Genomic DNA, 72,089 nt, shown 5'->3' with positions numbered 1-72,089 from the left:
ACTGCCACGTGTGGTTGTGTCACACATTATGACCTTGTGTGGGTCTTTGTACATAACAATGCATGCCATTGCCTAATCCAGCAATGGCATTGCACACATGATGTATGTGTGTGACACATACACATAAATACCTGTGACCTGCAGTAGTTACCATGTCTGACACATGCCTTGAGTGGATAAATGGTATTTGCAATGTATACCAATATGACTGTGTCTTACTGTGCAGGGGCTGCACGCGGTATGTGTCTATACAGTGTGGGTGTATATGGTAAAATACCTGCAGCAGGGGATACACATCTGGTCTGGGCCATGTAGTGTACATGTAGTCGATGTACAGGTGCTGCATGTTCCCACCTGTTGTGGTAGTGGTAACATGTCATTCCACTGCAATTCAGTGACCACATGCTGTGAACCCTTCAACTAGTGTGTTGTAGCTACAGTAATGCTCACGCACAATGTTTAGCTGGATGCAGTCTAGCCATATAAAGACAGTTCTTGAGGCTGTCATATTGCCAGTGTTGTTATGGAGGATAGGTGGTCTTCCTGTGTATGGGAGGGTTGTGTGTGCCAGGCTATGAACCAGATGGCAGTCCGACACACTGTAAGATGCACATGATTAGGCCCTGATGCTTTGTGCTGTGCCAACAACTTGGAGGTGTGTGTATCTGTGGAGCCTTGGGATACCACCCCCCTGTCCATGTGTGTTACATGTGTAGGGGACAACAGGCATGGTATGGGGCATAACCTGTCAGTGATGGGTAACACCTGTGAGCCATGAATCAGGACTCTGGTACTGCACAGACACTGCAGTTCACCGTGCTGAGGACAGTGTCCAGTGCATGCATCTTGCGGTGTATACTGCTGTTGTTGTGTAGCAGCACTGTTAGTGTCCTAACCTGTGTGACACCCGTGGAGGTGGCTATGTAAACCGTGCCCTGCAGCATAAGGCAGTATGTGTGTATGAAGGAGCTTTGCCAATATACATCGGGCCATGGGTGTCACGTGCAAGATGACCCTTGCACATCATTGTGGCTTCCCTAGCATGTAAGCACACGTTGACAGCCAGCGGATACCCTATGAATGACATTGGAGACTGAGCATAATGTAGACATACAACACCCTTCCCACATATAGTGGTAGCATACCTGGTGAGGGTATGTTGGCAACCAAGATCAGGCTCATACTGGCCTGTGCCACATGCTGAGAGATCTATTCTATGTTCCCTATCATGTAGTCCAGGGAGGTATGCCTCAGGTCAGCCATACTGGCATGGTCAATGAGTGAGTCATATGTGTCCATGCCTCTGACTGACCTGTTTGCATGTGTTCTGTGGTGGACCATAGTGCCCCTGAGGCATATCACTGTGACCTTCACCAGATACAGCCTGTTGAGCGGGACCCCAGTGCAGCACCCAAGACAGGTACCTGACACGTCTGTAGCAGGTGTGTTGTGTAGCCCTACAGGCTGTGTGTGTGTGGCACACGGGATGTGTGTGCCATGTGTGGCATGTGCTCTGTTCCGACGGAACATATGCCTATGTGCCAGCTGCGGAGGTGTGTGATGCTCAGGCAGGATGCTATTCTGAGTCCCCACGTATGCCCCAGTGTGTTCAGCATGCTGTCAGTGCGTGTCAATGTCTGACTTGTATTTTAGTCACTGTAATATTTTTTATTTATTTATTTATTTATCTTACATTTGTTGACCGGGATAGTCCGACTGGATGCATGTCCATTTTCAGCGGAGGCCCGGGGAGAAAAGCTCCAAGGGTAAGCAGATACTGCATTACATAATACCAGCATTAAATATTACAAACAGATTATTTACAGAGATTACATACGTAAGCAAGTTAAACATGTTCCACAGGTTAAAGTTAGTCCTGAGCACAAGTCAGGATTAAATTAAATTACACAGTAAACTGGTTAACAGATTTTACACATTCGAGTTAGCCAGGCTTGATACATTGACATAGCCAGTTAAGTGACAAATGTTGTTTGAGTCTAGTGTTAAATTGACCTAAGGTGGAAAGTAAGGTAATATCAGCTGGAAGTGAGTTCCAGGATCTACTTATAGAGTTTGCAAAGAGAGAATCACTGGCTGTGTTATTACTTTTGCTACTCTGAATTAGTAGTTTGTTAGAGGATCGAAGCGGTCTAGGATTGTTATAGGGGGTGATAATATTTGAAGTGCAGGAGTATTGTCCGGATTATAGAGGATTTTATAGGCCATAATCAGTTGGTTATACTGTATTAGGCTAGGTAGTTCAAGCCAACCAAGCTGACTTAGATTGATGCAATGATGTGTCCTAAAAGGCAGCCCAGTGGCAAACCTGGCAATGTGGTTGTAGCAAATTGAGTGTTTGTTAAGGACAGTCTTGTTCATATTCGAGAGTAGAGGGGATGCATACAGAAGGGTTGAAAGAAGGTGTGAGCGAGCTATGGCAATTTTAGCTGGAGGGTTTAGGAAGGCTTTTATTCAGTAAAGTGACCCTAGTTTTTTATTGATGGTTTTGATAGTTTGGTTAACATGTAGGTCACATTTGAGATTATTGTCTATGATGACACCTAATAGTTTAGTAGATGGGTCAGGGGAGATTATTGTGCCATCATTTGATTTTATGGTAAAGGTGAAAGCGGTAGACCTACGTGTTGGTGAAATAACAGCAGTTTAGTTTTTTAGGGATTTAGGATCAGACAATGTTCAGAAAGCCAGTTTTCTATTGTATTAAAGGTGGTCTGGGTAGCTGACCATAACTCTACTGAAGATGTGGCTGAGAAAATCAGAGTAGAGACATCAGCATATTGGATACAGTTGACTTTTGGGATGACAGTATAAAGGTCGTTAATGAAGATGGAGAACAGCAAGGGCCCTAGTATAGAGCCTTGTGGTACTCTGAGGGTGTTAGGTAGAAGGTTAGAGAGTATGTTCTGCCAGAGGCCAGCCTGCTGTCGACCATGCAGGTAGGATTGAAACCATTGGATGGCTCCAGTATCTAGACAGAATGTTTGCAGGGTGTGGATTACAAGTTGGTGATCAACCATATCGTATGCCTTGGAAAGATCCAAAAAGGGGGCTGAGGATATATAATTATTGTTGCAAGTATGGTTTATGGTGTTAGTAAAGGCTAGGAGGCCTGAAGTAGTGCTGTGATGAGGACGGAAGCCATGCTGAGTGTCTGCCATAAGGCGGTTTTGGATTAGGTGGTGCATGAATTGTCTATGAATAAAGTTTCCATAATCTTTGCAAGTGGAGAGAGTATAGCTATTGGCCTATAATTGGAGAATTCAGTAGAGCTGCCTCCTTTGTGAAGTGGGATTACATAGGATATTTTCCAGATGGTGGGAAATTTAGCTTCTACCATGGTTCGTTTGATTAGTTTTGAGACGGGGTAAGCAATAGCATCAGCTGATTTGTGTAGGTACTCAGCAGGGAGTTGATCAGCAGAAAGTGTAGTGGGTTTCACGTTTTCAATCAAGGTACGGATAAGTGAAGTGGTGACTGGTTGGAAGCTGAACGCAAGTAGGTTTCTAGGGGTGCTACTTTCAGGACCAGGGGAGCTAGGAGGTAGATGGCTAGCTAGGGCTTGAAATGTCTCAGTAAAGTATTGGTCAAAACTATCAGAAACATCTTCAGGAGTTTTATCAATAGTAGCAGCAGGGAATGGGGTTGAGGTTTGTCCAGGATGTAGTATATATGACATGCCACCTGACAGGGTATGGCATCACTGGGTTCAGAGAGCTCAGTCCCCAGATTGGCTGTGTGGTGGCATCCCACACATGTGTTGTACATTCCTGGCCAAGGGTGATGGCTGACTGCATACATGTGGCAGCTGTGACATTGCCACATGACTCACATAAACCACAACTGGACCATAGAGGTGATTCACAGGTTACCTTTGCACATGCTACCCTAGTAGTGTGATTGCCACAGTGAGTACCAACACATAGGGCCAATGGGGAACAACATACTGAAGGTGTGTATGTGTGGGTGTACTGCTACTGTTTCATAGCACTGGCATATATGACTGCACACGTGGGTAAATGCCAGGTAAAACATGTGCAATGTGTCACAGGCAATGTACATGCGTACAGGACAGACAGTGACGTTCTGTCATGTGTAAAGTTGACATACGTATCGTACGCTATGCAGATGTCACTAGGAGTCTACAGAAGCACTGTAACTCTGCATTGCAGGTGTAAGCAGTGTTCCAGGGAACCCCAAGCGAACATGCATGCAAACAAAGCTACAGTAAGCAGGGCTGGAAGTAGTGCATTGTACAACAAAGAAGGGGTAACAATAACAGTAAGTAACAATGCAAATATGTAGGCACTATCAACATGTACCCAGGAATACACAGCGCAGATGCCCGTGGTAGAACTGATATTATGTCATAGTTAATTGTGATTTGGATTACATTGGTACTGCACACATATCTGCATGCGTAAACATCCACATTGCATAGTCATTGCGGGCAATTTGACACCATTACTGTACATGTCCACCATTGCATATCACTACTTGCGTTAGCTTCCCCCCTGTGCTACCCATGTATGCGGCTATCTGTTGACATCCTTACCACCGGCATGCAATTATGTGCAGCTGTTACACTTTGGTATGTACTATAGGTGCAGATAACAATTCAGGACATTCATACAGTTACTGCATCAGGCATGCTGGGATATACACACAGTCATAGCAGCACACTGTACTGTTACCAACATGATACTACTAATACACTTCTATGTAGTCACTCTGTGCATCAGCAACGTGTTTACCTGTTCCCGCAATGATGTTGGAAATTGCAGGAGGTGGCACAGTGTCATCATATGCACAGGGTGTGAATTAGGTATGCCTGAGTCAGCCACTGATACCACCAATTGACATGTGTGTGTATGTGTGTTGGTGAGGGGCAGCAGTACAGGGTGGGGCAGTGTGGTCGCCCTAGGTGTTAACATTTCGCATGTGTGTATGCACGCACACAGTTCCACCTCATGGCTGCCATATACAGGGGTTTGTGGACAGCCACAGACTGCACCTGGCAGGTCATACAGATCAGTGTCTGTGGGCACGAACACGGTACCTGTGCCTGGCAGGGGTGCTACAGACCATATCCAGTACTAAGCCAGACTGGGTACTGTCATCAGAAGCGGGAGTGTGTTGACTGGACACAGGTCCCTGTTGGGACTGTCCAGAGCCATGTGCACGTGGTCTCCTGGGGCGTTCCGATGACAGCACAGACCCAGTATTGCTGGGGCTGCTGCTGGCACTATGGGGGCATGCGCGGGCCTGTTGTCATCCGCGCCAACTGCCAGCTGCTGCTGTTGCTGGCATACGGCCACGTCGACGCCGCAAACGCCCACCATTGCCCTGGCTCATGGACATTTGGTTGTGGAACTGCTGTAATATGTCCCCACAACGTCTGTCTATGACATCGGTGAAATTACGGATAGCATCCACGATGTCACGCATACTGTCAGTCATGGCTGTGCAACATGCTCTCAGCTCCCTCAGACCTTGTCTGGTGTACCTTTCCATACGCGACTGTGCCTGCATGACAGTCCAAAACATAGCTGAGGTTGACAGAACTCTTTGGGCACATCTGCCAGAGGCAGTACGCCCACGGATGCTCCCACGAGAACCCATGGGCAACTGTCTGTGTGGTACCATCGCAGGACCCTGCCCATGGCTGCTGTGTGGGGACGCATGTGCCACAGGTACCACATTACCCTGGTCAATGCCCACTGTATCCTGTCCATCACCTAGGGACAATGGTGACAAAGGATGTACTGGCAGGATGACTGTGCGCAATGATGGGGTTGACAGCTGTGTACTGTCAATTGGCTGCACACCTTCCTGTACCATTACACAAATATCATCATTACCAGTACCTGTGGCACCAGATTCAGGTTCCCTGCTGCAGGACACCAGAGCAGCACCAGAACCTGTGGGAGGAAGACAGGAAACACAGTTTACAGTCTCCAGACATTGTTACCAGTGATGCACTTATGCACACATGCACACATGGACACATGCACACATGCACACATGGACACAGGCACACATGCACACATGGACACAGGCACACATGCAGACATGCACACGTGGACACATGCACACATGCACACATGCACACGTGGACACATGCACACGTGCACACATGCACACGTGGACACATGCACACATGGACACATGCACATGTGGTCACATGCACACGTGGACACATGCACACATGCACACGTGGTCACGTGTACACATGCACACATGCACACGTGGACACAGGCACACATGCACACATGCACACGTGGACACAGGCACACATGCACACATGCACACGTGGACATAGGCACACCTGCACACATGCACACATGCACACATGCACACATGGGCACAGGCACACCTGCACACATGCACACCCCGCAGTATACACACAGAGCACTACTGAGTTACACTAGTGTTACTAGCACTATCAGGACTATTATAGGTATTGTTAAACACACTCACCAGCATGGATGGCCTGCCTTGCTGTAACCCCGGAGGGACCTGCAGAAATGATGAGATTAATGTCAGTGGGCACAACTGTGCCATTGATATTGCATATGATACAGTGCAGTAGTAAACCAGTTGCCTTTCACACGTCAGCTGCTGATATTGCCAGTATCACACATGCACAATTACATACTATGATGACAGATACATACCACGGACACACCTTACACATGCATAAACTAACAGTGTACAGAACAGTCAAGTGTACATATGGCATATTACCTGCATGCTCCATGTTGTGCTGCTGTGTGTATCCAGCCTCCATCATGATGAAGGTGTACTGCTGTTGCTGTTCCGGAGCTGGAGCCACAACACTTAGGAGTAGCCCCTCCAGTCTGGTGAGGGGGGGATGTGTGGCCACCCCACCTCCTGTGGAAACCTGCTGCCTGTGGATATCTGATGCACGCTGATGGACGCTTCTGATTAAATCACTGCAGTGATGTCGTGCCTGCTCATATGTCCTATTATGCGTGCCAATATCATTTACCCTACGGACAAGGTCTTGCCACAGTGCAGCCCTCTCTTGCTGATTCTGACTGGTGCGGGAAAACAGGATGTCATACTCCCGCACCAGGCTCTGGTGTATCTCCTCATCTTCCGCTGCAGAGTAGGTGGGATTACGCTGACGCGCCATCTCCCTGGAAGAGAACACAAACAGGATATCAGCAGACTATGTCAGCAATATATGGCACATATACTATACATGATACTCATGTGTGGTGATATACTACTACTCCCATATGTTGCATGTGTGTGTGCCATGGTGGATACACAGGTACATGGCCAGATATCAGTGCTCAGCCAACACCTGTGCAACAACACCTGCCACATTCCACACAACATAGTAGCATGCCCCATCGGTCAGCACACACTGACAGGTCCAATGCACAACCTCACTCTGGGGGTTCATCCCAAGGTACTGTATGTGGGATGCCATCCACTAGTGTGATGTGGACACAAGTTACTCGGCCTGGATATACATATCCCACCACCACCACCAGCACAGTAGACTACTTTGATATGTATGTGATTAGACAGTTATTCACTTGTTAGGACTGAGATGGTATCCATGCAGCACACTGGGCCAGTGGAAGCCACAACCCACACTGCTGACCCCTTTGCAAATGCTTACCACGGACATGCCACAGATGGCATGGAACTTGCACATACATTTCTAACCCAGACCCTATGCACAAAGGTTAGGCATCCTGTCCGGTGGACCCCAGACAGAGGCAGATTGCATAACAATAGCAGGAGGCTACTGCAGGACAGAGCAGATTCACATTAAGGGAAGGCATCTGTGGTCAGCACTAGTACTACGCTACGGTCCCTCATAACAATGGCCATGGCCTACTCTGGGAAGGAAATGGCCACAAACACTATGGATAACCACAAGGCCTTCTTCAGTTATGTTACACATATGGACCAAATGCCTCAGATATGCTCTGTGTTAATACACACCTACTTAACATTCAGCAAACACACAGATATTGGCAACATTCTTGCAGACAGGTTCAGTGCACATATCCCCCCTCCTTCTCCCCCACCAGTTGAAATAGTTATCACAGCTGTATGTAACCTCCCTATCATCTCACATGTCCAGGTGAGGGCCACCCTCAGCAAAGCAGAACACACAGCATCACTGTGACCTCATGGTATCCCTGGATGTGTGCTACCTGCACTCCAAGAGGACATACAACTGCATATAACACTGATAATTTATCTTGGCCGTACTACAGGATATGTTCCTGGACAGTGGCATACAGCAACAGTGGTCCCACACCACTAAGGAGGCACCTCGACTGACCCTGGGAACTACCACATCATATGCATAACTGGCCTGGTCTGCTAAGCTATGGAATTATGCAGTATGGGATGCATATGCAGTGATATCGGGTACCTGCAGACACTTGTTCCCAGCCAGTGTGCCTTTGTGATGGGCTGATCCTGCCTTTTGAACCTGGCTGACCTTTCAAAGCAGTCACTACAGCCATTGCTGAGGGCAACGCACAGACAACTGCTGCCAAGATCATGGCCTAACACTGATTGACATGTAATGTATAGTCATCCCCTTTTGGTGGAACTACGCACACACAACATATCACATGGACATACCTATAGATACAGACCTATGACACATTTGGAGGGTTCACAGTATGCACACTATTAACCTGCTACTTTGCATTACCTGTGTTTGTCGCAGCTGGTTGCGTTACCACTGCTTCTGATTCCTGCTGCTACTGTCACTGCTGACAGCTTGGAGTCACAGTGTGTAGCGTGTTTTTTTTTTTCTCTCTGTCTCGGTTTGTCTCTCTCGCTCTGTCTGCTTCCAGACAGTGCAATGAATGTATTGCATGTGTGGAGTATTAGTACAGGATGCTTTTGTAGGTATCTGCATAGGTCCATGTGATGGCCTCTGCACCAACTGTAAGCCAGCATTTGCTAATTGCATACAGCCAGTTGTGTACTGATTGCAGTTCTCACTGTGATTTCCGGACAGTACTATAAAAAGGTATGTGAGATAGGCGTTGCCCTTTCAGATTGTAAGGGCGGGGACCATGCTGGTATGCTGTGGACACTGTTCTGTGAGTGTAAAGGTTAGTATCTCTCTCATGATTCAGGCTGTGTTGTAGATTCACATTTCTCCATTCCTCTCTCCTGTTCCCTGTAGTAAGTGTGTATGCACATTGACACCTACAACTATATATAGATATATATTTATATATATATATATGTACATATACATACATTTATATATGTACATTAACTGACATTATTACCTACAAGCTACCAACTAGCATGGCTGTTTCTGTTCACACACTACTATTATGGGAATCCATTAGTTTTGACAGTAATTCTACATGACATGCTTTGGGTACTACACATCCTATATTCCCTTTACATTCATCCCTACTATTACATGTTATATTTATTTTAGCAGAATGTTCTTGTATAAGAGTCATGGCTTAGTGGTAGGTCATACAGACTACTGTTTCCACGGTCCTGGGTTCAGGACTGACAGTGGGATTTTATTTTGCTTTTGAACTAACTACAGGACCTGTCACTCAAAGTGACTAAGGCACTTTTAAGCAGTTGTAACCAGGTTAGCGCTGGTTTGCACGGAACTCACGCATGCACACTGGCAGTTAGCTCCGCGCACACATGCGCACACCCGCTTACAACTGCTTAACAGTGCTTACTCTGGCGCACACCCATGCTATTTTCTTTGAAAGAAATGAAAATGGGGAGACAGGAAAGTGGTGAAAAAGGGGTCACAAAAAGGGTAAGACAGTAGGGAAACAAGCTTGGGATTTGCAGGAGGGATGTAGGTAAGGCCCATAGATGCCCATTTCCTCATCAGCAACAGCTGTGCATATGTATGTAATTTGGTGTGACATTTGAAACCTTACACCCCTGAGAGAGGTGTCAGGACAACAATAATACTTGTTGTACAGCCAATTGTAATTGATAGTTTCCATGTCCAGCAGACATGTGTGCAGAATGGGCAGCTATGTATGGGGCGTAATTTTTTTGTGGGTACAGACTGCCCTTTTTTTTTTTTCAGGTGAGAGTGGTATGTCAGGTGAAGAAAGTCGGTACAGCTAGGGAGGTAGGTTGGGTAGGTAAACAGACAAGACAAACAAGACACATACAGGGGCGGTGTATGACACGTGGGGGGGGTTACACATTTGACGGGGATGGAGGTTTGGATATCCAGAGCCCATGAGCCTACAGATGGCAACAGTGGAACTGATATCCCCACCCATAGGCAGTTGCCACTGTTCCTTCATTGCCCAGGATGGGGCTGTGCTGGGGGCTGTGTAGGCCATGCAACAGGCATGCCCATAAGTTGTGCCACCCCATGCCTCAAGCTGGCATAGAAGCTCGAGAACAGAGTCCAGAATCTCCCTACGCACCACAGTCCGGACGCTATAGAGGGTGAGTGGTGGTTCTCCTCTGGCCACACTTGCAGAGGGGGGTGAGCCCCATCCCCTGCAGCACTTCCACCCGCAGGTGGCACAGGGCCACCAGAGGAGGGTCCAGACTGGGCACTAGTGCCAGGTGCACTCGCCAGCTGAGGTGGGAGAGGTGGGTCCACTGGAACCTGCCTTCCCTGTTGTCCTATGTTGCATTATGTCATGACAGCTTGGGTTAGTGACGTATAATACCATTCACAATTAGTTGTAACAGCATGCATTAGTATTCCCATTAACCAAACACCCAGATATTCACACCATTGAACAGCGAGCATAACACATGCATAATTTGAACAGCAATACACAGTCCAACAACATGCAGGGTTGATTGATGGCAACAGGCCATCAGGTTTGGATGTATGAACAGGGCAGATGCATCAACGGACATGCAAATATATATGACCCAACAGGACAAATGTCCAGGGGTGTTAATTGTGATTGCACATACCATTTTCACGTGGAATGGGTTATATGTGGTTATAGGGTGGGGTGAAGAAAATAATATTAACACCTTCGAATACCAATACATATGCTGTACATTTCTAATAGCTGCACATATATACACACTACTGTTCTAACTACAGTTTCCTATATGATAACTATTTCAACTTGGTGATAGGACTGTTACTGCAACATCAATATACATTTTATTGTTCTTCATACACATTCATATCTAGCTTTGTTCAGCTACATCATCCTGCTACATTTGCTTTATATAGCTATAGACAAGTGTGGATGTTTGGTATATCAGACAATCATACTATCTGCATATTGCAGACTGAGAGCAACATATCCAGATTTTGAGATACACATTCCAGATGCAGCAACACTTTGAACAGATTTTGCTGTTTGGTTTGGATTCACACATGCAGTTCATTCTGTACTGACTGCAGTATACTTTATTCAGGGGTTATTACTACTGTATTGCTGGATTCATGACACTTTCTCATACTCTCTCACTTGTTTTCATTTTACTATTCAGGATGGTACTTACTTCTAGGCTTTATTGACATGTTTTACCTGTAGTTATTACAATCCTTTCCAGCAGTCTCACTTCTGTCATGTTTCAGTATTTCAACAGGGATATATTTCACACATATGATTTCATCATCTTCTGCAGCTATACTTTTCAGCCTGCTGCAGGTTGTGTACTATTTTCTTACAGGTGGGGCATTTTTATTTCAGAATTTATGTCAGACATTTTCATTTTTCTGTTTAGCTTACAGGCTGCAACACACTTTTGTAATCAAGCAATACTTGCAAACACATTCACACTGTTACTTGCACATTTTATTCCTTAGTGACTACACTGCACTCTTTTGCTGACTGTCATACTTTTATATTTCTTTACAGTTACTGGTAGTGGATTACTGACCTGCCTGGTGGCGCAACCGCACCAGCCTATCGCCATAGGCTCTGCAGTTCGCAGAACGGACACCTGCAGCTATAATATAAATGAAGTAATATTGGAATACACATCTCCGTAATATCAGCTAGTTTAATTTCTTACATACATAATTAAATGTAACTTACTCAGTAGTGGGGCGTTGGGCATTTGCCGGGCCTCCTGTATCCAAAGGTTCAATTGATCCTGCTTGCGTCTCTTCAGGTCCGCATGGTGGTGACGGACCTGCTCACCAGTCCTTGGAATCCCTGTGGCACTGGTGAGATCATGAGCCAACCGGTCCCACGCCTCAGCCCTGTATGCTCCCCACAGGACCTGGCCCTGAATGAGTTGGGCCTCATGATTGTAGACTAGGAGCCAGACCATGTACCTGGACTCCTCAATGCCCCACCTCTGTGCTCGAAAGCAACTACCCTCTCCTACTCCTGTCATTCTGGCTGCAGTTCAGTTCTACAATTGTTTATGCTGTGTATTCCCGCCTATGGGGCTTATATAGTCCGTTTTTCCCACACATATCTGTGATTGTCCATTTTGGAATTGTATCAACTTCAGTAAACCTGCATTAGCATGCTCCAGTTTGTATTCATTCCTATATATTAGCTATTATTGCATTTATAGGTATTGCTGTCATGGCTTAGTGGTTCAGTACCTTGACTATGGTGTATAGTATCCTGGGTTCAAACCCGGCCACTACTTTTTATTTTTATGACTGTCTAGACAAGCTGAGGGGTGTGTCTGTATAAAGGCAGTTTTGATACGGCTTGCTCAACGTTGCCCGTCGGTTAGCTTGTTTGTGCGGTGCACAGCTCCACGCAAATGGGGTACGCTAGTTTAAGCCTCATTTGGCTATCAGCACGCATATTACGCTCAGCTCAGTTAGGGGCACATAGATTTGGCGTGTTAAACCACTACTCAGCTACGGGCACTCATTTTGCACCAGTTAAACCACTGCTCACCTACGGGCAGATGCACTCACCCTGTTAAACTGTAGCTCAGCTATGGGCACATCTGGCATTTTTTATTGTTTTGTTACCTCACATTTCTTCAATATAAATGGGCTATTTCATTACATTTTACATAAAATGTGATTTTATGTGTACATATTTGTCAGGGACTTGTTTCGTGCTTATTTTGCTAAAAATAAAAATTGGTGTTGTGGGGGCTCGAACCATGCATGCCTGCTCTTCAGCCAACATCTACCGCTACGCTATTGCTTTTTGGCTTACTTTGCATATTTAGTTCTTATATGCTTTCCCACTGACTGCTAACTGTAGCTGCGCTACGGGCCCGCCCACGCAAACGAGAGCACTCACGGTTAAACATCTTTACAATTTAAAAAAAAATTATGTGATGTTCATTTGTACATTTTATGTTCGTAGTCTGTGGGGACATGTGTTGTGTTTATTCACATTCCCATGGACTCTGGTGTGGGTGTTTACTCTGGGCACTTTTACTCTTCTGGGGGTCTGTCCGCTTACAGGGCTCGGCCTACGGACACGCCCCCTACTGTCTTACATGGATCGTGTTAGCCTTAGGTGTGATTCAGCATGCTCTCATGAATATGCAGAGCATGCTGACATCACTCCGTTTAACTGCAGCCTCCGTGTATGAGTTATAACTCTTACACGGAGGCTTCGTGAATTCTGCCCTGCATCTTAGAAGCATCACATTAGATACAGTGTAGCAAACCCCACCCCTGTACTGTCCATCTCATTCATACCTTACAAGACTGACAGTTCAGCGCCTCTCTGACTGTCAGCAACATCAAAAGAACAGTTCAGTATTGATAAAAGAACATATTAAAATACATACCTTTACTATGAACTAAGGAGATATGACTTGAGGATAAGTTGCATCCGCTTAAATGTACACACATGTAAGGGGCAGCAGCCATTCACCAGTAAATGTACCCCCCCCCCATTACCATTTTAATCTAACATTAAAGGAAATTTGAAATTCTTCTATGGCAAATTTTCCAGCAGCAGTCATTTATCAGTAAATGTACTTTTTTCCCCATAGTACCATTTTAATCTAACTTTAAGGGAAATTTGAAATTATTCCATGACAAATTTTCCAGTTTAATATTTTACCATTCTTCAGTCACTAATGAATGCACTTACCATGTGCCTCTTATAAGATTATTCAAATAGCTAAATAAATAGTCACTTGGCAATATTGCTAGTACTTTTTTTAACATACAACTGCAGTATAGAAATATTCAAAATCACTATTATACTGAAGTTTACCATAGTACAAGAAGATTGTCTATAAGGGGGGCTACATCCACTTGCTTTTTAGAATAGGTCTGAATTTTCTATGACTGATATTCCAAGCATTTTATTTTTAAGACCGTATTGTACCTCATCCCTTTTTAATATGACAGTATGAGCAGTGGCGGCTGGTGACTTCAAATTAAAGGGGGGCTGCAAGAGACAGCTGAATGGGTGGGGCCAATGGGAAGGGGTGTGACCAACTAGAAATGGGTGGAGCTATGCTCAAAACCACAACAACTGGAACTTTAATTAAATACGCTGCCCTGGGTGCCAAACCGTCATTACAAGAGTCCAATCAAGACAAAATGAAGTGTAGAAGAAAAAAATATTTCAATGCATTGGCTACATGACAACTTACTTAATATCTAGATGGAAACACACAGGTTGTGAGGCATGAAAAAATGAATTGCTTTTTAAATACATTACTGGAATGGCAGTCAAAATCAAGTATAAAAATAAAAGCAAGCAGCACTCAGCTCAAACCACCTCTCCTTGTACTGCAGTTCTAATTATAATTTATATCCAGCTTTATAAAATTACCAAGTAACATGCTGAAAGTAGCAATCTCTGTGATACCCTCACTTGTAAAAAATGTTTCTTATCCAAAAAAGACCTGCTGCCTGACAACAACTATCTACTTGTTTCATGGAGAACACGTGATCAAAGTAAAAAATGAACAGCGAACAAGAAACAAGCTCAAGATAAATTGCTTAAAGGATTACTGCACAAGTTATGGACCACACATGATAGATTGGCATTCTGTTTAGTTTACGGTTACAGGTAAAGCCTGCAAAGATAACTGCAAGTCTCCAACAAATGTAATGAGCTTCTGAAAATACTGTAATCCTGTCCTTTATTACAAATACTGCCATATGCATTTCAATACCTAAGGCTTATACATTATCTAGTTATGTAAATATTCTCTGCATGGCAACAATGAAAAGGCTTTCAAAGTTGGTAATTTTTTAACAGTATGCTTATTAAAGCTTACTTGCATCTTACAATCTCCGACAAGCTTACCTGATGGTCATGAAATAATTGCTACTTTAATACAGAGCAACAGGGCACTGCAACAACATGCATTTTCTGAATAATAAGAAGCATAAATCAACAGAATAAAAATATGACAGAAAACCAGAACATTCTGCAAAATCAAGGACAGATGAAAAGCCATGGTCATACTTGTGGTCTACCTTGGATGGGGGAATACTATGCATACTTACTCTGCATAACTGCTCCTTGCCTTGCTTGGACACATTTGGACACATCCAGAGCCACTACAATGGGGAGTGGAGTGCAACAAGTAGGTCACAGTTTGAAATGTCTCTGGCTGATGGTGATGGCTCCGACATTCATACCTCTCAACCTCAGAGCAAGAAATCTGGACAAAGCCATAGACAGAAATGGGACACAGGGCCAAAAATAAAGACAATTTTTAAATATTACTCTTATAAACTTAGAAAGATAATAGAATAGAAGTAGGTCTTGCATTAGTATGAATTTGTGAAGGGTATGAAATCTGAAACCCAAATGTCTTCCATTACTTTCTAACTTCAATCTTTAATGATTTGCTACTAATTTGCCAGTAAACCACAATTTTATGAAAAACAGACCAAATATGTTATGCAAAAATATAAAATTGCCACACAATACAGCTGTGAACCTGTCAAAGAAGGGACACCTTTTAAAAATTAGTACTGTTAACTTGAGCAGCTGACAAAATAAGAGCATCTAAATGCACTTCTGAAATAAAAGTAATCTATAACTCTGATCATTACAGTTATTTATAATTGTAAACCCTCCACATTTTCTTCCAAAATTACCATTTTGCAGATGGATTATTAAGGGGAAAGCAACATTTTGAGCCAAAATTGGGGACAGTTGAGAGGGTTGGATATTCCTAATTCTATAAAGCGATTTATTTACACGTACCTCTCAACCTCTTAATGCAGGAAATCTGGATATGGCCAAATAAATTTGGGGGAACATACAAACAGTACTAAAAAGACAGTTGATAGAATAACAGGTTTTGCTTTAGCATGCATTTTTCTGAAGGTTATGACGTTTGAAACTCAATGTCTGTCATTATTTAGTGACTTCATTCCTAAATGATTTGGCAGAAAACCACAAATTTTATGAGGAACAAACCAAAAATAAGAAGCAAAAATCTATTCATTCTGCAAAAGTCTGGACAGTTGAGAGGTATAGTTCAGCCAGGGCTGTCTGAGTTTGCTGCCCTTCTCTCCCCCCTCACAAAATCATGGTCGAATGGAGCGTCCCCCCTGCAGCCATTCCAATGTCCCATTCCTTGGTTATTTCACCCCATTTGCCATAAACACTGTAATGTGCATACTGCTTTACTTCTGCAATTATATGGATTTCATTTGAAAGTGTTATTTTATATTTTACAACATAAACCCTAATAGGTATCTGCTAAACAAAGCAATGCAGTCTCACAATGAAAACAGACTTAGCATTATAACTTCTCTGCCCTTGAAACTCACATTCATTAAAATAGCATTGAAACCCACATTCAAAGAAAATACATTTTGCCGGTGGCAGATAAAGATTAATTTTGGGCTGTTTTCAAATCATAGGCCCCTTGAACATGAAACATACACATGCTCTTTGATACACCTTCCTGACTGTATTAAATGATATTCCTTGTACAATACAGTACAGTTGAACTGCCCAATTCAGAACATTTCTTTCATAAAAGTCTACTCAAACTTCAACAGTCCACCAGTATCAGTAAATATGCATGATCTCTGAAGAAATAAAAGTCATCTAAATAATTCCACATTAAAGAAATCTGTTGACTAATGAAGAGGTTACTGCTAGCAAACAACTTTATATGTCATTGTTTCATCTACAAATAAAGTGTCTGTTGCCCTTGTAGAATAAATTGCTTATGTTGCATTAAAAAAATTATAATGCTAGTAATATCGCAATAGGGAATGGATGGCAAACTGATAACAGGTTCATAGTTACTAGGTATCTTCTCCAAAGAGGACTGCAGCATCCATCCCTTTAAAACAGAGTACAGTATCAGCAATTGATCTACCTACTGTGGGAGCAGAACCCACAGATTTTGGCATTGAAAGCAAGTGCACTAGCTGTTGTGCTATTTACAAAGTAAGCTGACTCAGCATAAGCAGCACTAAACTTTTGTTCCCCTGCACTAAACTTTTGTTCCCCTGCAGCTCTCAGCCCCTTGTAAAATCTACTGGACACTCAGCCGTATCTCTGAACTTTGCAGCACAAGAAATCTGGACAAAGCCAAAATGTATTTGGGGGGGGGCAAAAGCCCAAAAACCAGGGACACGTTTTAAACATTGCTTGTATAATGTTGGAAAGTTGCTAGAATAAAGTGCTGTGTTACCACCATACATTTCACTGCCAAGTATAGAACCCAGGTCCCTGTGCTAAACAGCCAGAGCAACATTCCACTATGCCAAATCATCTATTTTTATGAAAGAAAAGAAGACTGAAACTTAAATGGCTACCGTTTAGTGAATTCAGTTCTCACCATAGCTGTCAACATCATCTTAGCACAAAACACCTGAACAAAGCCAATAATGGGGGAATACAGTCCAAAAAATAGGGACAAATATTCCCACACAGAAGGCAAACCAGCCAAGAATCAAACCTGACAACCCATACGTGCCAGGCAACACTGCTACCACTGCACCACTGTCTGTTTTAAGTGAAAATAATACAGAAACCACATATTTTATGAGGAACAGAACAAATATGAGGCAAAAATCTGTAAATGTTGCAAAAATGGTGGTGGGTAGGGAATTCAGGCATTTGTCACTTGGGTCCAAGGTACAGGGTCCAAACCTTATTCTCTACCCACCACCATGAAGCAACTGGGACATTACACACACACACACAAAGTGCCATTCCTTGGAATGAGATCATGGTTGCCCGGTCACTGCTATTCCAGCACAATATGAGGCAGGATGCTGAATTTTCCCAACAAATACCAGACATTTGATTTGTGCTGATTCTATGAAGTTCTGGAGCTATTCTCCTATTTTTAAGAATCCAGTCACCAAATTGTGCATTATGCCTAAACTGTATCCCATATCTGCAACTATTTAAGCCTTTAGGTCAATTAGTAACAATTTTCCAAAATAATTCTACTTTATGAGAAGTTGCATTAAGACTTGTACTGGTTTTAATTAATTTAGAAACAATTATTTAAATATGAGTAGCAGGAAGTGCTGGATATTCAGAAGTAAAACATGTTCATAAATAGACTCTCAACTATCTGTTGATGGTCAAGTAAACTGTATGCCTTGAGCACTATGTGTTTTGCACATATAGCCCTCAGCCTTTTCATAAACTACTGTATGTTACTTTCTAGCAAATTTTACAGAATCCTTGAAGTGCACACTTTTTTCACGTTTTTCTCTGTGCTGTCACAAGTCTGGGAAAAACTAAAAGGACAACTTTCCCATCCTTGTTTTTCTGCATGCTTTTACATCATTCATCTCTGCAAATTTATTTTATAGTTTTTGCTTGCCAATGATAAAACAGTGCTATCTCTTTTTAGTTTAATAATGGCTGTTTGTTCTTGCTGATTTTTTAAGAAACCAAGCTTATTTATCTAGTCATTAGTCAGTGTAGGAGTGGTCTGATCACTGCCCATCTTTTTCAGCAATAAATTGTGCTTTCATTGTTAGGTTTATAACAACCCTACTGATCCCACAGCAAACTAAGTAAACAATGCAATCCTTATATAGCTACAATGACTAACATTACATTAAACTAGTTCAGAGTCTATCTGTGAAAAATCTATGAGTAGGATTAAAGCAAGGAAATCATAACAACAGGTGTAGCTGCAAATAATTTGTAAGACAATGGGCCAATAAGAACAGCCCAGAGGACAAGCTGTACTCCCTGCCATACACAGCTGTACTGTAAATCACCAACAATAACAGAAGTGAACTTCAGGAAGTTTAGTATGAGATACCATGTGTAAAGTAAAACACACACACACACACCTCCTACCAGCCAAAGTAAACAATCAGCTCCTTCAGCGACCTCCACACACCGATCTCCTACCAGCCAAAGTAAAGTAAACAACCAGCGATCAGCTCCTTCAGCGACTTCCTACCAGCCCAAATGAACACCAGCGATCACTGACTTCCTACCGAACGAACACCCGGTACTAAAGTAATCCAGTGATCCCTGCACACGAAGCAATCCACACACACCCTTTGCTCCTTCACCTACCAGCCCAAGGAATTCTGCGACTGAAGCCCGCTCACTAAAAGTCTCGCAAGTCCTGCGAGAGCAGCTCAGTCCTCTCATTGGCTCTGACTGTGGCTGAAGCAGTCCAGAGCTCCTCTGTGTGGTGCGGTCGTCACTGCACAGAATCCTGGTAACTCACAGCAATGATTGCTGGGTACCCGTTTGTCCCTATCCGGACTGCTGGTAAGGCAGTCTGGAGGAGGATTGGGGCTTGTGAATTGTTTGTTTAACAGATATTTTTTTGTTTTATTCTAGGTGGCAGGGCTGCAGTCCGGCAGTCTGATAGGACGAGCTGCCCCTGAGTATGAGCAGTGCATTGAATCCCAGTATAAAATGGAGTACAGACATAATTCAAAAGTACTACTGCATATAGCTGTTGCTTAGGACTTCCAGTCACTGATGTCACACCCAAACCTACCAGAAAAGCTAAGGTGGTGATTCTTCCAAATATTGCTTAAATAATTAAATACTTTTGTTTGTTGCCTGGTTAAGCAAATAGTCTTGATTGCCTGGACTTCACTGAAATACAACTGGTGGACATAAACTATATCTGAGAAACATTCAAAGTTCTTATACAGAAAATAAACCATGAGATTTCTGTTGAAATCAATTCCACAGAAGGTTTGTCAAACATGAGCAAAACCATCTCATACCACAACCCTCCAATTTACGAAGGAGCATACTTCTCCGTCCTAGGTTCATGGGTTCATAGGAGATTACATCGCTAACAACTTAAGGGCCTTTACAAGCCTAGCCAATATAACATGACTTTAATACATATATGGCACCTGGGGCAAGGGGGTGGCATGGATTTGTGTTTGTGCATTAAGTATCTTACAGATTGCCACTGTCCATATAGGACATAGGCACTACCCCAGGTGTGAATTTCTGACTCCCCATCCATTGATCCAAACTGTGTTTGAAGAGGGCCAGGAAAGTGCTCTGCTTAATGTGAATAGGAAGCCCATTCCAAAGAAGGGGCCATCTCTGAGACACATATCTGTCTATCCAGCATATTTTGTTTTTTGAGTCGCTGATTAGGTTTAGATCACTAGATCAGGTGACCCTCATGCTGTTTTACTTGTTAATGTGTATCTGCTCCATCAGGGCTGGATTTGTGAATGCCTTGTAGGTTAGGAATAGGTCACTCCTTAATAGACAGAAAGAAACAGAGTAAAGGAATGGGGCTTTTAGTCTAGCTGCATAGTTTATGTTGTTTACACCCTGTATTTTCTTTGTGAGGAACCTCAATTATTGGTCTAATGTGGGCTGAGTACAGAGGAACTATAATTTCTGTGGATCTGGATGCCATACTTTTACTTATAAGTTGTGTCACATAAAAGGATTTCCACACCACTGTGGACACATGGCAGTCAAAGTTCAGGCTGCTATCTATCTGTGTACCTAAATCTCTCACCTCTGGGTCTATTCTAAGGGGTGTACTGTTGATGTTGTAATTTGCAGGGATATCTGATTTCCCAAAGGGTATGATAATGCATTTTTTTGCACTTAGTTTTAGGCCACGGTTCTAGCACCAATCATTTGTCTGAGCTAGACCCTCCTGAAGGATATCTACATCACTGGAGGATTCAGTGATTGTCCCAGCAAACATCAAACAGAGGCCTTCCACATTTGCCTTAACTTCAGAGAAGTCATTGTCTAATTACCATTGCACATCAGTTATATCGGGAAAAACAAGGTAACCCCAAGCTACCATATAGGTGGCAATCCACTAAGCACAGAAGAGGTTATCAGGGACCTGGGGACCCAGGTTGACAGTGGCCTTTCTTTTGACACTCACGTTGCTAAAGTGGTTAGAAAGACCTTCTACATTGCCCACCTGATCATGAAGGGATTCACATCCAGATTAAGTGAGGTCATTGTTCCCCTGTACTCTTCACTTATCAGACCAGTGATCGAGTACAATGCCCCATTCGGGATGTATCTCACCCGACACCTGCAACAATTGGAGAGACCCCAAAAGTTCCTCACCAAAAGGATAAAGGGACTCCAAAATCTGTCATATGCTGCCAGACTGAAGAAACTCCAGCTCTATTCAGTCGCATACCGCCTGCTCAGAGGTGACCTGTGCCTGACATACAAGGCCATGTCCAACCCGGAATTAATGGACATGCTCCACCTCAAAAATCCAAATCTACCAGATCCACTAGAGCAAGTGACTTAAACCTTAGCACGGATATAAATAGGACATGCTGGAGGGATAGATTTGTCACCCAGAGACTCCCTATGCTGTGGAATAAAATCCCGGTCCATGTGAGGTAGAGCACCTCGCTGGCTCTGTTCAAGAGAAATCTTGACCGGTGGATGGGAGATCATAGGTTTACCCCAGGAATCATCTCTGTGTCACTGCTGGACAGAGGCACAACAAACTAATGGGCACAGTATTTTTTAACATAAGGGGTGGCGTAAGCCCCAAAACTTTGGGCTAGGCTTATAAATGCCTTAGGGCAGATAGCCTAGTATAAACCTATGAACCTATGAACCTATACCCTCAGGCATGCATGCACACACAAACATACACACACACATGCAAGTATATATACACACACGTGCATGTGCACACAAACATGTGTGGGTGCATGAAATGGTGAGGGAAAGTGTTGCTTAAAATTCAGCTGCGTGTGTATAAACCACATGTGGCTACAATATCATTGCTTAGCTTAGCAAAGGTGGGGTCTTGGGGTAGTTGATAACACATTTGCTGGAAGTTAAGCAATGCAGATGTCTTACAGAGGGGTGCCAAGGACAGGTGGTGATCCCTAGAATGTAGTCTGTGCAAAAGCAACACTTTTGGCTCCATAACCTGCTCCTACCTTTCAGACACATTACCTTCCTAAGTTCAAAATGTCTGCACTTCCTGCCCCTAACAATAAACATCATCCCCTTCACTTCCACCCATTTTTCTACACTGGGGCAAGGTGTCACGTGAACCATTGCAACCTCTCTTGATTCAGTGCCACTGTCCTTCCTTCTTCAAGAGAAATGCTTGACTGTTGCAGGTCTTCTCTCATGCAGCCATCTTTTTGTTGGACATCCTCATTTCTCTTGCCTTCTTCCTGTTTCTCTCAAATTCACTTCACCAAATCATTTTCTGCTTTCCTGCATATGTGTCTGAACCATTGTAATCAGTTCTCTTTAACCTTCTCTGCAAATGGAGCTACTTTGGCTTCTGCTCTGATACCATCATTTTATTCATCTGTTCCAGTGTGCATCTAAACAGTTGTCTCAAGCACTTTTTCAACTTCTCCATCTTCACTGCTCAGGTGTCTCTAACATACACAAGTACTGGTCATACCACTGTTTTGCACGCTCTACTTTTCAGCATCTTTGGCACTTTTTTGTCATGTTAACCCTGACACTCTATGGCAGTTGGCTGCAGCCCCTCTGATTCTAACATTCAACTCCTTGTTTATTTTCCCTTCTCCTTAACCACCCCTCCTAGATACTTGAAAGTCTTAAATGTTTCCACTATTTTCCCTTCTATCACAGTTTTCAACTTCTTCTGATTGCCCGGTTTTGTTTATGATAACTGCCTTGTTTGTACTCAGTTTCATCCTGCGTGACTTTAGTTTTTCATTCATTCCCCAATAATTTGCTGAAGTTCATGTTAATTCTGTTTGTAATGTCATATTGTCTGCGTACATCAGCTTTGTTGATCACTTCCCTCCTACCTGTTTGGTAATGCAGTTCATCACCAGTATGAACAGTAATGGACTCAGAGATTAACTCTGATGCACACCCAGTCACACTGGGAACCCCCTGTGAGTCTGAACACTGTTCATATGTTTGTCAGTGGATCTTTGTACATAGCTTGCACTACTTCTACCAATGATTCTGGGACTTTGTACTATCACAGGACTGCTGAAAATAGTTTTTCTTGAAGCCCTGTCATACACTTTATCAAAGTCTGAGAATGCCTAGATGGACTCTTTTCTGTCTCTAGCTTCTTCTGCTCTATCTGTCTCACTGCAAACATTGGGTCAGTTGTGCTGCATCCTAATCTGAATCCAAATTGCTCATCTCCCATCTAACTTTCTGTATATTTGGTTATCACCCTGTCTAGTACTTTCATGCAGTGAGACAGGAGTTTGATACCTCAATACTGCCAGCTGCTGCAAATGCATACAAAAAAAAAAACATCAGGGAAATGGATGTGAGATGATATGCAAAGCACAGGTTTGTAAACTTATACCCCCCATGCATCACCATACATACTCAGCATATATTTATATGTATACTAAAGTATGAATGGTAGCATAATGGCCAACTTGTATATACAACGTACACAAACACAAGGAATCAGCCTGCATCTCATTCTTCCTCTGCTTAGGCTGACTGGCTGTGACTCCAGGTTGCTTTGTATCATATACACTTTGAGACCTGAGTACTCTCATTGTGGGCCTTAGTGACAATTCTACTTAACTGGGTTAATGGGGGTTGATGTATGCAGTAATTTTAGACTGTGACCAGGAACCTGAGCATGTCTCATTGTAGAACATGTATGCATAGATCCTCATCTGAAAGCCATAGCTAAGGAGTCACATCCCTGAGCCATTAACCTCAAACAAGGAAGGACTAGTATGAAAGTGCACAAAACACACACACACACACACACACACATGCACACAAACAAGTAAATACTCAGCTAATCCCCGTGTATCAGTCAAAATACAGTTAAAATACGAAACCTAAATAAAATTAAAAAAAAAAATTAAATAAAAAGTTGCACATACCTTTAATACCCAGCAGCTATCAGATATGTATGGTTCAGAGTCAGAGAGTCTTCTGGCAGTATTCTTCTGCAAGCGTGACACTGTCCAAATAATTCCTTCAAGAAACAGAACCATGTATCCAATATCCATGTATTCTAAAGACATGCTTCTGGAGCATTTCTCCCCGGGCCTCCGCTGAAAACAGGATCTGTGGAACCTAGTTGGACTTTCCCGGTCAACAAATGATAAATAATAAAATAAAAAAAAATGTAACAATGCATGGCTCAACAGGACTTTTTCCCTTTCATAACAAAACTAGTATAAAAAGATTTATGATCAACAATAATGCCTACCATACACCACTCTTTCTAAGTAAAATCAATCCCTCTCTCTCTCTCTCCTTTTTGTCCCACATGTCCAAACAGCCCAACTGATACCCTTCATATTTTCTGGAGCTGTAAGAATGTCTACAAATTATGGTGCTCGTTAAAAACCAAGCTAGAAAAAAGGGATACACTAAATCTACCCTGTCATGGGAAATTGCAATTCTACACATATTCCCCACCAACTTTTCATATGAAAACAAACACATCCTAGAACACTGTGTGCAATGATGGAATCATAATAGCTCAAAATTGGCTAGATAGAACTAAAATTACATGGGACGAATTTAAAGGAATGGCTATGAAATATGTATTAGCCAGCAAACTAATCACAAGAAGCCAAAAAAACTATCTTGTTACCAGAAATATTGGAAAACACTTATAGAAATCTTAAGGTAAAACCGGTCTATAGACAAGGGACTACAACATCACTAATGCTCTGAACAAATAAGGAAAATAAAATAAAAAAATATTAGCAAAACTTTTATTCATATTAAATTGGGAAAGATATAGGAAGTGCAAACATACTGAACATCAGACGTGACATCACTGTATATAGTGTACATAGTTATTACAAGATACAACTAAAGTTAGGTAGGCTATAATATTTTGATTAAACTGTTTTTAATGACAGATTCTATTAAGATTTAAATAATCTCTGAGTAGATTAAAATTTAATGAGAACAGTTAAAATGTTAGCAAATTTTGCATATTTTGAAACAAACAGTGATGATATATGTCCTGTCTATGTTATTATGTTTTATTGCAAATTGATATTTCCATGTATGTTGTTATATTTTCTATTTTATTACTTTTTTGTGTATTAACAAGAGAGGAAAATACAATAAAAATTATATTTAAAAAAAAACTAGTATAAAAAGATTTCACTAAACTTTCCTCCTGCTTTTCACTCTGACTGTGAATTCTCATTTGAACCAAAAATCCTGCAGGATGTTCAAAACATGCCCTTTCTTCTACAAAACCACACTCCTGCCAATAGTGGGTTCTACACCACTTTTCATAAAATGGAATTACATTCCCTTCATTGAGAAGGGATGACAGAATGCGAAGCTATCAGATGTGAAGAATGAACCTCTGCCTTGTTAATGTGAATGGGGATATTTTCACCTATTTTAACTGTCTTCCCAAAATGAATGGAGACATTTTCACCTCATTTCACACCTAGAATTGTCTTAGTCTCTGAAACGTTTTGTTTCTATTGAATAATCAGGTTACTAATGAACTGATGACTGCTGAGACCCAGTTTATAGTAAATCACTAAATTCATATAATATCACTATCCTTATCATAAAGTACATTTCTTGAAAACTATGCCATTATTTTATATCAGATATAAATGTTACTTAAAATGTAGATAATGGCATCATTTACTGAAATTGAGAATTGTGTGTGAAGACTGAGATGTAAACTTGCAATAACATTTTGAAGTTTATGGTTGCAAAGGCTGACTGCCAGCAACAGTAATGATTTGCAAATGAGCATATTTCAGTAGAATCCATACAGGTGACTGCATGTAACTGTCTTTTAGTAGCAAATGGCAAATAATAGGGGGCTATTACAGGGGAGAAACCAGTTAAACATTTTTTTTAGTAATTCTGACATTCTGAACTAAATTTTATAACTAATGTAGCTCTCACCTGTCTAATCAATCGAGTCATGGGATACTTGTGCACGCTGTGCACAACTGATAACACTATCACTGTAGTGTTAGAAGTACTGAGGCATCCAGCAATGCATCACCAACAGCTGGTGAAACAAACAAAAAAGGGGGTGCATTAGAAATATCAATAATTTGCTAAAATTGGACATTCGTTTGTTTAATCGTCAATATTAGTTACAGCCACTTTTGTCTTGATTCAGACCTTATTTAGTTTAATGACATACCAAGCTGAGCCCACCTCCAAAAGCACATAATCATCGTCATCTTTCTAAAGCCTCCAAACCTAGTATTTACCATGCAATGAAATGCAATCTCTGTCAGCTGGAAAGGAAGGTAATTTAGAGGCTGGCTACTGCATCTTGACCCAGCTAACACGTGCACTGATCTTATTATGATAATGTTTCTAGCATTTTACTTTAAAAAAAAAGTTTAGAGATGATTAAATTATTTTATTTCCCTGCATAATGTCATTTGGCTTCGTTGTTGCTATAGGAAATAGCGCATTGATATATTTGAACCATTAATGGACTTGACTAAAGGTTAGTCATTAACTGCGCGACATTTGGTGCAGGACAGTTTATTCATTCTCCTATACAGTACCCACTTTATCCGCTAAAAACTGCTTTGAAAATAATTGAAAAAATGCAGAAAAATTGGTTTTAATATGCCCTCTTTTACCTCTGCCCCACTCCCTCGCACACACAATCGCACATACGCACAGTCGCACATATGTATACTCTCACACTCGCACATATAGTATTATACTCTCACATCCATAGTCACATATTCGCACGTGCACGCACGGGCAAGTAATCCACGGAATTGCAATCAGCGGTTGTGTTGCTTCTTTTTATGTCTGCACATTCCAGTCCCCATGCATGCACACACTAGTGAGTCATTTCAATTGATCGCACCAAAACTCCTCGTTACGACTGGAGTAGTAATTTTGAGGTTGTGTACTCTGGAGTACAGGGAATGCAAAATTACTGCAATCACAGATTTTAGCATGTACTCCCTTAGCTGTAACCTTTTGGCGGTTACGTTATGCAGAATAACTAAGTAAAAAAAAACAGACCTGCACAAATAAATTATATTATTTATATGACTCAACTCCTGTCTGATGGAGCCAGACGGAACGACATAATAAAATAAACATTTTAGGAGCACAGCTTTCAGATAATCAGGGACATATTTCAACAGAATCAGGGATAAACCCAGAAAAAATAGGGGCAACCAGAGACATTTGTAAACTATTAATACTATTAAATTGAGACATTGGCAGAATAAAAATATTAATTACTATACATTTTGTGAAGTAAAAGAAATCTATAAACTTACTGCCATTATAATTCACCACTTTTCCTCCAAGAACCACAGTTTTAGGAGTATAACAGGGGCAGAGCTAAATTTTGGAGTCTAAATCAGGGACGTCCCTGGAAATTAGGGACAGTTGAGAGGTATCATGCCTAAAAACGGTAAAACAAATCGTAATGTCATCCTTTCCCTTTAAGTGACCGGGGACTGAAAATTTTAAAAGGAACTGAAGACTGTTTATTGCAGTAGAGGGAATGAAAATAACGATGCGTTAAGTAAAGTGATAACTGAAGCTGAGTTGATGATGACGTGATAAAACGGGAGCTCTCAGGACAAGTTTCTGTCCGTCGTAATTTTAAACTCTTTAATTATACAAGTGTATACGGCAAGTGACAAAATAGAGGTTGAAAGAAAATTTTTGTCAAAACATAGCTATACAACTTCTTACCACACGATGGCAGCAGAGCCACACTGTCTGAAAGCATCGTTTTCTTGATCGGTATGGGTTTCAAAGGTACGCACAAAACTCCTTATATCAAGGCTTTATGGAAAATGCTAACAAAATTAGTGGACGTCAGCTTTTGAATTGTGTTCAAATACGACATCAGCATCTCCCCATTTGAACTGACTGTGTTTCACTTCTTCAGTTTCATGTTTCACGTTAGATATGTCTGAACTATGGCTGATAGTATATAGGTCAGTAAAAAGTGGTTTATATGTATCAAAATGTGAGTGTACTAAAGTAATTTGAAAGGGATATTTAAAAGGGAAATGGTGTGGTTTAGCTAATAATGTAAAATGGAACGTGAGAGATACAGAGGAAATATATCGAATGCTTCTGGTTTTGTGCAATATAAATATATTGCATTGAAAAAGGCAAATATTTTCCCTGTATTGCAAATATAGTTAAGAACTGCCCTAGGAGCTGCAAATGTATCAGTTTGTTGAGTGGTAGGTATAAGCATAGCACTCAACCTTCCATCTCCAAAATGAGGAACACTAGCCTTCATAATGTGGGACAAACGGGAAAAATGTGGAACACATACTAATGGATTACAGCAACTTCAACTAGGAAGGCTATAGGATGGTTAAAATATGCTGGTTTCACTTATAAATAAGATATTTTAATGAATTATTATGATTAATTTATATTTACCATGGATTTTACTGAAAAAATTTCCAAACACTGAATGTGTGACAGTCTTTCAATGTGGAACTTTGAGGAATATGAAATTTTTAAGACCTCAAATTAGGTACACTTGAGAGGTATGGGTATAAGATATACGTTAGGGGCATCAGACTTGATTAAGGAATTAATACAGAACTAAAAATAAATACTGATGACAACTTGCAAACACTAAATAATATATACAGCAAAATAAGTTGTCTTTATTTTTGGGACACCATGTCATATCAGATGCCATGGACAAAGATATTTGGGTAGGGGTTCCTGCTAAAAGTGACTTGGATAAAGGTGGGGGTTCCTGCTGAAAGTTTGAGGAGGGTAAGCGTTCTTCTCAGGACTTTAAAAATGTAAATGTGAAAAGGGAGACTGTATCCTAAGTCAAAAATTGCTGTACCTTGAAGAACTGTCTCTTGGGCTCCTCTTCTTCTCTCATCGTAGGCTGTTTCTGGGCAGTACAGTTTCTATGGGGTTTTCTTCATTCATAAGCTGTTAGAAATACTCCTTCCATCTGCCTTTGATGTCCTTTGGGCTGGTGAGCAGGCTGTTGATGGCATCTCTTATAAAGGGTGTCTGACTATCTTCTTTATCTTTCTATCTTTGCCATGCAACCTGATGCATTTTCTTTGTGCCCTTACTGAGACACTTACCAGAAGTTGGTAGAGTGCCTCTGATGCCCTTATCACCGGTAACTACCCATGCCCATCACCTATAGCCATGTTTTACACCGTCAAGTGTCTAGCCCTCCCACAGCACGCAGTCTGTGATCCATGTTCTCCTATCTTGAGGATACTGCACACTGCAGTAGATTCTCAAAGCAAAGCAGTTGGTCTGCACAACTCTTCCCCTTATAGGGCACCATGTAGAGTCTGTGCTGCTGCCCACAGCTCCATTCATTGATGAGTTTGAGATGGAAACACTCAGCATGTTTTTCGGACCTGGGAGAAGCCCCACAGAGACTCAGGAAGAACATGCAAACTCCAAACAGGCATTGGTCAGAGGTCAGGATCGAACCTTGTACCTTGTGCATGGGAGGTGAAGACCTTAACCACTAAGCCATGTGGTCATCATAGACGGCTTCTCATCTTACAAAAATGCTTAAGTGTGCAGCAGCAAATTTCACAATTCATTTTTTAAGGACAATTGTATTTAAATTTTAAATGTGTCAAGACTTCAAGTGTATGAGTATTAACATTTCCACTAGGGAGTCATACAGTTAGACAGCTTTTTATCTGGACTTTAGTCAAATATTTAATAGTGCAGATTATGCTGTGTTAATAAGAAAACTTGGCTATCTGAAAAGCATTCTAGGGTTTTCTACAATAGTCATATAAGAAACTGGTTCCTTTTGGTAAAGTAATATTGTGTGGGTCATCACTGGGGTCATTTCTCTTCTTAATATAAATGAATGGCATACGACTTGTAGATGGGGCTGATGTTTTAACTATGCAAGTAATATAAAAATTGCATTTTGTACAGGATCTGAGGCTTACTGTTTAAGCATGCAAGAGCCAACATGTAAAACAAATCAGTGGGTTACTGATAACAAACTGATAGTAAATCTTGAAAAACATGTACAAATCCAAACCGAGGAAGAATAAGAATTTATAAAAGGTGCAGAATGGGTAAGTAAGAAAAACTGTGGATAGTTAGCAATTACAAGGAACTGGGCAGCACTGAGGACAGTAACCTTACTTCTGAGTAGCACCTAGACTCAATTTGCAAAAAGGGCTATGAAAAAATAGTGGGCATATAAAGATTCATAGGAAATAGAAATATATGTATCAGAATTCTCTTCCTGATAGCTTTATCAGATCTTCTCCTTCTTCCGGCTGCTCCCGTTAGGGGTCGCCACAGCAGATCAACTGTTTCCATTTCTTCCTGTCCTCTGCATCTTGCTCTGTCACACCAACCACCTGCATGTCCTCTCTTACCACATCCATAAACCTTATCATAGGCCTTCCTCTTTTCCTGTTACCTGGCAGCTTCATCCTTAGCATCTTTTTCCCAATATACTCTGCATCCCTCCTCAGCACATGTCCAAACCAACGTAATCTTGCCTCTCTGGCTTTGTCTCCAAACCTTCCAACCTGGGCTGTCCCTCTAATATACTTATACCTAATCCTGTCCACCCTCATCACACCCAGTGCAAATCTTAACATCTTTAACTCTGTCACGTCCAGCTCTGACTCCTGCCTTTTTGTCAGTGCTACTGTCTCCAGTCCATATAACATAGCTGGTCTCACTACCCTCTTGTATACCTTCCCTTTCACTCTTACTGGTACTCGTCTGTCACAAATCACTCCTGACACTCTTCTCCACCCACTCCATCCTGCCTGTACTCTCTTCTTCACCTCTCTTCCATACTCACCATTACTCTGAACTGTTGATCCCAAGTACTTAAACTCATCCACCTTTGCCACCTCTACTCCCTGCATTCTCACCATTCCTCTATCCTCCCTCTCATTCACACACATATATTCTGTCTTAGTCCTGCTGACCTTCATTCCTCTTCTCTCTAGAGCATATATCCACCTCTCCAGGGTCTCCTCCACCTGTTCCCTACTCTCACTACAGATCACAATGTCATCTGCAAACATCATAGTCCACGGGGACTCCTGTCTGATCTCGTCTGTCAACCTGTCCATCACCATTAAAAATAAGAAAGGGCTCAGAGCTGATGCTTGATGTAATCCCACGCATCCCTCACTCCCACCGCAGACCTCACCGCTGTCACACTACCCTCGTACATATCCTGTACCACTCTTACATACTTCTCTGACACTCCCAACTTCCTCATACAATACTGACAAACTAAAAATGAAAAAAAACACACTACGATAGAAAAAGGATGGACAGCTCTCCAAAAGACCTCAGGAACTCCAAATGAAATCACCAGTCACCCGACTGGTGATTTCATCTGGAGTTCCTGAGGTCTTTTGAAGAGTTGTCCATCCCTTTCCTCATACAATACCACAACTCTTCTCTAGGCACCCTGTTATATGCTTTCTCTAAATCCACAAAGACACAATGCAACTCCTTCTGACCTTCTCTGTACTTCTCCATCAACACTCTCAGAGCAAACATCGCATCTGTAGTGCTCTTTCCTGGCATGAAACCATACTGCTGATCACTAATCATCACCTCCCTTCTTAACCTAGCTTCCACTACTCTTTCCCATAACTTCATGCTGTGGCTGATCAATTTAATCCCTCTAGTTACTACAGCTCTGCACATCACCCCTATTCTTAAAACTCAGTACCAAAACACTTTTTCTGCATTCCTCAGGCATCCTCTCACTTTCCAAGATTTCATTAAACAATCTAGTTAAAAACTGCACTGCCATTTCACTTAAACACCTCCATGCTTCCACAGGTATGTTATTTGGACCAAAAGCCTTTCCGTTCTTCATCCTTTATCAGATGAACTTTGAAATTTGGTAGTAGGGAAACGACTAATAGTATAATCGTTGCGATACCTGTTAGGAAACTCACTAAAGATAGACTACTTGAATATGTGACTGGGCACCATGAGGTCTTTACTGTGTCTCCTAAAAAGTGGTGTACTGCATAACATGCATTTCCTATCTGTGATCTGTCAATTTTTTAAAGATATATATCCCAATAAATTATATCTTCCTTTTACCATGGCCATATATCAGCTGATGCAGTTGCTTAAAAGTAGAACAGCTGGAACAGTGTGGCCAATGTTTTGAGTCCTAGTGAAACATGATTCTTTAGTGCTTTGCTTCTTAACTTGGACTAGGTGCTTTGCCCGTATAACTTTGCAACTGACAGTCCATTTGAACTCTGATTAAAAAAGGAGCAGGTGATGCATTCTTTCCTTTCTGCTCTTTGCTTGATTGGAGGATCCCATCCTCATCAAAATGAACAGCTGAACAAACACCTACACAAAGGACCTAAATTTCCACCAATAAATAAATAAAACCCAGTAGCAGGATACTTTCATCTCATAGTACTTACCCATATCCGGAATAAATTACCTATACATATTAAAAAGAGTGATGCCATAGCTACTTTCAAAAAGAATCTTGACAGTTGGATAGGTATCTATAAATTCTCATCCAGCAAAACTTGTGTTGCCTTTCTGGAAGCAAGTTTCCACTGGATGTAGGTGTTGGCTTGGTGAAACATAGTTTTTTGACTGATTCTGTTTTGTTTTCTCCATGATAGTATAATACAAGTGTTGTGGGGAGGAATGTGGTCCTGCACCTGGAGTGAGGTGTTGTGTGTTGATGGACTTCCTTTGTGCTCATTCGTCTGCCTATTATATTAAATTATACCATTTAGGTTCATAGGTGATTACTAGGATAATGGCCCCAGGGAGAGCATTTTCAAGCCTCGGCTTCTAGATGTACTTGGCAGGTTAATACTCTAAGGTTGTTTTATGGAGTATATGTAGACTTGGGCAAGGCTGGTCTAGCATTTACATGCTGTAACTACCTATTAAAGACATAGATACCAGACAAGGGATAAATATTCACTTCCCCATCCACTGCTCCAAGTTACATTTGAATTGGGTTATGGAAGAGCTCAGCTTGACATGAATGGATCCCTCCAGCATGTCCTGTTTATATTTCAGGTGAGGATTAGGTCCCAAGATTGAGGTAATTTTTATGTTATTTCTTTTGCAGATGTGCAACAGGTTCATCAGAATGGGTTCAGAAGATGCATAGATCACCTCTCAGCAGCCTAGAGGATATAAAGCACAAGGACAGGGCTTTGAGGTGGTCCACATAGGACATATTACCTTGGAAAAAATAGAAAAGTATAAAAAAGGGTAGGCTGGGCTTCATCTATAAGGCTTGTGGTCAAACAGAGCCAGAGCAATGAAGCACTTAGTAATCAGTAGGTGGGGGGCCCAAGAGCACATCAGTTTGGCTCCTGTATACCAGGAGCAGGTGTGGTAGGCCCTAGATAGCTCAAAAATGGCCACCTAGGTACTGTGATCAGCAGTTGAAGATAGTTTACAAATGGTATATGACTCAGTGTAGGCAGAAAAGGTCAAGTCTACCTCAGACTGACCATTGTTAGGGGTACGGACATAAGGAAGCAGATAACCTTCTTATGCTTTGGTTCTGTTCATTAAACAGACCACACTGGAACTTCTTAATTAACAACATGAATACTATTTATTGGTTGTCAAATGTTGTTGACTGGGAATTTTGTATTTTTGGATTCCACTTCAAGGACAATTTATTGATTTTTTACCAAGTTGGAGGTATTCTGAATTTTGGCGAGTACAGTTAAACGTTTTTGTGTGCAGCACTGGAGAAAGCAGGTATGCCCCCCAGTAAGCTCTTTGCTTTCATCAACACCTGGGGAAAATTGCCTATTCTTACAAAACATTAGACACACTTAATACTCTTCTTCAAACCTGCCAATACCTGCTCGGCAATTTCAAAGGTATATCTTGACCTGAGTTTTTGTTGCTGCCATTTTGAGTTACTAGCAAAGTCTGAGAGGTCTTGTTATCTTTGCTGTAAACCTTATTGCTTGTCATAATGTTAAATATTGTTCAGTTATCTTATTAATTTTTCTTTCTAGTGATGTTTAATGTTATTCTTGGTTCATTAACTTGTTTTTGGGTTTACAACTGTTTTGTCTTTTCTGTTATAAAATAATAAAAAAAAATAGTTAAAAATTAATTGGATTATTGGTTAATTGAATAACTGGTTAACTGCTTAACTGATCAATTTTTAAACCAAATAACTGTATAATTATTTGGTTCAGTAAGTCAAGGTATAGTTTTATTTAAAAAAATGCTATTCTGAAAAGGGGTAAGATAAAAAAATATGTTCGGTTGCTTTCTTACATTCTATGTACACACTAAAGCCTTACGCAAAAGTTCTTATATGCCATCTTTATCAGCTCAGATATCTACCCCCGTATGCTTTCTTAAAAAAAATAAACATGTATATTCTCCTTTATACATCTATGTTTTTTAGCACTGTTTTGTGCACACTGGAATCATTTTTCACGAATCCTTCTAAATTCATAGGTTACAGCACTCCCACAGTCCTTCATCTAATGTTTTCCATGCCCAGTACTGTAACTGTCAGTTCAAATAATACAGAAGCAATGTTTTTGAGAGGGCTTTCTCTATAATTCAAGCTTTCTACATGATTTGATATATTTATATTTTTTGTTTGCAAAGGGGTGCTTCTGATATATTTTCCACTGTAATGCTATTAACCATTTGCAACACAGAACTAAAGTAACTACTTTACCTGTCCTACCTTTGATCATTCAGACAGGGCTCTACTTGTATGTAATTTTAAAACTAGTCATTCATTTGGCTGTGGGATGTTGACTTTCACTAAATTAAAATTATTATAAAGCCCATCAAAGTATTTGACTTGCATTATACCTGTGCCATGGCTAAAAATGGGTCTGCAAGACTCAGCACTAACCGAATGAACAATTAAATATAAATATTCATGCAGCTGGGCAAGGTCTTAAAAAATGACAACCACTTACTTAAAATTTAGGCAGCGAAGTTATTGAAAATTATCTTTAGTATCAGATTCTCCCACGTGCAACTGCTTAATGATATCAGCACACTGGTGAAACATGACAGCAAATTACAGAAAGGAATGACTATATTTTAGTCGCCATAGGGCACTGGAGGAACTTGTATTGGTTACTGTGTTCAGTAACAGCACAGGGAAAAAAATAGACAGACAGTAAGAGATGTTGGACAAACAAGACTGTGCAGAAAATCCTCAAACAGTCATAATTAAGTGGGAATTTCAAAGTCAGAGCAGCAATATGGCGCAAAATTTGAAACTGTTACACAACATTCAAATAAAACACTATGGGCAGGATTCACGAAGCCTCCGTGTAAGAGATACATGGCTTACACGGAGGCTGCAGTTAAACGGTGTGATGTCAGCATGTCATGCATATGCATGAGGGCATGCTGAATCACACCGAAGGCTAACACGGTCCATGGAAGACAGTAGGGGGCGTGTCCGTAGGCTGAGCCCTGCAAGCGGACACGCCCCCAGAAGAGTAAAATTGCCCAAAGTAAACACCCACGACAGAGGCCATGGAAATGTGAATAAACACAACACAACACATGTCCCTACAGACTATGAACATAAAATATATAAATGAACATATTATATATTATTTTTAAATCGTAAAGATGTTTGCCCATGAGTGCGCTCGTTTGCGTGGGCGTGCCCGTAGCTTAGCCACAGGTAGCAGTCAGTGGAAAAGGATATAAGAACTAAATAAGCAAAGTAAACCAAGAAGCAGTAGTGTAGCAGTAGAGACGTCAACTGAAGAGCAGGCATTCATGGTTTGAGCCCCCACAACACCAATTTTTATTTCTAGTAAAATAAGCAGGAAACAAGTCCCTGATAAACATGTACACATATAAAATCATAGTTTATGTAAAATGTAATGAAATAGTCCATTTATTTTGAAGAAATGTGAGATAACAAAATAATAAAAGATGCCAGATGTGCCCATAGCTGAGCTACAGTTTAACAAGGTGAGTGCATCTGCCCGTAGGTGAGCAGTGGTTTAACAGGTGCAAAATGAGTGCCCATAGGTGAGCAGTGGTTCAACAGGTGCAAAATGAGTGCCCGTAGGTGAGCAGTGATTTAACACGCTGAAACTGTGTGCCCCTAGCTGAGCTGAGCGTAATATGCGTGCTAATAGCCAAATGAGGCATAAACCAGCGTACCCCATTTGCGCGGAGCTGCACACCATGCCAACAAGCTAACCGACGGGCAACGTTGAGCAAGCCGTATCAAAACTGCCTTTACACAGACACACCCCTCAGCCTGTCTAGACATTCATAAAAAATAAAAAGCAGTGGCCAGGTTCGAACCCAGGATACTATGCACCATAGTCAAGGTACTGAACCACTAAGCCATGACAGCAGTACCTAGAAATGCAGTAATAGCAAATATATAGGAATGAATACAAAGTGGAGCATGACAAAGCAGGTTTTGTGAAGTTGATACAATTCCAAAATGGCCAATCACAGATATGTGTGGGAAAAACGGCATATATAAGCCCCATAGGCGGGAATACACAGCATAAACGATTGTAGAACTGACTTGCAGCCAGAATGACAGGAGTAGGAGAGGGTAGTTGCTTTCGAGCACAGAGGTGGGGCGTTGAGGAGTCCAGATACATGGTCTGGCTCCTAGTCCACAATCATGAGGCCCAACTCATGCAGGGCCAGGTCCTGTGGGGAGCATATAGGGCTGAGGCGTGGGACCGGTTGGCTCATGATCTCACCAGTGCCACAGGGATTCCAAGGACTGGTGAGCAGGTTCGTCACCACCATGCGGACCTGAAGAGATGCAAGCAGGACCAATTGAACCTTTGGATCCAGGAGGCCCGGCAAATGCCCAACGCCCCACTACTAATTTACATGTAATTATGTATGTAAGAAATTAAACTAGCTGATATTATGGAGATGTGTATTCCAATATTACTTCATTTATATTATAGCTGCAGGTGTCCGTTCTGCGAACCGCAGAGCCTATGGCGATAGGCTGGTGTGGTTGCGCCACCAGGCAGGTCAGTAATCCTCTCCCAGTAACTGTAAAGAAATATAAAAGTATGACAGTTAGCAAAAGAGTGCAGTGTAGTCACTAAGTAATAGAATGTGCAAGTAACAGTGTAAGAGTGTTTGCAAGTATTGCTTGATTACAAAAGTGTGTTGCAGTCTGTAATCCAAACAGAGAAATGAAAATGTCTGAAATAAAGTCTGAAATAAAGATGCCCCACCTGTAATATAATAGTACACAACCTGCAGCAGGCTGAAAAGTACAGCTGCAGAAGATGAGCAAATCACATGTGTGAAATATACCCCTGTTGAAATACTGAAACATGACAGAAGTGAGACTGCTGGAAAGGATTGTAATAACTACAGGTAAAACATGTCAATAAAGCCTAGAAGTAAGTACCATCCTGAATAGTAAAATGAAAACGAGTGAGAGAGTGTGAGAAAGTGTTATGAATCCACCAATAAAGTAGTAATAACCCCTGAATAAAGTATACTGCAGTCAGTACAGAATGAAATGCATTTGAGAAGCAAAACCAAACAGCAAAATCTGTTCAAAGTGTTGCTGCAGCTGGAATGTGTATCCCAAAATCTGGATATGTTGCTCTTAGTCTGCAATATGCAGATAGTATGATTGTCTGACATACCAAACATCCACAGTTGTCTATAGCTATATAAAGCAAATGTAGCAGGATGATGTAGCTGAACAAAGCCAGATATGAATGTGTATGAAGAACAATAAAATGTATATTGATGTAACAGTAACAGTCCTATCACCAAACTGAAGTAGTTATCATATAGGAAACTGTAGTTAGAACAGTAGTGTGTAAATATGTGCAGCTATTAGAAATGTACAGCATATGTATTGGTATTCGAAGGTGTTAATATTATTTTCTTCACCCCACCCTATAACCACATATAACCCATTCCACATGAAAATGGTATGTGCAATCACAATTAACACCCCTGGGCATTTGTCCTGTTGGGTCATAAATATTTGCATGTCCGCTGATGCATCTGCCCTGTTCATACATCCAAACCTGATGGCCTGTTGCCATCAATCAACCCTGCATGTTGTTGGACTGTGTATTGCTGTTCAAATTATGCATGTATTATGCTCGCTGTTCAACGGTGTGAATATCTTGGTGTTTGGTTAATGGGAATACTAATGCATGCTGTTACAACTAATTGTGAATGGTATTATATGTTACTAACCCAAACTGTCATGACAGAATGCAAAACATAGGACGACAGGGAAGGCGGGTTCCAGCGGACCCACCTCTCCCACCTCAGCTGGCGAGTGCACCTGGCACTATTGCCCAGTCTGGACCCTCCTCCGGTGGCCCTGTGCCACCTGCGGGTGGAAGCACTGCAGGGGATGGGGCTCGACCCCCCTCTGCAAGTGTGGCCGGAGGATAACCACCACTCACTCTCCATAGCGTCCGGACTATGGTGCGTAGGGAGATCCAGGACTCTGTTCTTGCGCCCCTACGCCAGCTTGAGGCACAGGTGGCACAACTTACGGGCATGCCTGTTGCCCGGCCTACACAGCCCCCAGCACAGCCCCGTCCTGGGCAGTGAAGGAACAGTGGCAACTGCCCATGGGTGGGGATATCAGTTCCACTGTTGCCATCTGTGGGCTCATGGGCTCTGGATATCCAAACATCTGTCCCCGTCAATTGTGTAACCCCCCCCCACATGTGTCATACACTGCCCCTGTATGTGTCTTGTTTGTCTTGTCTGTTGACCTACCCAACCTACCTCCCCAGCTATATCGACTTCCTTCACCTGACATACCACTCTCACCTGAAAAAAAAAAAAAAAAAGGGCACTCTGTACCCACAAAGAAATTACGCCCCATACATAGCTGCCCATTCCGCACACATGTCTGCTGGACATGGAAACTATCAATTATAATTGGCTGTACAACAAGTATTATTGTTGTCCTGACACCTCTCTCAGGGGTGAAAGGTTTCAAATGTCACACCAAATTACATACATATGCACAGCTGTTGCTGATGAAGAAATGGGCAGCTATGGGCCTTACCTACATCCCTCCTGCAAATCCCAAGCTTGTTTCCCTACTGTCTTACCCTCTTTGTGACCCCTTTTTCACCACTTTCCTGTCTCCCCATTTTCATTTCTTTCAAAGAAAATAGCGCGGGTGTGCACCAGAGTAAGCACTGTTAAGCGGTTGTAAGCGGGTGTGTGCGCAGAGCTGAACGTCAGTGCACATGCGTGAGCTCCGTGCAAACCAGCACTAACCCGGTTACAACTGCTTAAAAGTGCCTTAGTCACTCTGATTGACAGGTCCTGTAGTCAGTTCAAAAGCAAAATACAATCTCACTGTCAGTCCCGAACCCAGGACCTTGGAACCAGTAGTCTGCATGACCTACCACTAAGCCATGACTCTTACACAAGAACATTGTGCTAAAAATAAATATATCATGTAATAGTAGGAATGAATGTAAAGGGAATATAGGATGTGTAGTACACAAAGCATGTCATTTAGAAATACTGTAAAAACTAGTGGATTTCCATAATAGTAGTGTGTGAACAGAAACAGCTATGCTAGTTGGTAGCTAGTAGGTAATAATGTCAGTTAATGTACATATATAAATGTATGTATATTTACACACACACACACACACACATATATATATATATATATATATATATATATATATATATATATAGTTGTAGGTGTCATTGTGCATACACACTTACTACAGGGAACAGGAGAGAGGAATGGAGAAATGTGAATCTACAACACAGCCTGAATCATGAGAGAGATACTAACCTTTACACTCACAGAACAGTGTCCACATCATACCAGCATGGTCCCCGCCCTTACAATCTGAAAGGGAAATGCCTATCTCACATACCCTTTTATAGCACTGTCCTGAAATCACAGTGAGAACTGCAATCAGTACACAACTGGTTGCATGCAATTAGCAAATGCTGGCTTACAACTGGTGCAGAGGCCATCACATGGACTTATGCAGATACCTACAAAAGCATCCTGTACTAACACTCCACACATGCAATACATTTATTGCACTGTCTGGAGGCACAGAGAGAGAGAGAGACAGACAGAGACAGAGACAAAGAGTGAGAGAAAAAAAAAATACACACGGTACACACACTGAGTATAAGCTGTCAGCAGTGACAGTAGCAAGCCGTGCCAGCAGCAGCAGGAAGCAGAAGTAGTGGTAACGCAACCAGCTGCGACAAACACAGGTAATGTAAAGTAGCAGGTTAATAGTCTGCATACTGTGAACCCTCCAAATGTGTCATAGGTCTGTATCTATAGGTATGTCCATGTGATATGTTGTGTGCACGTAGTTCCACCAAAAGGGGATGACTATACATTACATGTCAGTCAGTGTTAGGCCATGATCCTGGCAGCAGTTTTCTGTTGCAGTGAGGCCCGTCTGTAGGATGTGTGTGTCAGCTGGTGTAACGACTATGGCGCTTAGTTAGCAGTCATCTGGGAACTTTGTCACCCACAACCCGCACATGTTCGCTTCTACATCTGAGAAATAAATGCCAAACAAGAGGGGTCCTAGGACAGAGGCCTGTGAGATACCACATGTGACTGGTATTGAGCCTGACATGGCTCCTACAATATCGATATTATGGATCCTGTATGTCAACCAGTGTGCAACCCATCATGTGACATATGTAGTAACATGTAAGCTCATGAGCTTGTCTATGATGCCTGAGTGGAGTACGGTGTTGAAGGCCTTAGGCAAGTCCAGGTAGGCTGTAGGGATTGTGTTGCCCTCATCAATGGCTGTAGTGACTGTTTTGAAAGGTCAACCAGGTTCAAAAGGCAGGATCAGCCCATCACAAAGGCAAACTGGCCGGGAACAAGTGTCTGCAGGTACCCAATAACGTTGTATATGCGTCCCATACTGAATAATTCCATAGCTTAGCAGACCAGGCCAGTTATGCTTATGGTGTGGTAGTTCCCAGGGTCAGTAGAGGTGCCTCCTTAGTGGTGTGGGACCACTGTTGCTGTATGCCAATGTTCAGGTACATATCCTGTAGTACGGCCAAGGTTAAATATCAGTCTTATATGCGGTTGTATGTCCTCTTGGAGTGCACGTAGCACACATCAAGGGATACCATCAGGTCACAGTGATGCTGTGTGTTCTGCTTTGCTGAGGGTGGCCCTCACCTGGACATGTGAGATGATAGGGAGGTTACATTCAGCTGTGATAAGTATTTCTACTTGTGGGGAAGAAGGAGGGGGGATACGTGCACCAAACCTGTCTGCAAGAATGTTGCCAATATCTTTGTGTTTGGTGAATGTTAAGTAGGTGTGTATTAACTCAGAGCATATCTGAGGCATTTGGTCCATATGTGTAACATAACTGAAGAAGGCCTTGTGGTTATCTATAGTGTTTGTGGCCATTTCCCTCCCAGAGTAGGCCATGGCTGTTGTTATGAGAGACCGTAGCATATTACCAGTGCTGACCACAGATGCCTTCCCTTAATGTGAATCTGCACTGTCCTGCAGTAGCCTCCTGCTATTGTTATACAATCTGCTTCTGGCTGGGGTCCACCGGACAGGATGCCTAACCTTTGTGCATAGGGTCTGGGTTAGAAATGTGTGTGCAAGTTCCATGCAATCTGTGGGATGTCCATGGTAAGCATTCGCAAAGGGGTCAGCAGTGTAGGTTGTGGCTTCCACTGGCCCAGTGGGCTGCATGGATACCATCTCAGTCCTAACAAGTGAATAACTGTCTAACCACATACATATCAAAGTCGTCTACTGTGCTGGTGGTGGTGGTGGGATATGTATATCCAGGCCGAGTAACTTGTATCCAGATCACACTAGTGGATGGCGTTCCACATACAGTACCTTGGTATGAACCCCCAGAGTGAGGTTGTGCATTGGACCTGTCGCAGTGTGCTGACCGATGGGGCATGCTACTATGTTGTATGCAATGTGGCAGGTATTGTTGCACAGGTGTTGGCTGAGCACTGATATCTGGCCATGTACTTGTGTATCCACCACGAGACACACACATGCTACATATGGGAGTAGTAGTATATCACTACAGTTGAGTATCATGTGTAGTATGTGTGCCATATATTGCTGACATAGTCTGCTGATATCCTGTTTGTGTTCTCTTCCAGGGAGATGGCGCGTCAGCGTAATCCCACCTACTCTGCAGCGGAAGATGAGATACACCAGAGCCTGGTGCGGGATTATGACATACTGTTTTCCCACACCAGCCAGAATCAGCAGGAGTGGGCTGCACTGTGGCAAGACCTTGTCCGTAGGGTAAATGACATTGGCATGCATAATAGGACATATGAGCAGGTACGCCATTACTGCAGTGATTTAATCAGAAATGTCCATCAGCGTGCGTCGGATATCCACAGGCAACAGGTTGCCACAGGAGGTGGGGTGGCCACACATCCCCCCCTCACCAGACTGGAGGGGCTACTCCTAAGTGTTGTGGCTCCAGCCCCAGAACAGCAACAGCAATACACCTGCATCATGATGGAGGCTGGATCCACACAGCAGCAAGACATGGAGCGTGCAGGTAATATGCCATATGTACACTTGACTGTTCTGTACACTGTTAGTTTATGCATGTGTAAGGTGTGGCCGTGGTATGTAGCTGTCAACATAGTATGTAATTGTGCAGGTGTGATATTGGCAATATCAGTAGCTGCCATGTGAAAGGCAACTGGTGTACTACTGCACTGTATCATATGCAGTATCAATGGCACAGTTGTGCCCACTGACATTAATCTCCTCATTTCTGCAGGTCCCTCCAGTGTTACAGCAAGGCAGGCCATCCATGCTGGTGAGTGTGTTTAACAATACTTATAATAGTCCTGATAGTGCTAGTAATACTAGTGTAACTCAGTAGTGCTCTGTGTGTATACTGTGGGGTGTGCATGTGTGCATGTGTGCAGGTGTGCCTGTGTCCACGTGTGCATGTGTGCATGTGTGCCTGTGTCCACGTGTGCATGTGTGCATGTGTGCATGTGTGCCTGTGTCCACGTGTGCATGTGTGCATGCATGCATGTGTCCACGTGTGCATGTGTGCATGTGTACACATGTCCACGTGTGCATGTGTGCCTGTGTCCATGTGTGCATGTGTGCATGTGTGCATGTGTCCACGTGTGCATGTGTGCATGTGTGCATAAGTGCATCACTGGTAACATTGTGTGGACACTGTAAACTGTGTTTCCTGTCTTCCTCCCACAGGTTCTGGTGCTGCTCTGGTGTCCTGCAGCAGGGAACCTGAATCTGGTGCCACAGGTACTGGTAATGATGATATCTGTGTAATGGCACAGGAAGGTGTGTCAGGGTCCGCCATTGGTCAGCCAATTGACAGTACACAGCTGTCAACCCCATCATTGTGCACAGTCATCCTGCCAGTACATCCTTTGTCACCATTGTCCCTAGGTGATGGACAGGATACAGTGGGCATTGACCAGGGTAATGTGGTATCTGTGGCACATGCTTCCCCACACAGCAGCCATGGGCAGGGTCCTGCGATGGTACCACACAGACAGTTGCCCATGGGTTCTGGTGGGAGCATCCGTGGGCGTACTGCCTCTGGCAGATGTGCCCAAAGAGTTCTGTCAACCTCAGCTATGTTTTGGGCTGTCATGCAGGCACAGTCGCATATGGAAAGGTACACCAGACAGGGTCTGAGGGAGCTGACAGCATGTCGCACAGCCATGACTGACAGTATTCATGACATCGCAGATGCTATCCGTAATTTCACCGATGTCATAGACAGACGTTGTGGGGACATATTACAGCAGTTCCACAACCACATGTCCATGAGCCAGGGCAATGGTGGGCGGTTGCGGCGTCGACATGGCCGTATGCCAGCAACAGCAGCAGCTGGCAGTCGGCGCGGATGACAGCAGGCCCATGCACGCCCCCATAGTGCCAGCAGCAGCCCCAGCAATGCTGGGTCTGTGCTGTCATCGGAACGCCACAGGAGACCACGTGCACGTGGCTCTGGACAGTCCCAACAGGGACCTGTGTCCAGTCAACACACTCCCACTTCTGATGACAGTACCCAGTCTGGCTTAGTACCGGATACGGTTCGTAGCACCCCTGCTAGGCACAGGTACCGTGTCCGTGCCCACAGACACTGATCTGTATGACCTGCCAGGTGCAGTCTGTGGCTGTCCACAAGCCCCTGTATATGGCAGCCATGAGGTGGAACTGTGTGCGTGCATACACACATGCGAAATGTTAACACCTAGGGCTACCACATACACGCACACACTGCACCAACAGTGCCCCACTCTGTACTGCTGTCCCTCACCAACACACATACACACACATGTCAATTGGTGGTATCAGTGGCAGACTCAGGCATACCTAATTCACACCCTGTGCATATGATGAAACTGTGCCACCCCCTGCAATCGCCAACATCAGTGCAGGTACAGGTAAACATGTTGCTGATGCACAGGGTGACTACATAGAAGTGTATTAGTAGTATCATGTTGGTAACAGTACAGTGTGCTGATATGACTGTGTGTATATCCCAGCATGCCTGATGCAGTAACCGTATGACTGTCCTGAATTGTTATCTGCACCCATAGTACGTACCAAAGTGTAACAGCTGCACATTATTGCATACCGGTGGTAAGGATGTCAACAGATAGCCACATACATGGGTGCCACAGTGGGGAAGCTAATGCAAGTAGTGATACGCAAAGATAGACATGTACAGTAATGGTGGCAAGTTGCCCACAACGACTATGCAATGTGGATGTTTGCGCATGTTGATATGTGTGCAGTACCAATGTAATCCAAATCACAATTAACTATGACATAATATCAGTTCTACCATGGGCATCTGCGGTGTGCATTCCTGGGTACATGTTGATAGTGCCCACATATTTGCACTGTAACCTACTGTTAGTGTTACCCCTTTTTTGTTGTACAATGGACTACTTCCAGCCCTGCTTACTGTAGCTTTATTTGCATGCATGTTTGCTTGGGGTTCCCTGCAACACTGCTTCCACCTGCAATGCAGAGTTACAGTGCTTCTGTGGACTCCTAGTGACATCTGCATAGCGTACGATACGTATGTCAGGTTTACACATGACAGAACGTCACTGTCTGTCCTGTTCACATGTACGTTGCCTGTGACACATTACACATGTCTTACCTGGCATTTACCCACGTGTGCAATCATATATGCCAGTGCTATAAAACAGTAGCAGTACACCCACACATACACACCTTCAGTATGTTGTTCCCCATTGGCACTATGTGTTGGTAATCACCATGGCAATCACACTACTAGGGTAGCATGTGCAAAGGTAACCTGTGAATCACCTCTATGGCCCAGTTGTGGTTTATGTGAGTCATGTGGCAATGTCACAGCTGCCACATGTATGCAGTCAACCATCACCCTTGGCTAGGAACGTACAACACATGTGTGGGATGCCACCACATAGCCAATCTGGGGACTGAGCATTCTGAACCCAGTAATGCCATACCCTCTCAGGTGGCATGTCATACTACAGTGACTACAATACCAGTCAGACATAGACATGCACTGACAGCAATCTGAACACACTGGGGCATACTTGGAGACTCAGAATAGCATCCTGCCTGAGCATCACACACCTTCGCAGCTGGCACACAGGCATACGTTACGTCGGAACAGAGCACATGCCACACATGGCACACACATCCCGTGTGCCACACACTCATAGCCTGTAGGGCTACACAACACACCTGCTACAGATGTGTCAGGTACCTCTCTTGGCCGCTGCAGTGGGGTCCCGCTCAACAGGCTGTACATGGTGAAGGTCACAGTAATATGCCTCTGGGGCACTATGGTCCACCACAAAACACATGCATACAGGTCAGTCAGAGGCATGGACACATATGACTCAGTCATTAACCATGCCACTATGGATGACCTGAGACATACCTCCCTGGACTACATGATAGGGAACATAGAAGGGATCTCTCAGCATGTGGCATGGGCCAGTATGAGCCTGATCTTGGTTGCCATCATACCCGCACCAGGTATGCTACTACTATATGTAGGAAGGGTGTTCTATGTCTACATTCTGCTCAATCTCCAATGTCATTCATAGGGTATCCACTGGCTGTCAATGTGTGCTTACATGCTAGGGAAGCCACAATGATTTGCGAGGGGCAGCTTGCACGTGACACCCATGGCCCAATGTATATTGGCGAAGCCTCTTGATACACACATACTGCCTTATGCTGCAGGACACGGATTACATAGCCACCTCCGCAGGTATTACACAGGATAGGACACTAACAGTGATGCTACACAACACCAGCAGTGTACACCGCAAGATGCATGCACTGGACACTGTCCTCAGCATGGTGAACTGCAATGTCTGTGCAGTACCAGAGTCCTGATTCATGGCTCACAGGTGCAACCCATCACTGCCAGGTTATACCTCATACCATACCTGTCATCCTCTACACATGTAACACACATGGACAGGGGGGTGGTATCCCAAGGCACCACAGATACACACACCTCCAGGTTGTTGGCACAGCACAAAGCATCAGGGCCTATTCATGTGCAGCTAACAGTGTGTCAGACTGCCGTCTGGTTCATAGCCTGGCACACACAACCCTCCCATACACAGGATACCCACCTATCCTCCATAACAACACTGGCAATATGACAGTCTCAAGAACTGTCTTTATATGGCTGGACTGCATCCAGCCAAACATTGTGCATGAGCATTACTGTAGCTACAACACACTAGTTGAAGGGTTCTCAGCATGTGGTCACTGAATTGCAGTGGAATGACATGTTACCACTCCCACAACAGGTGGGAACATGCAGCACCTGTACATCGACTACATGTAGACTATATGGCCCAGACCAGATGTGTATCCCCTGCTGTAGGTATTTTACCATATACACCCACACTGTATTGACTCATACCACATGTGGTCCCTGCACAGTAAGACACAGTCATATTGTTATGCATTGCAAATACCATTTATCCACTCGAGGCACATGTCAGACATGGTAACTACTGCAGGTCACAGGCATTTATGTGTATGTGTCACACACATACATCATGTGTGCATTGCCATTGCTGGTTTAGGCAATGGCATGCATTGTTATGCACAAAGACCCACACAAAGTCATAATGTGTGACACAACCACACGTGGCAGTTGTGGGTTACCAAAACATACCTATCTGTACTCTGACAATGGTAATAGACCCAGTAGCAGAGCACACTATTGGCATTACTGGCCAACTAGCCCTGTTTGGCTGTGCTGATAGTGTGGTGACATCCCCTGTGTTTACTGGGGGAATATGCAGCATCTGGTGTATTGTAGTATTTGCCAAAAGGATCTGTTCTCTCACACTTGCATTTACACACACCCTACTACCCCCACATACACACACACACACTTGCGGGATTCATACTCCTACCTAACTATGTCACAACACGTGAGAGAGACGCATTAGCGAAGTGCACTATTCAGATTACTGGGAGGTTCCTCTTCTCTGGCTGTACTTATAGGGTGCTGACATCATCAGTGTTTGGAAAGGGTAATGTGCATCAGGTAGTGTGATCTCCTGATTGCCAAAACTAACATGTTTTTCATACAGAATTGCACACACACAAACTCCCCACATCCATACACACACACACTTGCAGGTTTTAAACCCCTACCTAACTATGTTATGACACTTGAGAGTGATGCTGTAGCAGGCTGCGCTATTTGGATTACTGGGAGGTGTCTCTTTTCCAGCTGTATGTATAGGGTGCTGACATCATCACTGTTTGGAAAGGGTAATGTACATCATGTAGTGTGATCTCCTGATTGCCAAAACTAACATGTTTTTCATACAGAATTGCACACACATACACTTGCCATTTTCAGGTTTCAAACCCCTACCCAACTATGTTATGACACTTGAGAGTGACGCTGTAGCAGACTGCGCTATTCGGATTACTGGGAGGTGTCTCTTCTCCAGCTGTATGTATAGGGTGCTGACATCATCACTGTTTGGAAAGGGTAGTGTGCATCATGTAGTGTGATCTCCTGATTGCCAAAACTAACATGTTTTTCATACAGAATTGCACACACACACACTTGCAGGTTTCAAACCCCTACCCAACTATGTTATGACACTTGAGAGTGACGCTGTAGCAGACTGCGCTATTTGGATTACTGGGAGGTGTCTCTTCTCCAGCTGTATGTATAGGGTGCTGACATCATCACTGTTTGGAAAGGGTAATGTGCATCATGTAGTGTGATCTCCTGATTGCAAAAAAGCAAATGTTTTTCATACAGAATTGCACACACACAAACTCCCCACATCCAAACACATACACTTGCAAGTTTCAAACTCCTACCTAACTATATTATGACACTTGAGAAAAACGCATTAGCAGAGTGCGCTATTCGAATTACTGGGAGGTTTCCCTTCTCCTGCTGTATGTATAGGGTGTTGACATCATCACTGTTTGGAAAGGGTAATGTGCATCATGTAGTGTGATCTCCTGATTGCAAAAAAGCACGTTTTTCATACAAAATTGCACACACACAAACTCCCCACATCCAAACACATACACTTGCAGGTTTCAAACTCCTACCTAACTATATTATGACATTTGAAAGAGACGCATTAGCAGAGTGCGCTATTCGAATTACTGGGAGGTTTCCCTTCTCCTGCTTTACTTATAGGGTGCTGACATCATCCGTGCTTAGATAGGTGAATGTGCATCCTGTAGAGTGTTTTCACAGTTGCCAAAAGGGACATCTCCCTTACACAGACTTGCACACACACTAACTCCCCTCCACACACACTGGGCAGTTTCAGGATTCAACCCCCTACCTAACTATGTTATGACACTCGTGACACACGCATTAGCGGAGCGCGCATTTTGAATTACTGGGAGGTTTCCCTTCTCCTGCTGTACTTATAGGGTGCTGACATCATCCGTGCTTAGATAGGGGAATGTGCATCCTGTAGAGTGCTTTCACAGTTGCCAAAAGGGACATCTCCCTCACACAGACTTGCACACACACTGGGCAGTTGCAGGATTCAAACCCCTACCTAACTATGTTATGACACTCATGACAGCCACATTAGCAGAACACGCTATTCAAATTACTGGGAGGTTTCCCTTCTCCTGCTGTACTTATAGGGTGCTGACATCATCCGTGCTTAGATAGGGGAATGTGCATCCTATAGAGTGCTTTCACAGTTGCCAAAAGGGACATCTTCCTCACACAGACTTGCACACACATCAACCCCACTCACTCACCCACACACACATACACACACACACTGAGCAATTGCATGGTTTGAACCCCTACCTACATATATTATGACACTTGAGGGAGACGCATTAGCAGAGCGCGCTAACCGAATTACTGGGCATCTGGTCTGCACCTGCAGTATTTATAGGGTGCTGACATCTTTATTTCTACAGAGGTATGTACATCTAGTACTACCTGTCAGGAGGGGGATAGCTTATATATGCATTTGCAGCCATCTACATCAGTGTCAGATATGCACATCGCACTGGCAGGTTATGTTCTATACCATGCTTCGTGACCACAGGACCTGTAACACACAACACAACCAGTCCAGAACACCACACCCACATCCAGGACACACACTTAGCTTCCCTGGGAACAGTGCCGGGATATGCAGGTGTTCACATACACCATTCCAGTTGTTAACATCAGGTACAGGCATATTGTGTGTGAGAACTACTCAGGCCTCTACCACTTTACCCTACAGCCACTACAATTTGTGGGTCCATGTGCTATGGCAGAACCACACACGACAGCCACATGGGGTATACATATTGCACCTGTCCATCTGCAACATGGGTACTCACTGTTCCACACCAGAGGTAGACCACCATTGTTGATATCTGACCATACCCACCTTTCCCTGGACATCCACATCCCATCCCCACCCCCAGGCAAGGTTGTCACTGCACACAAACTGTATTTAGCACAAGCAGACTCTACACTTGTGAAGACTGGGGTGGACGACTTCAAAGGACCCATGCTGGGGGACTATACTGGCCACTCAGCATAATCCTTGACAATTGCATTCTATGAGCATGTGTACAGTTTGCATTGATCATGCTATCCCACATATACCCATGACTGCTCCACAACAAGACACCTGTCAGGTGTACACCAGCCATATATGAGCTGTCCAACAGACAGAGTGAGCTAATACATTGCAGAGCTGTAGCTTACAGAGGGAGGACATCTGTGAACAGTTCCGGCACGACACTTCATTCCCACATAATCATCACAACACAGTGTTGACAGTGGAATTGTCCAGACAATGCAGATAGGGCTCCCCTCAGTCTGTTATTGATGGCCACTTACTGTTAGAGATCACAAAGAAAAACCACAGAAACGTACACAAAATAGAATAACAGTGAAAACCAGAGGTAAAGCACAGAACCAACTCCACGGAAATAGCGTAACAAAAGTATTTTAATATCCGCTTTCGTCCTTGGACTTCTTCAGAATAAATAAAAACATCTAAAAACTGCCATTAAATACAATGTGAATTAATCCAAAGATGTTGATTGGTCAAGCAATAAATCAATTATTACAAACATCATTTGATTGTTGGCTTAAAAAATAGCCTAATTCATGTAAACAAAGAGGAAATAGAAACATTGTGCTTGTCTATACTCAACACGTTATTTTTTAAAAAACATTTGATGTTCACTGCTTCATTTAAACCTGGAGCTTTATCAGCTGAAAGTTTAATCTGCCACCACGTCTCTCTTTGTTCAACCAAATTTTTAAAAACCCCCACCCCTAAGGTCTGAGTGGACCACCTCTAATACAGAAAATAAAAATTTTTTGAAATTCATACAATTAAGAGAATGTTTAAATAGAGCACTAGTGTCATTACGAGTCTTGATGTTATAAATATGTTCTTTAATACGAGCATTCAGGCACCTAGTAGTCATCCCCACATAAAATGCAGGGCATGAACTACAAAAACCTATATATACTACCCCTTTAGTGTTACAGGTAACATATCCAGGAACGGGAAAAGTAAGATCTATACCCTCGATAAAAATAACAGGTCCCTTGGCTATAAACCTACAAGTACTAAAATTGTTACATGGAAACATGCCCTTGACTATAGAATGTCCATGATTTTGCTTAAAAGAATTGTATTCTAAAGCTTTTTTGACGTTATATGTATTCCTAAAGACAAAAGTAGGTTGGTTACCTAAAACCCTGAATAGGTCTGAATTTCCGTGAATAATCTTCCAATTTCTCATCAAAATATCACGAATATGGTTACTGTCAATGCTCATATCTAACGAACAAACCAACTTATAGTTACTTTCCACTTTATTAGAAGCCAAATTAGGTAAACTAATATTGTCATCATCAAGTATAGCCTTATAATGTGATTTCCTTTGCTTGTATATATCATTAATGATAGAATTTAATAAGGGTAATGAATACCCTCTATAAAGAAACATGTTTTTAATAAATTCAAATTCCACTAGTAAATCACAATCCCTGGTGGTCATCCTACATGCACGAATAAACTGCCCCTTTGGTATATTACGAATAACATGTGTGGGATGTGCACTAGTGAAATGCACATAACTGTTGGTAAAAGTTTCCTTCCGGTATATTTTACTGTGAAACCTCCCATCAGAGGTGTCCCACCAAAGTTGAACATCCAAAAAGTTGATGAACTTCCCAGAACAGCCTAAAGTAAATTGTAAAAAACCTCCTGTACCATTTAATTTGTTAAGGAATTGCTCGACTGTGGCGTCATTCCCTTCAATAATGAAAAGTAAGTCATCTACAAACCGGCAATAAAACAAAACCTGAAACTCGTTTTTGATCATACTCAGAATAGTGTCCTCCCACCAGGACATAACCAAGTTTGCATAAGCCGGTGCTGCAGATGACCCCATGGCCACGCCTCTTTTCTGTCTATAGAAAGTTTTCCCAAAAAGAAAAAAGTTGTTTTGCAGTAAGATTTCAATAAATCTACAAATGATGGAAATTTGTCCTGTTTTGAAACTTTCATTTTTACTTAAAATACAACGAATGGCTTCCACCCCGTCATCATGAGGAATACAAGTAAATAAAGATATGACATCAAGTGTAAATATGATGTGTTTATCCGGATCGTAAGTCTTAGTGATTGAACACTCCTTTACTTTTTTCAGAAAATGCCAAGAATCTTTAAGAAAAGAGTCAAATTCAGACACTAGTGGGCTTAATATGGCATCTATAATAAGGGCTATCCCTTCAGTAACTGAATGGGGGGAGGATACTATTGGCCGAAAAGGCGGGTCTGATTGATTCTTATGTGTCTTGGGAATTCCAAATAAAACACCAATTCTAGGTTTGTCAATAGTGCAAAAATCATAAACTTCTAAATTAATTTCATCTGACATTAGGGCATCGTATAAATATGAGTGAATTAATCTTTCCCTTCTCCTAATGTCAAAAAGTGTAATAATTTCGTATTCGTCATGATTCTCCAATAATTTTAACATTTTAGTATTGTATGATTCTTGAGACATTATTACAATATTTCCACCTTTGTCACTTCTCATAAATCTCATAATATGGTTCATGTTTCGTAACCTGTTAAGTGCGTTTCTTTCATCAACAGTTAAATTATGTATGTGCCTGTCTTTCTTCCCCATGGAAGTGTATAAATCTTGTAAACAGGCATCTTCGTAAACTTTTAATGTATGTACCAAAGGGGGATTGTAACTAGAAGATTTAATTGACTTTTTATTTAAGCATGAAACGTCGTGTAAAATATAAGACAAGTTTAGTCTCCGTGTAAATTTCTTGATGTCAATAACTGTCTTACATAAGTCAGCCTTCCTGGTAGGAACAAAATTAAACCCTAACCTTAAAACATGTAATTCATGTGGCCCTAAAACAAAGTCAGTCAAATTTATAATGTCAAAGTCATTTTGTTCATTGGTCAATTCTCTTCCCCCGAGGAGTTGGAATTCATAATTGTCCTGCTCCTGGTGAAAACTGTTTTCTTTATCACCGGATTTTTCTTGCCTAAAAAAGTCTTGTTTCCCGAACCTGTCGAGTTAACTTCACTCGAAAAGTTGTCAGTATTCTGTTTATTGACAACGTTGTTATCAGGTTCGGAATCAAAGTCAAAGTTATTTGAAGAAATCGGGTTGTCGTTGTCTCTTAAAGAATCTTTATTGCCAAAAGATGATACCTGGCCAACAGCAGTCAGTGCCTTAAAACTGTCAACTGGAGCATTACTGTTGACAGCAGCCATAACCCATCCGGCATAGTTGATATTAGCAGAAGTTCCCGGCCTTTTGTAAGCCCCAGTGGTAGATACACTGTTTTTATTAACAAACCCTTTACTGTCCCTGCTATTTGAAGCAAAAAAGGAATATGCCGTCTTATTCTGGTACGCTGTGATATCCCGTTGAAGTTTAACCAGTTTCCTATTAGTAACTTCAACGGAATGTCTTTCAACCTCTTCAAATAATGGGGTTAAAAAGTCAACATTATTAACACTAGAGTTCTTCCAAGCGGGCAATTTCTAAATTCAAGTCAGACATTTTAAACAGTTATTTTCAATAAGCAGTTTTAAGAAAGACATACCTGCTTCATTGAAAAGGTAACTAAATTGTCAAACATAGCGTCGCCGGCCTGGACGCCATTAGGACATTTGAAAAACCTTAATCCCTTAGGCATTACTTTCAATTCAACACACCTCTCGAAATAATAGTTCTCAATTGACAGAGAACGGAACCTCTTCACCAACCTGGTCAGTGTCTCACGCTTCTTCGTAGCTTCCCCTTCACAATAAAAGTCTTGATTCACAAACTTCGCGAATGGGTTACTAAAAGGTTCTAAAAGTTTTTTAACATCATGTCTTGTAGAGTTTATACCACGTTTATGTTGTAGCCGTGGATCGAAAGGCAAGGAATCATCAGTTACTTTCCGCCTCAAACGCTCACAGGTTGGCTCCATCTCAACGACGGTATCCAGTTCCTTAAAGGAACCGTGCGGACTTGAGATGTCCATCGCCTCTCCGTTTGGTGCACCAGCTTTAATGAGTAGATATTTCAGAGACTTTTGAATATCAACAAGAGTAGAGACAAGTAAAGAGTTAGTGTCCTTATTGGTTTCCCCTTCGGGAATAGGATATGTACTTAGGTTCAGTAACACCTCGTCGGTTTCCTCCGCTATGGTTAAAGATAAACCACAAAGAAAAACCACAGAAACGTACACAAAATAGAATAACAGCGAAAACCAGAGGTAAAGCACAGAACCAACTCCACGGAAATAGCGTAACAAAAGTATTTTAATATCCGCTTTCGTCCTTGGACTTCTTCAGAATAAATAAAAACATCTAAAAACTGCCATTAAATACAATGTGAATTAATCCAAAGATGTTGATTGGTCAAGCAATAAATCAATTATTACAAACATCATTTGATTGTTGGCTTAAAAAATAGCCTAATTCATGTAAACAAAGAGGAAATAGAAACATTGTGCTTGTCTATACTCAACACGTTATTTTTTAAAAAAACATTTGATGTTCACTGCTTCATTTAAACCTGGAGCTTTATCAGCTGAAAGTTTAATCTGCCACCACGTCTCTCTTTGTTCAACCAAATTTTTAAAATCCCCACCCCTAAGGTCTGAGTGGACCACCTCTAATACAGAAAATAAAAATTTTTTGAAATTCATACAATTAAGAGAATGTTTAAATAGAGCACTAGTGTCATTACGAGTCTTGATGTTATAAATATGTTCTTTAATACGAGCATTCAGGCACCTAGTAGTCATCCCCACATAAAATGCAGGGCATGAACTACAAAAACCTATTTATACTACCCCTTTAGTGTTACAGGTAACATATCCAGGAACGGGAAAAGTGGAAAAAAAAAATTTGGTTGAACAAAGAGAGACGTGGTGGCAGATTAAACTTTCAGCTGATAAAGCTCCAGGTTTAAATGAAGCAGTGAACATCAAATGTTTTTTAAAAAATAACGTGTTGAGTATAGACAAGCACAATGTTTCTATTTCCTCTTTGTTTACATGAATTAGGCTATTTTTTAAGCCAACAATCAAATGATGTTTGTAATAATTGATTTATTACTTGACCAATCAACATCTTTGGATTAATTCACATCGTATTTAATGGCAGTTTTTAGATGTTTTTATTTATTCTGAAGAAGTCCAAGGACGAAAGCGGATATTAAAATACTTTTGTTACGCTATTTCCGTGGAGTTGGTTCTGTGCTTTACCTCTGGTTTTCGCTGTTATTCTATTTTGTGTACGTTTCTGTGGTTTTTCTTTGTGGTTTATCTTTAACCATGGCGGAGGAAACCGACGAGGTGTTACTGAACCTAAGTACATATCCTATTCCCGAAGGGGAAACCAATAAGGACACTAACTCTTTACTTGTCTCTACTCTTGTTGATATTCAAAAGTCTCTGAAATATCTACTCATTAAAGCTGGTGCACCAAACGGAGAGGCGATGGACATCTCAAGTCCGCACGGTTCCTTTAAGGAACTGGATACCGTCGTTGAGATGGAGCCAACCTGTGAGCGTTTGAGGCGGAAAGTAACTGATGATTCCTTGCCTTTCGATCCATGGCTACAACATCAACATGGTATAAACTCTACAAGACATGATGTTAAAAAACTTTTAGAACCTTTTAGTAACCCATTCGCGAAGTTTGTGAATCAAGACTTTTATTGTGAAGGGGAAGCTACGAAGAAGCGTGAGACACTGACCAGGTTGGTGAAGAGGTTCCGTTCTCTGTCAATTGAGAACTATTATTTCGAGAGGTGTGTTGAATTGAAAGTAATGCCTAAGGGATTAAGGTTTTTCAAATGTCCTAATGGCGTCCAGGCCGGCGACGCTATGTTTGACAATTTAGTTACCTTTTTCAATGAAGCAGGTATGTCTTTCTTAAAACTGCTTATTGAAAATAACTGTTTAAAAATGTCTGACTTGAATTTAGAAATTGCCCGTTTGGAGGAAGAACTCTCTAGTGTTAATAATGTTGACTTTTTAACCCCATTATTTGAAGAGGTTGAAAGACATTCCGTTGAAGTTACTAATAGGAAACTGGTTAAACTTCAACGGGATATCACAGCGTACCAGAATAAGACGGCATATTCCTTTTTTGCTTCAAATAGCAGGGACAGTAAAGGGTTTGTTAATAAAAACAGTGTATCTACCACTGGGGCTTACAAAAGGCCGGGAACTTCTGCTAATATCAACTATGCCGGACGGGTTATGGCTGCTGTCAACAGTAATGCTCCAGTTGACAGTTTTAAGGCACTGATTGCTGTTGGCCAGGTATCATCTTTTGGCAATAAAGATTCTTTAAGAGACAACGACAACCCGATTTCTTCAAATAACTTTGACTTTGATTCCGAACCTGATAACAACGTTGTCAATAAACAGAATACTGACAACTTTTCGAGTGAAGTTAACTCAACAGGTTCGGGAAACAAGACTTTTTTAGGCAAGAAAAATCCGGTGATAAAGAAAACAGTTTTCAACAGGAGCAGGACATTTATGAATTCCAACTCCTCGGGGGAAGAGAATTGACCAATGAACAAAATGACTTTGACATTATAAATTTGACTGACTTTGTTTTAGGGCCACATGAATTACATGTTTTAAGGTTAGGGTTTAATTTTGTTCCTACCAGGAAGGCTGACTTATGTAAGACAATTATTGACATCAAGAAATTTACACGGAGACTAAACTTGTCTTATATTTTACACGACGTTTCATGCTTAAATAAAAAGTCAATTAAATCTTCTAGTTACAATCCCCCTTTGGTACATACATTAAAAGTTTACGAAGATGCCTGTTTACAAGATTTATACACTTCCATGGGGAAGAAAGACAGGCACATACATAATTTAACTGTTGATGAAAGAAACGCACTTAACAGGTTACGAAACATGAACCATATTATGAGATTTATGAGAAGTGACAAAGGTGGAAATATTGTAATAATGTCTCAAGAATCATACAATACTAAAATGTTAAAATTATTGGAGAATCATGACGAATACGAAATTATTACACTTTTTGACATTAGGAGAAGGGAAAGATTAATTCACTCATATTTATACGATGCCCTAATGTCAGATGAAATTAATTTAGAAGTTTATGATTTTTGCACTATTGACAAACCTAGAATTGGTGTTTTATTTGGAATTCCCAAGACACATAAGAATCAATCAGACCCGCCTTTTCGGCCAATAGTATCCTCCCCCCATTCAGTTACTGAAGGGATAGCCCTTATTATAGATGCCATATTAAGCCCACTAGTGTCTGAATTTGACTCTTTTCTTAAAGATTCTTGGCATTTTCTGAAAAAAGTAAAGGAGTGTTCAATCACTAAGACTTACGATCCGGATAAACACATCATATTTACACTTGATGTCATATCTTTATTTACTTGTATTCCTCATGATGACGGGGTGGAAGCCATTCGTTGTATTTTAAGTAAAAATGAAAGTTTCAAAACAGGACAAATTTCCATCATTTGTAGATTTATTGAAATCTTACTGCAAAACAACTTTTTTCTTTTTGGGAAAACTTTCTATAGACAGAAAAGAGGCGTGGCCATGGGGTCATCTGCAGCACCGCTTATGCAAACTTGGTTATGTCCTGGTGGGAGGACACTATTCTGAGTATGATCAAAAACGAGTTTCAGGTTTTGTTTTATTGCCGGTTTGTAGATGACTTACTTTTCATTATTGAAGGGAATGACGCCACAGTCGAGCAATTCCTTAACAAATTAAATGGTACAGGAGGTTTTTTACAATTTACTTTAGGCTGTTCTGGGAAGTTCATCAACTTTTTGGATGTTCAACTTTGGTGGGACACCTCTGATGGGAGGTTTCACAGTAAAATATACCGGAAGGAAACTTTTACCAACAGTTATGTGCATTTCACTAGTGCACATCCCACACATGTTATTCGTAATATATCAAAGGGGCAGTTTATTCGTGCATGTAGGATGATCACCAGGGATTGTGATTTACTAGTGGAATTTGAATTTATTAAAAACATGTTTCTTTATAGAGGGTATTCATTACCCTTATTAAATTCTATCATTAATGATATATGCAAGCAAAGGAAATCACATTATAAGGCTATACTTGATGATGACAATATTAGTTTACCTAATTTGGCTTCTAATAAAGTGGAAAGTAACTATAAGTTGGTTTGTTCGTTAGATATGAGCATTGACAGTAACCATATTCGTGATATTTTGATGAGAAATTGGATGATTATTCACGGAAATTCAGACCTATTCGGGGTTTTAGGTAACCAACCTACTTTTGTCTTTAGGAATACATATAACGTCAAAAAAGCTTTAGAATACAATTCTTTTAAGCAAAATCATGGACATTCTATAGTCAAGGGCATGTTTCCATGTAACAATTGTAGTACTTGTAGGTTTATAGCCAAGGGACCTGTTATTTTTATCGAGGGTATAGATCTTACTTTTCCCGTTCCTGGATATGTTACCTGTAACACTAAAGGGGTAGTATATATAGGTTTTTGTAGTTCATGCCCTGCATTTTATGTGGGGATGACTACTAGGTGCCTGAATGCTCGTATTAAAGAACATATTTATAACATCAAGACTCGTAATGACACTAGTGCTCTATTTAAACATTCTCTTAATTGTATGAATTTCAAAAAATTTTTATTTTCTGTATTAGAGGTGGTCCACTCAGACCTTAGGGGTGGGGATTTTAAAAATTTGGTTGAACAAAGAGAGACGTGGTGGCAGATTAAACTTTCAGCTGATAAAGCTCCAGGTTTAAATGAAGCAGTGAACATCAAATGTTTTTTAAAAAATAACGTGTTGAGTATAGACAAGCACAATGTTTCTATTTCCTCTTTGTTTACATGAATTAGGCTATTTTTTAAGCCAACAATCAAATGATGTTTGTAATAATTGATTTATTGCTTGACCAATCAACATCTTTGGATTAATTCACATTGTATTTAATGGCAGTTTTTAGATGTTTTTATTTATTCTGAAGAAGTCCAAGGATGAAAGCGGATATTAAAATACTTTTGCTACGCTATTTCCGTGGAGTTGGTTCTGTGCTTTACCTCTGGTTTTCGCTGTTATTCTATTTTGTGTACTGTTAGAGATCCTCAGCAACCCTCTTCCAGCACACACCAACAACATGGCTGTGGCTTAGCACATTCAAACCCTGGGATCTCCACTGTGCCCCTGCTTGACAGAGGCACAGCTCACTAGTCTCACACGTTGCCTTATGTGACCTACTTTACAGTGGCACAGTAGCCTACTGTACTGGGGATGCAGATGCCAAGCACACTCTGGCTAAGCTGTCATTCCCTAGGGCAACAAGCCTAGTATTGACCTCTACACCCATATGTTCAATTGTCGGATGCACAATATTTGTTGTGCTGTTCTACTGTTTGCAGGTCTTTATTGCCATAGCATTCCCTGTTCCTATTACCAACTTGTGTATCTGTGGAAGATGTTTGCATATGACAGCGATTCACTATATCACTTATGTCTCTGTAGGCATTTACTGTGTGCACTGGGCAGATTGCTGTGTTGTGGTTGGTTCCTGGAATGACACCTACAAATACCAGATATGTGTGGCCAACTGCTAAATGGAGATATGGCCTAAGTGTGTGAGCATGCCCAGTTCAGCCTTTCCATGGCATGTTGTCTGACATATGCCTCATTTATCAAAGTGTGCGAGCATGCACAGTGTGAGCTTTCCATATGTTGCACTCTGAAGTCCACCACATATTTGGGTGTGTGTGAACTTCAACAATATCTCACGTTTATGGTTGTGCGTTGGGTGTCATGTTGTGTAGTAACTGGCCAACTGCTTCGTGTCTGCCACAACAGGGATTATACTGTGCCTGCAGGGATTGCATGGGATACTTTGCAGACAGTTGTCAACATACTTTTATAATGACCTAACACTGTAGTACCGTATAGTGTACTGGTTCAGTGCTTTCACTGTGGTGGACAGTATCCTGGGCTTTAGTCCTATCACTGCTTGACATCTTCATAGTGAGCACAACAGACTGTGTAGCGGCCAGTTGTGCACATATGACCATGTTGCATTATGTTCAGATATGGACTACCTACACCAGGCTCATCCAACATTGGTAGTGTATTACACAACATAGGTGGACATTGGAAAACACTAGCGATGTTCCCTAGGCCATTTCTGATGCTAGTCACAGGGTGTGTTTGTCCTTCAACACACATTGTAACTGGAGTTTGCCATGACATATGACATGGTTAGTATACTGTGCCTCCGTCTACCTCTGACATAACAGTGATACCCAGGGTTAACCTACCATCTCCCATCCACTCATCGGGATTTCTCTTGAGAGGTGTCGATAGGTGACTCTCTGGCTAACCTGTACCGGGAGTTTACTCAAGAGTGGGGGTGCCTTCTGTGTTATGGATCATTCTGTACAGCTTGTCCTATGTATGTCAGTGCTGGGGTTCAGGTCTCTCATGTGCATAGCTCATTGCCATTCAGATTGTACAAGGTGCAGCATGTTCATTGATTCCAGCTTGGACATGGCTTCATACATCAGGCACAGCTTGCCTGTAGCTGGGCAGTATGGCAGTGTGTGGAGCTGCAGTTTGTTTACTCAGGCAACACATGGCATCTGTTCATGCTCTTTGCTACTCCTGGTGGGGTACTGTTGTGGGCTTTACAGTTGATGGAGGTGTCTGCTGAGGTATATCCCACAGGGGCTATTGTAGTCAATTGTGACACTGATGAAGGATGACTGCAGAGCCACAGTGACCTCCCCTTATCTACATCTGACAACCTTCTTGATTGGGTGGGTATATGGTATGTTTCTGCAAACACTACAGCCACATGTTTGTCCAGTGCAGGATATCTATCACCTTGTGTCCCCAGGTCTCTCATTACATGTTAGGTACGTCATGGGTTAACACCTGTGTGGTAATTTGTGGGCACTTACTGTATATCCACGGTGGTTGTCTATACACAGTTCTGCAATTAGCTTGCTGACATGGCTATGGCTCCAGTTGTCTGTTTGTAGGTGGCCCTTTTGTGGGTTGCTTGTGTCAGCTGGGGGTCAGATATGGTGGGCTGTTTGTACTCCTCTGCATACATGTTCAGTCACAGTCCTTCCATTTTGGCCTATACCTATGGGACATATATACAGAACGGGGGGGGGTCCCAGGACCAAGCCTTGTGGGATGCCACTCATATCTGCTTTGTAGTCTGACATGGATGCAGCATGTCTGACCATGTCAGTTCTGTCCTTTGTCTGGTTTGCAACCCCTCTACTGACATAGGGGTATATATTTAAGCTGGTGAACATATCCATACTGAACTCGTAGGGTATTGTCTAGAAGCATATGCACGGTCCAGCTACACTGTGTGGACCACATTGCCCTCATCAATGACTTTAATGACTGTTTCAAATGGGTCAAACATGTTTAGGGGCAGGATCTGCAGTTACGACAGCCACACTGTGTAGGGTCCGGTATCAGTAGGTCCACGATAGCTTTATGTCTGCGGTACATACTGATCCTTTCCATAGCTGTGCAGACCAAGCTTGTCAGGATCCTGGGGTGGTAGTTTGCAGTATCCATTCAGGCAACACCTTTGTTGTGAAGGACCACTGTTGTTGTACACTGCTCTTTGGGTACATATCCTGTGTTAAGGCTGACATTGGGCAGTAGTGTGATTTGGCATTCCATTATTCTTGGAGTCCATGTTAGCCTCAGCCCAGGACACCATCACATACCTTTTCTGCTGTGTGTTTTGCTTTGCAGATGATGGCTGTTACCTCAGCATCTGCAATGTCAGGGGACCAGCAGTCTGCTGGGATAGATATTTTGCATTCTGGGGGGGGGGGGTTGCACTGCACCTGTCAGGTTGTATGTTAGCAATATGTGTGTGTGTTTGGTATGTTGTTTATAATATCTGTGTGATTCGGAGCATATCTGTGGATTCCCAACACGGTTCCTACCATCAGTTAAGTAAGCCTTGTGATTATCCTTAGTGTCCTGTACAATTTGTATCTTCATAGGTTCATGGGTTCATACTAGGCTATCCACCCTAGAGCATTAGTAAGCCAAGCCAGAGTGTGTGTGTCTTTCGCCACCCCTTGCTATGTGACTATTATGGCCATTTATGATTTTCTTTACTGTGCCTCTGTCTGGTCGTGACACAGTGAAGACCCCCAGTATACATGTACGATCATCCATCCACTTGGCAATATTCCTATTGAATTGTGTCAGTGAGGGGCTCTGCCTAACATGGATTGGGATCCTGTTTCTGGGTGTGGGGAGCCTCTGGGATATGTATCTGTCCCTCCAGCACATCCTATTTCATTATGTGTTGAGGCTGACATCTGTCACTCTCACAGCTCCAATGGCTTTGATTTCCTGTGGTGGAGCATGTCCATTACTCCTGTGTTGGACATGGCCTTGTACAACAGACATACAATGCCTCTGTGTAGGCAGTCTGTGACTGCATTCAACTGGGGTGTCTACAGCCAGGCAGCATATGACATATATTTGACACCCTTTATCCTCTTGGTGGGGTACCTTTGAGGTCTTCCGAACCGCTGCAGGTGTCACGTACGGTACATCCCATTTGAGTCATTGTACTAGAATATTGGACTGATAAGGGAACAGTACAGGGGCACAGTGACCTCTGTTGATGTAGATGTGAATCCTTTCATGATACGGTGTCCAATATCGACAATCTTCCTAGCCACAGTGGCATTGTGAGTGTCACATGACAGATTACTGTCAACTTGTGCCCCTAGGTCCCTGATTACTCCTTGCATACATAATGGCTTACCACCTATGTGGTAATTTGTGAGTACCTTGTCTGGTATTTGGTGGGACATTCATACTGTCCAGTGTCTTCAGGATGTCTGGGTGGAGTTCTTGTGTGTGAGAGTGTGGTCTGTCGCATGCTACAGACTGTATAGCAGTTTTGACTACACTTAGGTGCACATGGGTGGTCTCCGCTGCTTTGTGCATTGTCAGTTACCTGGCCGTATGGGTGTCTGTGCTGAATATGGATACTCCCCCTCCTTTGATGTTTTGGTCCAGGTGTTGGGGCCATAACACATGATATGTGGTATAACCTGGTAGTGCTGGTGTGCTATCAGTAGGCTTGCAGCAGGCTTCTGTCACTGTACAGACATCGATGTTCTCCATACTGGGAAGTGCCTCAGGGGCATGCATATTGCAGTTTACACATCTGGCATTGGTCAGCATTACCACTTATGTTTCTTACCACTTATGTTTTCTAGGGTGGTGGGTAGTCTTTTTGGCCTTGCCTACATACGGCTCTATGGTGGTGGCAAAGGCCTTATCCAGTATCCAGACGCCCAGGGGTAACAGGTGCAAGCCATCCCTGGAACAGCAGCATGGCTTGTCATGCATGACATCTCAAGCAGACAGACATTAGACCCACTTGGACTGACAGCTGTAACTGTGCCACCTGTTAAAGATGATCATTCTGTGTTTGTACTGTGGCATCATTCTTGGTGAGGGTTGGATGCTGCAAATGGCCAGTGTCATACCGGCCTGGGGTACATACTCAGAGAGCTCATCCATGTCTCTTTTCATGTAGTCCAGGGAGGTACATCTCAGGTCATTCACACCAGCATGGACATTGAGTGCATCATATTTCTGCTTGCTTTGGGGTGACCTGCGTACTTGTGTTATGTGGCATATTGTGGCAGCCTACAGGCAGCTTACTGGACCCTTTCCCTTGATCAGTCTGGTGAGTGAGACAGCAGTGTGTCTGCCTATACAGACACCTATTACAACTGTATCAGGCATGTTGTTTCTCCTTCTGGCCTGTGACTGTTTGGCATACCAGCTTTGTGTACTATGTGTTGCATGTGCTATGTTTGGAGGTTGTGGTTGCTTGGGATCTGCTTTGGAGGCTTCTGTTGGTGTGGTGTGTTTGTAATTAGGGCCTCCGGGAATGTTTTTCTGTGTTTATGTGTGTGGTTTACAGTTGTGATAGGTCTATGTGGGAATGAGTTTGTGGTGTATGTGGTTACCTTCTCCTCCTGACTAGTTTTGACAGTACTGAGTTGGGGGAGCTCAGCCTCTGGTTTGGATACATGGTTGCATCTCTCACATATATTTGTATTTATTGGGGGGAGTTGTGGGTTGTCTGTGTACTTGGGCCAGGTGTCACATTGCCTCTGGATTCACAGATTCTACTTGCTGTGGCTGGCCTTAGTGGATTGTATGTGTGGACATATTTTATTGCCATACTACTGATCAGTGATTACTTCCCTTTTTATGTTTGCTCTATCATGTAGTAGCTTTCTCATTCTCTTGCATGGTTTGGTAATGGCTGGAGTCCAGCATGCCAGATGCCTGCGTGTATGGCATTGTGTCTTGTTGTTATTTGTGATTGCATACTCCAAGCATTCCTGGCTGTGTTCATGGAATGCCTGTATAACATGTTCTGCGGTGTGTCCCATATTCTGCACTTGCACAGGGCCTTTTGTGGATTCCACATCAGTTTGGAGGGGTGCAACCTATGCTTTACACTTGTTTTTCACTTTGGTATTCTGGCCAGGGACAGGGGTCGGGATGTGTATATCCAGTGTGATTACTCTATGTTCTGGTCTTACCAGTGAGGGATACACTTCTCATCTTGCCATCCAGTACACATGTTGCTGATTATCACATCCAGTATGCTTACCCCTCTTGTGGGAGTGGTACATTGTTCCTGGGCATTTTGGTTTATGGATTCTGGGAACTTTTCTCCGACTGTGTTGGTGCTAGTATAATGCTCCCGGTGTATGTCTGGGTATTTCAGTCAAGCAATATAATGTGGTTTGGGGGGCTTGATATATTCATGTATTCCAACATAGGCCAGGTGCAGTTCCTGGTATTAGGACAGTAGTCTGCAGCAGGCTATATACTGGGAGGCGGTTTTAGCCATTGGTATTTGACCATGGCTAATCCATGCTGCTTCTTGTTGTGGTACCAACATGGGGTGTGGTTATCCTTGACATTTATTGCTAGTCACCCTCCTTTTGTAGCTTGTTCCATGTTTTGCGGCTGTACAGCACAGTATGAGGTGTGACCTGGTAGTGTTAGGGTGCTGATGTGAGCCTTGACCCAGTTTTCTATTACAGGACTGATATCTACATTCTCCATACTGTGTGCATTTACACTGCACACATCTTGCTGTTTAGACTTCTGGCATTGGGTAGCATTACATCTAGGTTCCTATCCCTTGTGGTACCTATGAAGGTGGGTTTGTGTTTTGAGACTTACCTATTCAGGGCATGCTGTGGGTACTGACAGCCTTTGCCAGTATCCATGGGGCATGGACTGATAAGTGCACGCCACCCCTAGCAGGTGGTGCATCATGTCATGCTCCGCATGTCTTCCCAGCCTGAAACACATTGGCTCCCCTTTGACTAACTGCATTACTTCAGCCAGTTATTGCACTTGATCATCCCATCATCATTTTGTGGCTTCATGCTTGGTGAGGGTGGATGCTAGTCAGGGTCCTCAGGTGTGCATATAGTACATGGTGTTACATTACTTAACACATGGCATTCATGCCTCAGGTGGTGCTGCAGGGCTGCCTCTGTCGGATGCACATATTACACTCCCTGTACATGTTTGTGAGCAGGTCATGTCATTTTAGGCATCCCTGTTATTATTTGAGTGAGTCAGAGGGGGTATCATTCCCAGGGTTCCTACTGTGCCAGTGTATGTGCTATGCATTGCCTCTTTGCCAAGGCCAGGGCATACTGGGCACGCCTCCTTCTGCCTACTGGAGCAGGCTCAGGTTGTTACTCCTCTGAGTCACGCTCTGCCTGTGATGGCCTTGGCAATGGTGGGGGGCTGTTTGGCCCAGCCCTATGCTGGTCCTGCTGCAGCTGTTTTCGCAAGATCATATTATGTAGCATAGCACATACCATGACAATTTGGGTACATGTAGTTGGTATGTACTGCAAGGCTCCACCAGATGTGTCCAGACACCGGAACCGTGACTTGAGCAGCCAAACACACGCTCTATTACATTACGTGTTTGTGCATGTGCCTCATTATGGTGTTCCTGTTCAGGTATGTGTGCATTTCTGATGGGTGTCATCAGCCACGGCTCCAGTGCATAACCTGCATCCCCCACTAGGTGTCCGTGTGGGATGCCCCCATTGGCAAATGTCTGGTACAGCTGCGTCAAATGCCAGATGTGGGAATCATGGTAGCTCCCAGGGCAGCCAGCACACACATTCATTATTATGCCCTGGGCATCACACACGGCCTGGCAGTTGATAGAGGGGAAGCCCTTGCGGTTAATGTAGGCCCTGTGATATCCCCATCATATCACCAGTTGGTCTTTGGAAGGTACCTGTTGCTAGTATTCTTAGGCCAACACATACCTTGGTTTCCACTGGGATTGGTTCCCCTCTGTTGGTTCTGTGTGTGAGGTGTGGCCTGCACAGCTCAACTATTTGCTGCAGGAGCTCTCTGTCCACTCTATAGCGCTCTACTATCTCCAGCTCATGTAACCCGTGGTAGGTGACCCTGGGCCTGTACACTCTTCTCCGTCTCCTCACTGTGGATTGTCTGGCACCATCTGCATTGACACCACCCTCAGCAAGTCGCCTATGTCTCATTATGACAGCTATGGCAGCCCCTAACATTTCTGCTCTGAGTTAAGCTTTTTCAGTTTTCACTTCTAATAGTTTACTCCTGTCTTGCAGTGTCTCTTGAAAGAAACATCCTGCACTGTTGTTTGCAGAGTTTTAAGTGCTGGGCTGGGCTACAATTCTGCCTGTGTAATTGCCTGTTTCTAATTTTTTTCACCTGCTAGCTCCAGCAGTATTCCCTGCTAGCTTCCTACTAATTCTGTTGCTTCCTTTTTCCTTTCTGTTTCCTCAGGGGGGGAGCAGTGTGCATACTAGCAGAAACACGCTCACAGTGGCTTACACATGCGCACACATGCTTACACGGTTTACAATCATCTTATTCAGGTTAAAACGCGCGCACACCAGTGCAAACAGTGTTACAGGTCTGCCAACAGGCTCCTACATGCTCAGTCTGCCCTACACACGCGCACACCAGCGCAAACAGTGTTAAACATCTACCAACACGCTCCCACATGCTCAGTCTACCTTACACGCGTGCACACTGCCCTACTTGCGCTTCATAGCGCGCACACGTGCGCATGCACGACCAGCAAGAAACTTTAGTGTAAGTAACAGTGTACACCTTCTATTTCTTGACTTTCCCATGCTTATCTTGGGGCACTCCTCTTTCCCTGATCTGTGTCTGTCATCTGTCATGTTACACTGACCTCCAATGAACTGCATTTCTTTCTACCATTCCCCCCTGTGATGTCAGCTATCTCCTACTCTATTCCTCCCCATTATGTATCTCTTACACTACTCAGGCTGTGCTCATTTGCTATGTGACTGTGGGATTCAGTATCCTAACCCTCATTTACATGAGATTGCCTACTAATGCTTAGTTACATGTCTTAGACTCAGCTTCCCCCCTTAGCAACCACTACACTGTGGCCATGTTGTTTTTGGTCTGCTGGTCCCTGCATTGTCATTCCATGTATTGCATAAAACCCACATTTGTGGGTTTATAACCTTCATTTTTATGTTTTATACAGTGCAGCCCATTTATATTTTTATTATTTTTGCATCGGGTTACCTTGCCAATGGCCACATATTTGGCCATTGGCATGCTGCATGACACATATGCACCCTTTATTTGGAGCTGACATGGCTCCATTGTGATTTTTGCAGAAACGTACTCAGTTGTCAACTGAGTACATTTCTGCAGCTAAAACGTCTCTTACACGGGCTGGTTTCTGCTTCGTGGATCGCTAATATACCTCATTTGCATACCTTTCGGCTGCAAGTGAGGTATTTAGCATGTCCACGCCCAGTCCGTGTAAGAGACGTTTTAGCTGGTCTCTTACACGGAGTTTAGGGCTATTCCTGGATTGTGAGGCTTGCATGGAGTGTTACACGTCTCTTACACTCTGTGTAAGCCTTCGTGAATCCTGCCCTATGTCTTGACGTCAGTATTTCATGTGATCATGTGACCTTTACCATGCCCTGGAATCAGTGTTTCATGCAACCTGTTTACAAACACAACAGTAAAACACATGAAACTGAGCTTTTCCAATGTGTGTGTGTGTGTCTGTGTGTGTGTGTGTGTGTGTGTGTGTGTGTGTGTGTGTGTGTGTGTATACATGGAGACTGATGTATGCTAAAACAGAAAAACAAACAAGGTGAGCTGGAAGAGCTTACGTTGAACATAAGAAAATATGAAAAATACATTCCACAAAGAAAAATCTTAATACACTGTTATGATATATTGTTCTCTTATCATAATACTTTATGGCATCTTTCTCTTTCTGTCATCACAACTAAGGCCAGATACAATGTATTCAGAGGACTGTGATAGAAGCTAAATTGTAAACTAATTCTGTTGCAACCGTTTCTTTGACATATATAAAAGACTTCCTCTATTTTCCAGATGAGATACTTTTAAACTTGATGTGGGCTGAAATTGGGGAGTGGCCCAAGTACCAAAGGGGAACAATTTACAGTTCAGGACTTCCAGACATATCAGCTAGGATAATACATAAACTCATGTTTTAACTATCATTGGGGTCAACAGTTGTCATCCCCACAAAATCTGCCATGAAGAACATCTAGTGTGGAGAAAGGAGATGCTATTTTTGGTCCTTTTCACTGACCGAGATTATTGCAGATGTAAGTGAAACTAAGGACACACTGTTCTAGATTGTTAATATGCCATTAGTTAGTATAGGAAGGGGTGTTGCAGTGGTAACAGTGGTAACAGTGCTGTTTAATGAGGCATTTGCAAAGATGCAGTCTGGAAAAATGCCTTTGGAGGGTAACTAAGAAACTGAGGAGATGGAGAAAACATCAGATAAGCATAAGGTGCTACCTGAATTATAGACAGAAGTTTGTTTTTTACCTTCCAGAAGTGGGAGACAAAATTCAGTGTAGTTACTACATTTAATAACAGCATGTATTCTTTTCATTAACTCACTTTATTATCATAGCATTTTGCAGGAAATTATGTTCCTGTACTAAATTTTTAATTCTGCTGTTTACTTCACATGATAGTATGACTGCATATCAAATAATGTCTCACTGATTAATCTCAGCATACTATCAAAACGATGTTCAAATAAGCAGAACCAAACCTTGGGAAATACAAATTATGTACTTACATAACTTGGCATCTGTGTTGTCCATTTTCATTCTTCCTCACTCCTGAGTCTTATCCGATGTCGGATTACATTTGGCCGCATTTACAAGACTTTAGGATCTGAATCTCAAGCTCTTCCCTCTCCCATAATGTATCATACCTTCCCTAACCCCACAGATCGTGCTTGCTGCCCTGTATAACAAGTTACATCCCAGAAGAAAGTCATAGGACAGATCAAAGAATTTGGGGCCCAAACCATGAACCTATAGGTTCCAAAATCCTCTAAGTAACTTCTTGAAGAGACTTAGGCTGGAGGATGGATGGGAGGGACATGAGGAAGAATGAAAATGGACAACACAGATGCTAAGTTATGGTAAGAACATAACTTTTAAATCTGATGTCCTTTTCATTCTTACTCAGTGATGAGTCAGAGTCCTCAGCTACATAACTCCTGGGTAGCCCTCAAGGAAGGATATGCTGGATCACTATCAAGCCAAAGGATGCCCTGTTTCTGGAGACAATGTTCAATTTATAATGTGGGGCAAATGTATGAGTCTTAGACCAAGTGGCCACAGCACATATCTCATCAACCGAGGTCCTAACTGAAAAAGCCAATGAAGTGGCCATGGATCTAGTACAGTGAGCTTTAGGTGGACGAGTTAATTCAATACCCTTTTGGGAGTAAGTAGTACCAATGCAATCATCCATTTAGCCAAGGTGATCTTGGATACTGCTTGGCCCAAGCGATTAGCTGAAAAGTATATAAAGAGTTGATCAGGTTTCCTGTGCTCCTTTGTCCCGTGCAGATAGAAATGCAACTGTCTACAAAAATCAAGAATAATAATTTGGAAAGAAAACCGGCAACCAAATGGACTGGTTAACATTGGATTCTGTTGTTACTTTAAGCATAAAAGGATTATTTCTTAAGGAAATTCTGTCTTTATGAAAAATGATGCAAGGAGGTTTGGTTGATAGGGCTTGCAATTCAGATACTCTTTTGGCTGAAGTGCTGGCTGCCAAAGATATTGTCTTCCAGGAAAGAAATTTCAAGTCAAAACTATCAGTTGGCTTGAAGGGCTTCTCAGTGAGGCCTTGAAGGAAAACTCTAAGATTCCAAGGGGAGAAGGGTCTTTTATTGGTGGTCTTAGTAAGAAGATACCCCTAATGAAAGCCTTGCATAATCTTGTTGAAGAAATAGAAGCAGATCTCTTTCCGGAATGAAAATTAGAAATGGCAGCCAGTTGTAATTTTATGGTAGAGAAAATGGCACCTTCATGAAAAAGTGAACTTAGAAAGAGGAGTATAGCTGACACAGGAGTGAAAAATGGCTCAGTATTCTTCTTTGAAGCCCAAACTGAAAATCTTTTTCACTTACTGTTATATACCTTTTTTGTGGAGGCCTTCTAAGGCCAAGATTATGCCACAGCTAATAGGATAATAGGAATAACAATGCAGGATGGCTTCATATTTTGAATAAGGAAGAGAAATCTTGGATAATTAGACTAGGTGGGTTATTCTCACCTGGTCTTAATGATCATTTATGAGTATCCAATAACAGTTAGTTTAGTAGTGTTTGAGGCAGTATTTATTGAGTAGTGTACTTTAAGGTCTGTATACACCAATGAAGGTTATTATGCCAAAACCGGTCTGTATGTCTCTCATCTTATGATGAGATTTATTTTTCTGCTTCAATAAAAACTTTAACCTCAGTTGGATGAATGCTGGCCATTTTTCCCAAAGAGGAACCATCAAAGTGGGCATTAATGAAAGATGGCTTGAAGGATTCTGCAAAATCACAAAGTATCACCCAGGCATGTCTCCTTATGGCTATGCTGCACCATGAGGTGCCTTCTACAGTGTGCAAATCAGCATCATTGAGGAATTTGCAAGGGGAGACAGACTCATCAATTGGGATGAAACCTTTTTAAGGTCCTCCTCCAACAAGGTCTCTAAGAGAGCTGGTTAACTCTTTGACCAGATCTCTCTGCAAGTGTGTAAAATGTGCCAAGCAGTTCAATGCTCTCAGTGAAAAGGTGAATGAAGCATAAACATGCTTTCCATGTCTGTCCAACACCCAAGACTCCTTATTTGGGGGATAAACAGAGGAGCTCTGTTAGGCCAGCTCTTTTTTGTGGCTGCTGACACAAAAATGGCATCAACTGAGACACTTTCCAAGGTAAGCAGTCAGCGGGTGGACTAATGAACTAGTCTGGATGTTTTGGGATCGGTTCAACCATGTCCGGCTCCCTCCAAGCCTAGTGGGAAACTAAGTCAATGAGTTCATCAACCGGGCAGGTCACCAAAGACATAGACAGGCTCACTCCAAAAGCCTCCAGGAACACCGACTCCTTGAAAGAAGGATTTTGTGCGGACCAGCCACCTTTTTGCCTCAGGAGTTCAAGGATGTCTCCAAAGGAGATGTCAGATGGTGATCGACGGGATCCTTCTCCTTCATCAAAATTGGTGTCCTCGGTCAAGGAA

This window comes from Protopterus annectens, chromosome 4.part0 (assembly GCF_019279795.1).
Source record: "Protopterus annectens isolate FY-2018-M chromosome 4.part0, PAN1.0, whole genome shotgun sequence".
NCBI classification, from domain to species: Eukaryota; Metazoa; Chordata; order Ceratodontiformes; family Protopteridae; genus Protopterus; species Protopterus annectens.
The sequence above is the reverse complement of the archived record's forward strand: the minus strand, read 5'-3'. Positions refer to the sequence as shown.